The 70,613-nt window shown below is 47.5% G+C and overlaps 3 protein-coding genes across 6 annotated transcripts in view; 1 reads left to right on the top strand and 2 right to left on the bottom strand.

Moving 5' to 3' along the window:
* Positions 1-2,424: 2,424 nt before the first annotated feature.
* Positions 2,425-22,212, top strand: RPA2 (replication protein A2). Its single transcript, XM_079776508.1, has 9 exons — positions 2,425-2,557; positions 2,817-2,923; positions 7,910-8,011; positions 8,106-8,219; positions 12,008-12,082; positions 13,181-13,297; positions 16,226-16,333; positions 16,516-16,610; positions 18,158-22,212. The coding sequence occupies exons 1-9, from the start codon at positions 2,548-2,550 to the stop codon at positions 18,240-18,242; spliced, it is 813 nt and encodes a 270-aa protein (XP_079632634.1). The 5' UTR covers positions 2,425-2,547; the 3' UTR covers positions 18,243-22,212.
* On the bottom strand, positions 22,213-37,093 carry THEMIS2 (thymocyte selection associated family member 2). 2 transcript variants are annotated; one of them, XM_079776507.1, is made up of 6 exons: positions 36,963-37,093; positions 34,823-34,963; positions 32,180-32,581; positions 26,067-27,115; positions 23,811-23,967; positions 22,213-23,319 (listed from the first exon to the last, which is right to left on the bottom strand). In XM_079776507.1, the coding sequence occupies exons 1-6, from the start codon at positions 37,054-37,056 to the stop codon at positions 23,264-23,266; spliced, it is 1,899 nt and encodes a 632-aa protein (XP_079632633.1). In that variant the 5' UTR covers positions 37,057-37,093; the 3' UTR covers positions 22,213-23,263. The 2 variants fall into 2 exon arrangements, with proteins under 2 accessions (XP_079632633.1, XP_079632632.1); XM_079776506.1 differs by lacking the exon at positions 22,213-23,319 and adding an exon at positions 23,335-23,609.
* Positions 37,094-53,624: 16,531 nt separating this feature from the next.
* The window catches only part of PPP1R8 (protein phosphatase 1 regulatory subunit 8), an 18,498-nt gene continuing 1,509 nt past the window's right edge, over positions 53,625-70,613 (bottom strand). Inside the window, exons 2-7 of one of the 3 annotated variants that reach the window (XM_079777632.1) lie at positions 70,097-70,157; positions 65,505-65,658; positions 64,017-64,237; positions 62,066-62,210; positions 56,936-57,000; positions 53,627-55,075 (exon numbers count right to left, since the gene is read on the bottom strand). In XM_079777632.1, the coding sequence (XP_079633758.1) occupies positions 54,722-55,075; positions 56,936-57,000; positions 62,066-62,210; positions 64,017-64,237; positions 65,505-65,658; positions 70,097-70,157 (1,000 nt within the window). In that variant the 3' untranslated portion in view covers positions 53,627-54,721. Of the gene's footprint in view, positions 55,076-56,935; positions 57,001-62,065; positions 62,211-64,016; positions 64,238-64,279; positions 64,448-65,504; positions 65,659-70,096; positions 70,158-70,613 lie in introns of those variants that run through there. The other 2 variants (XM_079777633.1, XM_079777634.1) reach the window with 2 other exon arrangements.

Consider the following 70,613-nt stretch of genomic DNA (forward strand, 5'->3'; position numbering starts at 1 on the left):
TACAAGCTCTTCGGTTAATCTCTTCCCACCCACCCACCGTATGCCTCAGATTTGTGTCTTGGCTGTGTCTAGTTTATTCCTCAGCAATGATTTGGAGGCTTACAGAATTTAAAAAGTGACCTGTGGCCCACACATATCTTTCCTTTGGTTTATAGTGTTTTGAAATTGTTTAATTTGTTTTGAAACACTTAAAATGCAGACATTTTAACACAAATTTCTGACATCTGCTAAAACACATAGTTGATCTGGGTCCATATTCTCAATGCCAGCTGCTATTTAGCATTATCCTTGTGTTGTTTCCTTACTGTGGAGAAGACAGTGGGAAAAGTTCCCTCTGTCATCCAGCCCCCTACATTTACAGTTTTCCTGCCTAACCCCAGCTGTCATTTGAGCTTGTTTGGGATGTTCAAGAAAGCACAGTAGCCCTAACCCGTTTGGCTCAGTGGATAGAGCGTCGGCCTGCGGACTGAAAGGTCCCAGGTTCAATTCCGGTCAGGGGCGTGTACCTTGGTTTCGGGCACATCCCCAGTGGGAGGTGTGCAGGAGGCAGCTGATCGATGTTTCTTTCTCATCGATGTTTCTGACTCTCTGTCCCTTTCCCTTCCTCTCTGTAAAAAATCAATAAAATATATCTTAAAAAGAAAGAAAGAAAGCACAGTAGCCCTAGCCGGTTGTTCAGTGGTTAGAGTGCCGGCCCACCGACCGAAGGGTTGGGGTTCGATTCTGGTCAAGGTCACATTGTCATACCTCACTCAATTGTAGGCTCCATCCCTACAGGGTCAGGGCACGTTTGGGAGGCAACCAATCAATGTGTCTCCTTACATCGATGTTTCTCTCTCTATGTCTTTCCCCTCCCTTCCACTCTGTAAAAATCAACGGAAAAGTATCCTCGGGTGAGGATTAACAAACAAACAAACAAACAAACAAACAAGGCATAGTAACTACACTGGTTAACGAAATCAGACTTTCCAGGCTTGAATGCAGGCTTCCACAACTGTGCCTCAGTTTCCTTATCTTTAAACTGGGGACAATAACAGTACCTTATCAACCTCACAGGCTTTAGTTAATAAATGTAAAATGCTTAAGACAGTGCTGCTGTTTTCGTAAAAGAAAAGAAAATGATCCAGGAGTCCTGGGACCATGTCTACCTTTGCATTGAATCCCAATGGCCAGCAGAGAGCTTAGAACAAAAAAGGAATCAATAAATTTATTTTAAATAAATAAATGGGAGGGGGATGTCTAACAACCCAGTAGTGTTTAGAGCAGTGATGGGCAACCCTTTGAGCTTGGTGTGTCAAACTTCGCCAAAAAACTGAGCATAACTCGGGTAGTGTGTCACTTTGAGGAAAAAACATTATTTCGCAAATGTTTCATCCTCAGGAGCAGCAAATGTTTCATCGTGGGCATGCGGCCGCCTCAGCGGCCGCGTGTCATCAGAAATGGCTACGCATGTCATAGGTTCGCCATCACTGGTTTAGAGTAAGGAACTGATAGACATGTTCCACTCTCTACAGGAGGAACATACCACGTCATATTTAGAATAGTTGAAGCAACTGAGGGTGTGGAGCTGGATTAGACTGGGGTGAGGATGGGTGTGGGTGCAATCCTCAGAGTTTTTGGAAGGCCATCCTGGGGGAAAGTGTGGGTTGTTTTTTTTTATAGCTTCCCTGGGTAGAATTAGAAACGGGGGTGGCAATACAAGAAGGGAATTTGGCTCTTTGTGCTCAAGATTAAGCCATCGATAAGGTGCTGTGAAACCAGGACTGTGAGTTTCCTGAAAGCACAAATCCTGGGGAACTGCAGGGTGCATACTCTGAAGCGGGAATTCTACTTTAGCGCTTTATTTTTTTAAAAAATATGTTTTATTGAATTTTAGAGAGTGAGGAAGAGAGAGAGAAACATCAATGATAAGAATCATTGATCAACTGACTCCTGCACGCCCCCTACTGGGGATTGAGCCCGCAACCGGGAGCAGGTGTCCTGACGGGGAATCAAGCCCGTGTCCTCTTGGTTCCTGGGTCCGTGCTCAATGGTTGAACCGCACAGGCCGGGCTCTCCTATAGCGCTTTAGATTAAATCGTCGTGTGATTGGTGAAAATTCGGCGGGAACAGAGGAAAACGCCGAACAACGGAAGTGACGTCAGCGTCGCTTATCGATGGGGGTGGGATCATAGGGGCTTGAGATCCGGAATTGCTATTGGATTGGTTATTTTTCTGAGGCAGCCTCCCGCAGATCCTCGCTTCCGCCGACGCAGCGTGCGTGCCCTTAGTAAAGATGGCCGCGGCGGCTTCCGGTCCTCCTTGGAACGGCGTGCGCGACTTCGGAAGCGAGGCCCGCAAATACCGGAAATAGCGTAGGACTCGCGTGCATTGATTGGCTGACGCGAGAAGCGTTCTGGACAGTGATTGGTTCCGCCATTCGCGGGAAGGAGTTTGTGGCGCCAGCGAAAAGTATAGTGCTGCGACCGCAACAAGGTTCTGAGGCGTCAGGCGAACCCAGTGGACCGGAGCCTTCTGGACTACTTTCCTGAGGGAATCGAGACCAAGATGTGGAATAGTAATGACCAATGTGGCGGAGGATGAGAATAGCAAGAATTTCGCCAGGAGGGCGGGGATCGGAGAGGCGTGGGATGGCGGGAGCGGGGAGGGGCGGGAGCCGGAGCTGGGGCGATTGGGGGCCGCGACAGGTGGTAGGGAAGGTTAGGGACCAGCTGGGAGGGTTCGGGTGGGGGAGCGAAGCGGGGAGGGCACCTGTGGGTCTTTCAGAAGCTGGGGAAAGCAGCTCAGGCGCTAACACGGCTGTTATTTAAAACCAGGTGGATTTGAGAGCTATGGCGGCTCCACCTTTGGGGGAGCCGGTGGCTACACCCAGTCCCCTGGGGGCTTTGGATCGCCGACACCTTCTCAGGCTGAGAGGAAATCGGTACGTTGGAGGAGTATTTCGGTTTATGTGACCTGTCCTGAAGCTCGTAACTCATCCATGTGAGAACATGTCTGCGCGAAGGAAGGGTGTCAAACATGAACTGATTTGATAACTATCAATGATTACCTTACCGACCCTTCTGGTTAAGTGCTGTCCGTTTGGAAAAAAGGAATCGCCCCAAACGTCGCACCCACTGTTTCCTTGGCTTTATTTTGAAATGTACTGACGTGGCCTGTGCCTTGTGGGAAAACCGAAGTCGTATTATTAGCCTATTTTACGTTCTTTCCGTATTCCGAGTCCTTTTTAAGTTAAACAGAGCGAGGTGATAGGATGCGGTGGAAAGAGCGTGGTCTTTGCAGTCAAGTGGGTCTGTTGGCTACTGGCAGAGTGTAGTGTCCTCCAACAGTCTTCACCGTCTTCATAGCACGTGCCTTACAAGGTTGTTGTCGGACAATGTTAGGATATATATGCAATGCCTGCCCCACAGCCACTGGCTATCAGTGGCCCCGCGTGCTATCGGAAAGACGGGAGCGTGGAGCCAGAATGCACAGCGCCCCGAACCAACGGCCTTTCACCGGCAGTGAGGGAGGGAAGCCGCTCACACCCGCGTGTCCGTGGCCCCTGCTGTTTCTCCATCTGACCATGGTACAGCCCTTCTCATCCCACGGGGAACGGATAGATGAGCTAACGTGTGAGGAGGGGATCGGATGCCGAAACCGGTTTGGCTCAGTGGATAGAGCGTCGGCCTGTGGACTGAAAGGTCGCAGGTTCGATTCCGGTCAAGGGCATGTACGTTGGTTGCGGGCACATCCCCAGTAGGGGTGTGCAGGAGGCAGCTGATCCATGTTTCTAACTCTATCTCTATCCCTTCCTCTCTGTAGAAAATCAATAAAATACATTAAAAAAAGAAAAGGAGGGGATCGGTAAAAAGCTGTCCATGTGCTTGTTAGGTCCTCTTGCGGAAAAAGAGTTTGCGTTTAACCACTGCTGTGGGTTTCCCCCTTTAAATACAGGTTAATGTGGCCTCTCTCGAGGTGCCGTTCGGATGTGGTGGTAAGATTCAGTGTTAGATTCTTTGTGTTGCGTTCAGGATGGTAAGCTTTTACCTAGACCGTTAGTTTTGGGGTGGGTGTTGGTGGGGAAGAATGAATGCATCGATAATTCTCATACATTTGGACGTTGCTTTATACTTTTCATATAACTTACTTCATATAATTCTATAAGGTATTTGTTGCTTACTCCCTTGTACAGCAGAGTCTCGGGGAGCTTAAGGGACTCCCTAAGCTGACACAGTAAGTAACTGGAACCAGACAGAACACACACGATCCTAGCAAATCCAAAATCTGGTAAACAGCTTCTCTTTGTGGTAGTTTTTTTTACCGGGAAAGACCAGAGAGGACCCCAGTTCTCTAATTGTTTTCTTCTGTGAGACTTTGAAGGTGAAAACAGAAGCTAGATAATTGGTTCTCATCTTTTCTCCCTAAGTTTAACTATTTTTTCTTCATTCCAGTTGTTAGAATTTTTATCTCAGGATAAAAATTGAGCTGTGTTTTGAGACAGCTTTTCAGAGAATGATGATGGTTATAAGCTGAAGACTGAAACCTAGGTCTTTTTGTGTTTCAAATCCAGTGCCTTTTCCACAGTAAATTAGATTTAAATGTTTCCTATTGACTGTAAACCCATTATATTTTATTGAACCATGTGAAATTTCCAATGTTTTATCGATAAAAATGGTGGTTTCATTCAGTACTTAAGAATATCCTGTGGTTCATAGTCAGCTAGAAAGTTATATTTTCAAAATTGGACATGCTTGTGCCTGGTGCACTCTGAATCTTTTTGGAACAAATCAGGCACTTTTTGCAATCAGTTCTGGCACATAATAGGTGCTCATTAAAAAGCAGGCTACAACTGATTTGAGATGAATTTGAAGGCATTTCTAACACCTTAATAATTACCCATACATAACTTTTTTACCTGAGGAGTAACTGTATTTATTGAATACCTATGTAGACATCGGTATTGTCACATCTGTATACATTATAGGTTTCAAATGTTCTCACTTTACAGAAGAGGTAGTGTGTGGGAACCCCTTTCACGTCCTGCGTGGTTCAGGGTTCGGGTTCTGGAGAAGGCCGCACACAAATGAAAGAGACTTAGAAAAGTATTAATTTTGGAATATAGGGGGCCAGGCGGGAGCCCAAGAGAGGACTACACCCCGCTCTGGCCTTGCTATCCCTTTTTATTAAGACTGTGGGATACACCCATAGCCTTTAGGCAGGAAATTCCAATAACAGAAATTTACATAAGACAAACAGGTGGAGGCTGCTTCAGCTAACAATGTTTCAACTAAACAGTGAGTGATTAGCTCTGACCTTTCAGAGCAATTAAGGTTGTTGACCAGCCTTCCCGGTTTCCTGTCCACATCTTTCTATTAGTGAGACAATGATCTGTCCGGCAGTAGTGGTGTGTCCAGGGCCTGGAGCTGGGATTCCAACACAGGTCTATAGTCCTGTCTGGCTTCAAAGCCCATGTTCTTGCTGCTGTTACTATAGTAATTTTTAATTTTTTTATGCTGCAGATAAAATAAAACTCTCAGTTGTGAGAGTTTGAGAACTAAATCTGGGACCTCAGCAAATTTTAAATCTATAAATACTAATATAGCATATAACTTCACCTATAAAATACCGTAAACTTTAAAAATATAGTCGATTCCTTCACATCCTTATTAAAAACTATTTCAAATATAAAGAGTGAGGAACAATAGCTGACACAATAATTGCTGACATTTATTGAGTATGCCTACATGTACCAGATAGTATTGTAGGTACTTCAACCATATATTTAATTTTCATAATTTTATCATTCCTAGTTTTATAGATGAGGTTACTGAGGTACAGATGAGTTGAGAAATGTGACCAAAAGCACACTGCTCCTGAGTGGTAGAGCCAAACTCTTATCCCTCAAATGCTGCTTTTTGTGGTATATGTTCTTGTGGTTGGCTGGGCTTATTTTCTTCCAGCTTGCTAATACCATTCAAAATTATGCTTCAGCAAAGTGAAATGTTGCTAGTGTCATGGACCTTCGGGGTAAAGCTGCAACTGCTAAAGTCTACTATGTTTGGTCTTGCATGTAGAACAGTCATCAGGTTACTCCCTGTTGATTTCTGACAGGAAGAACTCTAATCTTTAACCCACTATGCTTTTTTTGTTTTGTATATTCCCTCTATGATCCTGTGGAAGTGCATATTTGTCCTCAGCCTGTAATGCTCATTCCTCATCAACTATTTTTTCACTATCAAAATGGTTGTGCTTTAGCCCTAGGCGGTTTGGCTCAGTGGATAGAGCATCAGCCTGCAGACCAAAGGGTCCTGGGTTGGATTCTGGTCAAGGGCATGTACCTTGGTTGCAGGCTCCTCCCCGGCTCGGGGCACGGGCAGGAGGCAACCAGTCGATGTGTTTCTCTCACATCGATGTTTCTGTCTTTCCCTCTCTTCTCCACTCTCCCTAAAAATCAATGGAAAAATATCCTTGGATGAGAATTAACAACAACAAAAATATTTGGGTCTTAGGGTTTAGCCTTAAATGCTCCCTCTTGAAATCATCAATAATTTTTTTGATATCCCACTAGTGCATCTTATTTGGTAGTGTATCAAGGTCAAGTTTGTTATTTGCATTTTTATCTCCCCTGGGTTTGTAGTGTGTTAAGGGCAAACTATACTCATCTTTATGTGACCCAGACAATCCCTGGCCAGTTGTAGTCAAAATAAGTTTATACTATTGTTAGACTGCTTCAGGATGTGATTTGAATGTTCTTACTAGGCACTCTTCTGCCCATCACATCCTGTCCCTTCCCTTCAGGATGTCTAGTAGCCAAGCTCTTATCCAATTTTCCCCAGGACTTCTATCCGATTGTCAGAACATCTGTCCTAAAGGAAGTCATATCTCAAACTTTTTGTTATATTTTTATTAAGAGATTTAAAGCAAGCTCTGGCCGGTTTGGTTAACTGGTTAACGTGTCAGCCCATGGACCAAAGGGTCACAGGTTCGATTACCAGTCAAGGATGGCATGTACCTCGGTTTTGGCTTCGTTCCCTGCCCCCAGTCAGGGTATTAGCAGGAGGCAACCACTCAATGTGTCTCTCTCACATCAATGTTTCGCTCTCTTTCTATCCCTTTCTCCCTATCATTCTCTCTAAAAATCAATAGGAAAAATATCCTCGGTTGAGGATTTTAAAAAAGAGAGTGAGAGATTTAGAGCAAGTCCGAAGTTCTATCTCCACTGGCCATTTCTCAAACCCTTTCTAAATATCATCTCATCTTACCGGTGATGAACAGCTAGCTCCAGCTAGCCCTCAGCCTAAAGCTGGAGTTTCCTCTTAAAAGTTTGTTCAGGAAGCCGGTCATTCCTTATGCTGTCCCCACTCTGGTTCACTCGTTTTGGTGAATCTCTAGTGCAACATAAACTTACCCATTCTTCAGGAGCTTTGGAGTCAAACAAACCTGGGTTTGAATTCTAAAGTGTGGCATTTGTTAGCTATATGACCTTGGTTTTCATCTGAAGCACAGATAATAAGGCTTGTTTTATCCAATCCTCCTATATAATAAAAGGCTAATATGCAAATTGACCAAAAGGTGGAACAACCGGTCGCTATGATGTGTACTGACCACCAGGGGGCAGACACTCAATGTAGGAGCTGCCCCCTGGTGATCAGTGCACTCCCACAGGTGGAGCGCTGCTTAGCCAGGTGAGCGCAACGGCAGTGGCAGGAGCCTCTCCCGCCTCCAAGGCAGTTGGACATCCCCCAAGGGCTCCCGGACTGTGAGAGGGCACAGGCCGGGCTGAGGGGGCCCCCCCCCCCCCCCCAGAGTGCACAAATTTCGTGCCCTGGGCCTCTAGTGTTATAATATATGCAAAGTGCTTGACACATGTAGGAGGTATTAAATGAGTAGTTATTTCAATTGACTTTGTACATGCTCTTTCTTTCAGAGAGCCCGAGCCCAGCATATTGTACCCTGTACCATATCTCAGTTGCTGTCTGCCACTCTGGTTGATGAAGTATTCAGAATTGGAAGTGTTGAGATATCACAGGTATGAATAATGAAATAAAAATTATTTCTTTTTAAAATACATAAATGTTGCTTTTGTTTCAAAGAAACCCAAACTTTTTTTTCTTCTGATCTAGGTCACTATTGTGGGGATAATCAGACATGCAGAGAAGGCTCCAACCAACATTGTTTACAAAATAGATGACATGACAGCTGCACCCATGGATGTTCGCCAGTGGGTTGACACAGATGTAAGTGGTTTTTAAATCAGGATGGGGTTACTTTGGGACTTTGGAGATGTTGGATTTCTTTAGTCTTTTTGAAGGTTCTTATTATAAAAATCTATATATATAAAAGGCTAAATGTCCATCTATCCGACCAGTAGCTATGATGTATACTGACCACGAGGGGGCAGACGCTCAACGCAGGAGCTGCCATGACGTGCACTGACCATTTAAAAATAAACAGCACCATGGACCTGGCACCAACAAACCAACACTTGGCTTCCCCCAAGTGAGACACAGGCCCCACCACCACCCCAGAGCAACACCCCACCAAATCGCAGCCAACGCTGCCAAGACCCCCTGGTGCAAAATGTGACCCACAGCCCAGCCCCACCCAGAAACGGTTGCTGTGGGCGCCGAGTAATGATATCACGTAGCAACACCTGGCTTCCTCTCTCTAGCCACTAGCCTCCTGGGAGTTTCTTCAGGCCAGGAACCCAACTTGCTTTATAGCCAGGTACAAACATTTTACAGTTTAACCAGATGTCTGTGAAGCGTTTTCCCATGCCTCATCTCATTTGATCCTCATAGAAGTCCTGAAGTAGGTAGATAGGAGACTCGGTAGAATCCTATTTTCTTTTCATTAGCAGGATGCGAATAGCGATATTAAAGTATTTCTTCTAATTAATTTCCTTTTAATGTACACAAATCCGTGCACTTGGGACATTAGTAATACATAAGACATCAAAGGCAAAATTCTTAAAATAAAAGGTTAATATATTTTATATCGTAAAAGTTTAAAACCTTCTAAACTTTCCAAAATACTATAAACAAGTTAAAAAGGCAAGAAACAGGAGGCATTAAAGAACAAGGATTTTTATGTTGGCATTGTATCCCCAGCACCTAGAACAATGCCAGTTACATAGTGGGCCCTGAGTAAATATTATTTAAATAAATGGGAAAAATTTTTGCACATATTATAAACATCAAATTTTTTATTTAATAAAAGCTCTTACAAAGAAAAAACCAATTGCATTTTAGAGAAGTGGGCTAAGAAGATACACATAATTTATTACAGATGAAATATAAATTGCAACAACAATAATCAAGTTTAATAGACATTAGGATATCATTTTTAACATACTAAATTGGCAAAGAAAAAAAAAGATTGGCATTGCCCACTTGATGAGAGCAGTAGTTAGCACAGTGTCTCTGATACTTAGTAAGCACTTAATTAGTTAATGATTTGTCACTGTTTGTTTGGGGAAGTGAGTACCATCCTACTCCGATGGTATAAATACACTGAGTGGCCAGATTATTATGATCTCTGAACGCAGGTGCATGAATTCATGCATGGGTGGGGTCCAGCCAGCCTGGCCAGGGGGAGGGGACATGGGCGGTTGGCTGGCCTGCCTGCTGGTCGAACTCCTGGTCGAGGGGACAATTTGCATATTAGCCTTTTATTATATAGCATATACACTGAGTGGCCAGATTATTATGCGTTCAGAGATCATAATAATCTGGCCACTCGTGTATAAACTGATACAACCTTTCTCAAAAATCAGCTGATAAGCCCTAACCGGTTTGGCTCTGTGGATAGAGCATCGGCCTGGGGTCTCAAGGGTCCCAGATTCTATTCCGGTCAAGGGCATGTACCTTGGTTGTGGGCACATACCCAGTAAGGAGTGTGCAGGAGGCAGCTGATCGATGTTTCTCTCTCATCGATGTTTCTAACTCTCTATCCCTCTCCCTTTCTCTCTGTAAAAAATCAATAAAATATATATATTTTTAAAAATCAGCTGATGATGGGATTGCCCTAGCCCCGTGGTCGGCAAACTGCGGCTCATGAGCCACATGCGGCTCTTTATCCCCTTGAGTGTGGCTCTTCCACAAAATACCACGGCCTGGGTGAGTCTATTTTGAAGAAGTGGCGTTAGAAGAAGTTTAAGTTTAAAAAATTAGGCTCTCAAAAGAAATTTCAATCGTTGTACTGTTGATATTTGGCTCTGTTGACTAATGAGTTTGCCGACCACTGCCCTAGCCGGTTTGGCTGTGGATAAGAGTGTCAGCCTGCAGCCTGAAGGGTCCCAGGTTCGATTCTGGTCAAGGAAAGGACATATGCCTGGGTTGCGGGTGCAGTCCTCAGTAGCGGGGCATGCAGGAGACAGCCAATCAATGATTCTTTCTCATCATTGATATTTCTATCTCTCTTCCTCTCCCTCTCTGAAATCAATAAAGATAAATATTATTTAAAAATCAGCTAATGATCAAAATCATCCTTCATAAAAATGTTGACCTCATACTCCTCTGCTAAAGGTTTACATTAAGGAAATAATTAAATACATGTGCAGTTGTAAGGATGTTGATCATATTATTTATAATAATGAAAAGTTAAAAGCAATCTCAAAATGCTAACAATAGGGTATTTTTAATTAAACCATGGTATATTTATAAAATATTCCAAATGATGTAGAAATGTATGTATTGTCACAAAAAAAGTGTTTACCATAAATTGTTGAGAGGAAAATAGCACGCTATATGATAGTATGCATAGTATGACCCCATTTTTGCAAAGAAAAACGTGTATGGAGAAAATAGACTGAAAGAAAATACATGTTTTTATTTTTTAATTGGGCAGAGGCCTTTTTTAATTTTTTTTATTGATTTCAGAGAGGAAGGAAGAGAGAGAGAAACATCAGTGATGAGAGAGAATCATTGATCGGCTGCCTCCTGCACACCCCCTTCTGGGGATCAAGCCTACAACCCAGGCATGTGCCCTTGACTGGTAGATAGGAGACTTGGTCTCGAACCCAGGACCCTTCAGTCCACAGGCCAACACTCTATCCACTGAGCCAAACCAGCTAGGGCTTGATTTTTATGTTCGGTTTTTTGTTTGTTTGTTTTTTAAAATATATTATTGATTTCAGAGAGGAAAGGAGAAGGAGAGAGAGATAAATACATCAATGATGAGAGAGGAGGTGGGGAATGATGAAAGAGAATCATTGATTGGCTGCCTTCTGCACGCCCCACACTGGGGATGGAGCCTGCAACCTGGGCTTGTGCCCTGACCTGAATCAAACTATGACTTCCTGGTTCATAGGTCGATGCTCAACCACTGCACTACATGGCCCCAGGCAATTTTCTAGTTTTTTATAGTCATGTATTTTATAATCAGAAAAATCTTTATGAATCAGCTTATAGTTTTTTCTTATAAATAAATAATGTGTACATATTCTAGAAAACCCCACTTATCCCAGTTAACCATTGTTCACATTTTAGTGTATATTTTCCCCCACTTGGGGAAATCAGCTTTTTACTGGGTGCCACAACTGGTCTTCCCAGTTAATAGAATTCTACATTGTATGAATGTGTGCCTGTTGTTGGATATTTAGGCTGTTTTAAATTTTTCAATATTGTAATCTATGCTATTATGAATATTCCTAAAGCTAAATCTATGCATGTTCTTAATTATTTCATTTAATTCCTAAAAGTAGAAACACTATGCCAATAAGTATGTCCACTATCCACCAGAAAGTTGTGTGCCTAAAAGCATTGAATGAGAGTACCATCTTTGTTTGCTCTTTTATGGTGTACATAACAGAACTTTGGAACTGGAAATTACCTTTAGAGATGTTTATTCTAATTCCTGTTTTTACAAAACAGTTAATTCTAATAGATAGGTTAAATTAGTTAGGGACATATTAGGATCCTGTAGCTTTATAACTTTTTGTTTCTGTACATAATTTAGAGATTTTAAAGAAGCTTTTACCAATATCACTAAAACCTTAGTAATGTGTTTGTATTTTATCTGTTAGGATGCCAGTGGTGAAAACACTGTGGTTCCTCCAGAAACGTATGTGAAAGTGGCTGGCCATCTGAGATCTTTTCAGGTAAAGTCAGAAAAAATGACTGTTAAAATGTATTTGCCTGGGCCCTGGCTGGGTAGATTAGTTGGTTAGAGTGATGTCATGATATGCCAAGGTTGCAGGTTTGATGCCCCTTCAAAATAAAAATAAATTTTTAAATGTATTTGCATGCTAACAATTTCTAGATTCATGCCTGCATTTAGGATTCTTAAAACTTAACTAAGTCTTCGTGTTTAATGAGAGTTATATTGAAGTTGTTTTATTATTCTCTTCTTCAAAAGGAAATAATGGATTTTTACCTTAATATAAAACTAACAGAATGGTAGAAAAAGAACAGGATCTCTGCCTGCAATTGCCATCTATGGCATCCATTAGGCCTAGATGGGTGGGCACTGGATTTAGAATCAGGATCCTAGGCTCAGCTTGGTATGTAACCTTGGGAAGTCATTGAACATCTCTGAGCTAGTTTAGTTTTTTTTTAATATATATATGTACTAGAGGCCCACTGCACGAAATTCGTGCATGGAGGGCGTGTCCCTCAGCCCAGCCTGCACCCTCTCCAATCTGGGACCCCTTGAGGGATGTCCGACTGCCCGTTTAGGCCCGATCCCGGGCCTAAACGGGCAGTCGGACATCCCTCTCACAATCCAGGACTGTTGGCTCCCAACTGCTTGCTTGCCTGCCTGATTGCCCCTAACCACTTCTGCCTGCCAGCCTGATCAACCCCTAACCACTCCCCTGCCAGCCTGATCGACGCCTAACTGCTCCCCTACCGGCCTGATTGCCCCTAAAAGCCCTCCCCTGCTGACCTGGTCACCCCTAACTACCCTCCCCTGCAGGCCTGGAGTCCCCCACCTCCCCAACTGCCCTCCCCTGCCGGCCATCTTGTGGCCACATGGGGGTGGCCATCTTGTGTGTTGGAGTGACGGTCAATTTGCATATTTCTCTTTTATTAGCTAGGATATATTTTATTGACTATATTTAGATTAATCTTGAGTAAAAATTTTTAAATATATAACACATTTTTTCCATATTAGCAAAATACAACCAAGAAAAGAGCCATAATGTTTTGACCTGAAATTGACTTGAATGTGCTTATCCTTTATTCTCTTACTTTAATAGAACAAAAAAAGCCTGGTGGCCTTTAAGATCATGCCCCTGGAGGATATGAATGAGTTCACCGCACATATTCTGGAAGTAGTGAATGCACACATGATGCTGACCAAAGCTAACAGCCAGGTGAGCAGCTTCACTTGTAGTTTCTTTTTTTTTCTTTTTTCTTTGTCATTAATATATCTGTATTGATTTCAGAGAGGAAGACAGAGGGTGAGAGAGATAGAAACAACATCAATGATGAGAGAGAATCATTGATCAGCTACACCCTGCATGCCCCCTACTGGGGATTGAGCTGCAACCTGGCTTGTGCCTTAACCGGGAATCCAGCTGTGACCTCCTGGTTCATAGGTTGACGCTCAACCACTGAACCACACTGGCCAGGCCTAATTGATCTTTTTAAAAGCTCACTGAGGCTGCTGTATGGATAATAGACTATGAGACACCAAGAATAGCAACAGTAGTAGTTTAGAGGAATGGTAACAGCAGTGGTTAAATTTTTTTTATACATATATTTTTTTTATTGATTTCAGAGAGGGAGAGAAATAGAAACAGTGATGAGAGAGAATCATTGATCTGCTGCCTCCTGCATGCCCCCTACTGGAATCATTTCATAATGCGCTCACAATAATGAGTTCACAGGGCACTTGTCCAGGTTGCAGGCTCGATCCCCACTAGGGGGCGTGCAGAATGCAGCTGATCAATGATTCTCTCGTCGATGCTTCTATCCCTCTGAAATCAGTAAAAATAAAAATATGCATGAGATGGGGCCACTTGAAGCAGCACATGAGGTCATTTCAGCAGAGGTAACCAGGTAGGAAATAGCATTCAGTCCAGCATTACTTGATCATAAAACGTAAGACTTCTATTTCACCAGCAGGCAATGTGAAGGTATCTAGCTTGAAAACAAAGGACCACAACTGACTCTTGGTTCTTTTTTTGATTTGTTTTGTTTACCTCAAATGTTCATCTAGTGAACATTTGTTGAATGAGTAAATCTCCTAACTGGATGGGATTTCTCCTGGTGAGCTTCCACAGTGCTCCTGTATCCTGTTATGGGTTAACATTTGATTGGTCATCCTTACTTCTTCAGTTCAATAGGTTAAACATTGATTGAGCACGCACCGTCCCCCAGGCACTGTGCAAATATGAAGGGACTGATGGGGGAAGTGTGAATGAAGGCTGCTGTGAGAAAGACTGGGCCATGAGAGCCAAGAAGGAAGACCATGACGTAACTTGGCTTTGGGAATGTCAACAAAGTGTTTACCAGGCAGACGAGGGGAGGAGCATTCCAGACAGGAAACGACGTGTTCCGGACAAAGGCGTGTTTTTGGATGGCAAGAAGTCCAAGTGCGGTTGGGGGGTAGAGTGTGCTGAAAAGGAGTGATCAAGAGAAATACAGATTTTGACATCTACTTGTGGTAGGTCTTGAGTGTCTAGGAGTTTTATATTGTTTTCACAGGCAGGGGGAGCCACCTGGAAGCTTTTAGGCAGAGAAGCAACATGACCAGAAGTTACTTGGTAGCAATGAGGAGGGTTGATTGGAGTAGGAGAGACTAGCAGCTGAGATAACAATCAGGAGACCAGGTGTGTTGAGCCACACTGAAGATGGTATTAAAAGGCTGTGGTGACAGGTTGTGGAAGGGGAGCAAATGGATGACTGAGGTCTGTCTGGTTAGGTTTGAGTTTACTAATTGAGATGGAATATAGCAGAGTAATAAGCAGGTTTGAGGAGGAAAGTAATACATTTTATTTTGAAGTGTGAGATAGCTAGGTGTAGGTGTCCAATAGATGACTGGGACTAAGGATTTGTGCCTAGGAGGAGGTCTGGAATGAAATCCTGGGGAAACTATCAGCCTTTTGGGAGACAGGTAGAAGAAGAGCTAATAAATGATATTGAGAAGGTGTAGTTTGAGAGGTAAGAGGAGAATCAGAAGACGGGGGTATCAAGAAGCCCGGGAGGGGGTGGGGAGAGAAGCCCAGGGAGACACTAAAAAAAGAGATTTAAAGAAAAGAAGAAGTAGCTTAGGGAGGGGTACATTGCAAGAGGATTGTGCTAAGCAGTTTCTCCTTCCGAGGTCAAGTGTTATGAGGTCTGAAAGAGATTTTTGGGTATGTTGGTTGAAAAGTCTTTGGTGAGAAAAGTTTCAGAGGTGCTTTGGGGAGAATCCAAATAGTGGGGGCTTGAGGAGTGACTAAGAAGAAGGGAATGAAAACTTTATAGTCTTTTTTTTTTTTGGTGTAAAAGAGAGGTTGATGGAAACTATTCTCCTTTTCTTTCCATATAACACCTACTTGAACACCAAGGATATCATTATAGCAAACCTGAGTAATTTTCTTCTCAGTGCTCATTTTCCTCTTGTTCCCCTCATATTACAAAGAATAGAAGGAGCCGGGTTTGATATGATGTGCTTTACCCTCTTTTGAAATATTCATCATGCCCTAACCAGTTTGGCTCAGTGGATAGAGTGTCGGCCTGCGGACTTAAGGGTCACAGGTTCCATTCTGGTCAAGGGCATATACCTTGGTTGCAGGCACATCCCCAGTAGGGAGTGTGCAGGAGGCAGCTGATCGATGTTTCTAATCTCTATCCCTCTCCCTTCCTCTCTGTAAAAAAACAATAAAATATATTTTTAAAAAAAGAAATATTCATCAGGTAATAGCTTTCCCTTCCAATATAAATACTTGTTATTGGGCCCTAGCCAGTTTGCCTCAGTGGATAGAGTGTTGGCCTGTAGAGTGAAGTGTCCTGAGTTCAATTCCAGTCCAGGGCACATGCGTGGGTTGTGGGCTCGATCCCCAGTAGGGGGCATGCAGGAGGCAGCCAATGGATGATTCTCTCTCATCATTGATGTTTCTATCTCTCTCACCCTCTCCCTTCCTCTCTGAAATCAATAAAAATATATTTAAAAATTTTTAAAAATCACTTGTTATTGGGAAAACTTTGCCTAAATTGTTTTTTGTAAGCTGCTTATTAACAAGCTCTTTAAAATAGCAAGGACTGTGTTTAAATTGATGAATTTTCTAATGTTGTGAATTTATTTCTTAATTCAGCCATCAGCAGGGAGAGCACCTATCAGCAATCCAGGAATGGGTGAAGCAGGGAGCTTTGGTGGGAATAGCCTCATACCGACAAATGGCCTCACTGTGGCCCAAAACCAGGTAAACTCTACTTGAATGGCTCCAGAAATGCAAAGCACAGACCGTCTTAAATGTTGTTACTTCCTTAATGATTCTGAGGCTGTCTAAATACCCAACTTGTTTCCTTCTTATAAAGACACTTAGGTTTAAGAGGGGAGCTGATTCAAAGTAGTTGCTAAAATCTTTCTGATTTGAATGTTCAGGTGCTGAATTTGATTAAGGCTTGCCCAAGACCTGAAGGATTGAACTTTCACGATCTCAAGAACCAGCTTCAACACATGCCTATAGCCTCAATCAAGTGAGTATTTGGTTTCTATGAGCTAGGACTCCAGCATTATACCCATTTCACCTCATCAGAGTTTCTTGGTAATGAGAAGTGGGTTTTAAAAAAACTATCTGTTGCTCCGCGGGCATGGCTCAGTGGTTGAGCATCGACCTATGAACCAGGAGGTCCTGATTCGATTCCAATCGGCACATGCCTGGGTGCAAGCTCCATCCCCTGTTGGGGGTGTGCAGGAGGCAGCCAGTCAATGATTCTCTCTCATCATTGATGTTTCTATCTCCCTTCCTTTCTGATATTAATTAAAAATATATTTAAAAGCACACACACACACAAAAGTATCTGTTGACAGAAAGGAAGTTGTTCAGTCATGGAAAAATAGAAAAAAACTTGCAAAAATGTTGTTGCCCATCACATCACTCATTTGTTTGTTTATTCAACAAATACTGAATCCCATTCATTATGTGGGATATAATTTTAAGCAAAAATTGACCTTATACCTCTTGATTAAATCTGGAGGAGTGTGAGGTCCGTAGCTTCTGGTCTTTAGATGTACAGTACCATTTGCATTACCATCCCACTGTGGAGATGTGTGCATCAGGCTGTCTGGACCTGAAGCCATTAGACAGTCCTTTCCACAGCCTCGTCCTGATACAATGTTAGACAAGCAGCTACCTGATTCCAGTGAACTAATCAAACAAATTGGGTATTATGATACTTGGATTGTTGTTACCATAAATCAATATGCTAGGCCTAGATAGAAAAATGCTCAGGTCTAATTTCATTTCCTGTCCTATAAAATGAGGATAATAGTTTCAGTCTCAGTAACTATGATGATGAGGTATAGAATGGCTGTCACATTGTATCTGTTCTATAAATTGTTCCTGTTACTAAATATGTTATTGACTCTGGCCCTGAAGGCTGTGAAGATTTGAAGGTCTCTCAACCATTTCTGGAAAGACCTTCCCTTTACTTCCTGCAACATTACTTCCCAGAGGGCAGGCTAGAGGTTCAGGGGGTGGGTGGGGAGGACAACTTTTAAAAACAGCTCTTTATGCTAGGAGATTTTATGTGCAAGCTGGACTACAACTTTAGATCATTGTTTTGATTTGCTTCTACTGGTATTTAAGTGAGGCTCTATTTTCTTGCCTTTATATAGTTTGAGAGAGATATCCAAGGCAGCCCTCTCCCAGTAGCCATTCCCCCCATAGATGACCTCAGTTTTGTAATTTTACTGGCACCTTTCCCTGCAAGAGCTTTCTGTGAGCAAATGGATGTGAATTCTTAGCCAAGATAGAAAGTGGGGAGGTAGTGAAGTTGACATATTTGGCAATGTCAGAAAGGCGGTTCCCTTTCTTCGCCCTTTACTGAGCCCTTTTAAGGTTGACACAGTGCCTTAAGAGGCTAACACAGAAGGGTAAACTAAGTCTCCATAAAACCCAGAGAAGAGATGGTAAAACTCCTCTTTGGATCCTGTCTGGAGTCACAGCTGGAAAAAAAAGTTTTAATATAAAATTTTTTTATAAAGAATGAAAATGAGCCTTTTTCCCTCCCTTTCTTTTTAGGCAAGCTGTGGATTTTCTAAGCAACGAGGGACACATCTATTCCACTGTGGATGATGATCATTTTAAATCCACAGATGCAGAATAATTGGACCTAATTGGTACGCAACGTATTTTCCAGCTGGACCTATTTTCTCAGTCTATTGTGTCCAGCTGTGCAAATGTTTTTCAACAGTTGACTTCTAGAAAGTAGGTTTCATCCATAAAATGTCTCAATTGACATCATTTTGAAACTTACTGCTCTTCCGTTATTTTGAAATTCAAAGTGAGATGGGCAACTCCTAAGGGTGTGAGCCAAAGTGGAATTTCTTAAAAGAAGTTACAAATTAGGTAGTTATAATACCATCTGGATAGATGGAAGTGGAAGAGGGATGCTGCCAATAGAGTTGGGCAGTATTACTTAATACTCAGGAGTCTCTATTCCTAAAATATTACCTGTTGAGTACAATTAGGGTCTGTCAGCAGAGAGCTAGCCAAGAAACCTGCTAACTTCTGCCTGGTTTTGTTCCCCATTTTGGTTATGTGGTGTTACTTTCAGAATTGCACTTTTCTTCAACTTGTCATGGCTGCTGCCAAGTGTTTTGATAAATACGAAGTTCTAGAGTCGTGGCCTCGTGTGGCAGAGGAGAGAAAGAAATGTCACCGTGTTTTGTACAAAATAAGTACATCCATATGTTTAATAAAATAGTTATATTATTGTAGTAACTTGTGAAGACATTCTTATTTTTCTTTTTAAGTTAGTATAATTACTACCTTATCTGAGACAGTATAGCATACTCAACTTGGATTTGACATCGTGGCTCTCCTGCTTTTTAGTTAAGATCTTGAGCAGGGTACATCAGCCTCCATTTATGAAAAGACAAGAATGTTTATTTCCTTATAGGTTTGTGATGAAGATTGAATGAAATAAAGTTTGTAAAGCATCTAGCATTGCCATTAATGAGGGTTCTAAAGCAAACCTTAATCTTGACTCTAGCAGTATATGATCATGTGACTGATAAAATACCTACCATGTCATGTCACCTCAAGATGAAATTCTAAGAGGCCTTGGCTATTTTTTGGCCAACTTAATTAGCTCCTTTTCTTGTGGGAGAAGAAACTAGTTCCAAGATGTTTCTGACAATTCCAGACCGTAAGCTACTTCTTGAATGAAAGAGCTAATTCTGAGTAAGTTAATGCGGTGTAATTTGCAAATAAAAGTTCTATAATTGCTTTAACTGTGTTTCTAAATGAGATCTAGCAGCTGTGTGGAGAAAGCTCCACCACCCTGGTTTATAACAGTGAATAGCAATCTGGCTGTTATTTTGTATACATGCAGAGTAGTTCCTATCTTGGGAGCAGACAGATGTTTAAAAGTCAGTCACCAGTATGTCTATTTGTTTCTTGATTGTTTCCTATAAAGGACAGTGAGCTAAAAATAGGTTTAAAAAAATCATACATTTGAATTCAGAATGCATGATAGGGTACTTTTATGGGTTGTGGACTTCTCTTTCTAGTTATCACGCTTGTGTCCTCAAATGGGCAAGGCATAGCCCTGGTTCTGAGTGGAAGTCTATTTGTCTCTTTTGATTTTGAATATGAGGATTCAACAATTAGAAACTATTTACTCAGCCCTAGCCGGTTTGACTCAGTGGATAGAGCGTCAGCCTGCGACTGAAAGGTCCTGGGTTCGATTCTGGTCAAGGGTACATGCCCGGATTGCAGGCTCGATCCCCAATAGGGGCCGTGCAGGAGGCAGCCAGTCAATGATTGTCTTTCATTGTTGATGTTTCTCTCTCTCTCTCTCCCCCTCTTTTTCTCTCTCTGAAATCAATAAAAATATATTTTTTAAAAAAACACACACAAACTACTTACCCATTAATTCAGCAAGTGTTTATTGATCAGGCACTAGGAATTCAAAGCAAAATAAGGAGATTGGCATCACAGGACTTGCTGGTTCAGCATTCCCAATAGCACAGAGTAGCTGCTCAGTGGCACTGAACTCCCTACCATCTTGGCACTTACACGGCCTCACAGGAATTGTGTGGTTTCTGAGCACTACGGAGGCCTAACCACAGGCAGCCCATTCCTTAGCAGAATGAAACCCCAGCCTTCGTCAGGCTTCTGCTTCAGCAGGAGGCATCTGCACTTCAGGTGTATGTGGGCACCTGGGATGTGCATAGTGTTCTGCTAGCACATGAGACAGCATGAACCAGGTTCCTGTGTGACCCAGGTTCTTAGAAATTACCAGTGTCATAGCCAAGCAATGAGTCTAGCCTGCTCTCCATAGTCTCTCTCTAGGTATACAGGTAGGAAATTAGGTTCCTTGAGAAATAGTATTTTACTGGGCTTAACTAAAGAAAGGGCAATAGGTCCTGTCCAGTTTGCTCAGTAGTTAGAGCATCAGCCTGCAGACCGAAGGATCTTGGTTTTGATTTCCGGTCAAGGGCACGAGCCTCGGTTGCAGGTTCCCCAACCCTGGTAGAGGTGCTTGCGGGAGGCAACCAATTGATGTCTCTTTCATGTCGATGTTTCTCTTTCTCTCTCCCCTCCCCCTCTTCCCTCTCTCTACTCTCTCTAGAAATCAATGGAAAAAATATCCTCGGTGATGATTTAAAAAGTAAAAGAAAGAAATGCCAATAAGAATTAGTGTCTGATGTGAATTGGTTTTAAAAAATGCAGTTGAAATTCAGAATTCATTGATAAATATTTGTAAGCATATATCCCCAGCTTATATCCATTTATTTAGCAATTATTTACATCTGCTACTATATTAGTTATATGTTACAAAACATTCACAAATATAAAAAAGGACATTAAAAATATGAAGGGGTGTACTAATAACTTCGGTATCCCAGTGTATCACCTTGTGTACTCGGGGCATGGGTGCTCACTTTGGAGACCACTGCTCAGGGAATTGCTGTCCCCATGAGAACGCCTCCCCACTGCCCAGTGGCTTATTCCAGAGGTAAAGAAGCCAAAGCACCCTGAGGGGGGTGTCGCTTTGGTCCATTCTCTGCTGACCTTCATTGCTCTGATCAGACATGCACAGTTGTGATTTTCAAACATGTTTTCCTTTTAAGCCTGGCTTTCCCCATTGTGAAATTTTTTCATTTCTCATTTGGCCACTCAGAAATCCCCTTTTGTAGGAACTGGTAGCCCACTTCTCCGTCCGTTCTCCCCCCCCCCCCCCCCCCCCCCACACACACACCTTTTTTTGTGATTGTGCTAAATTTGTTGCCAAGCTTAAATGCGAAGTGAAAACTATTGGTGTTTTGCATGTGGCTTGGCTCCTAGGGGCTCTGTGCCCGGGAGGAACTTTTCTGTCTCACTTTGTTGCTTATTGCTTGTCCAGAATACTCTTCCTCAGGGTCCTCCTCTGCAGTTTAGATTATCTCTCTGGAGGAGGGCATGAGAACCGGGTGGGGGGAGATGAGGATGGGGTGCTAGCTACTTCACCTGGAAAAATCCATGCAGTGGTGGGAAGGCCAGAAGGCCTGGGAAGGGCAGTAGGTCCAGACAGCCCAGAGGGGTGAGAGCAAGCAAAAGGATGACAAACTCAGGTGTAGTTCCTAGAATCCAAGAACTGGAAATTTGGCCCTCACCTCAGCTGGAGACTCAGATCACCTTGTCTGCCTCCTGTCCTCTGCTGACCATGCTGGTTAGTTCCAGGAAACCAAAGTCCCACCACTTCAGGAGATGAGGCTTCTGGTCTTCCCTACTGAACAGGCCTACAGTGACCTTGGAAGCTGAGTTAATCAGATGATTCCATGGCTAGGAGACAGTGTGGACATGTGGAAAGAATATAGGTTTGTATTGGTCAGTAATAATGATACATGTTTATCAAGTGTTTATTATGTCTCAAGCACCGTGTTAAATGCTTTACAAAAGTTAACTGATTTGATTCTTAAAACAGTCCTGTGAGGTAGGTAACTTAGTTTTATTTTACACTAGAGGCCCAGTGCATGATTGAATCATGCACGTGTAGGGTCCCCTACACACTTTCGCTTTTGATCGCGGGGGAGCTGGGTGCCTGTCCGCTGGTGCCGGAGCAGACAGGCACCCAGCTCCCCCGCTTTTGATGGTCCGCGGCGGGACGTGAGCTCGCTGCCCCAGAGGCCCCTTCTGTGCCGCAGCACAGCCATGGCGCAGACGCTGATGGCGACATGAGCTCAGCGTCCTGCCGGCCCAATCGGCCACCCCGAGTCCCGCCCCCTGTGCCTCCCGCTGGCCCAATCATGGGCGTAGCGGAGTGATGGTAATTTACATATTACCATTTTATTAGGTAGGATGTGAAGAAAGTAAATCTTAGGTTAAAATAACTTGCTCATAGTCATAGCGGATAGATGGTGAGCTGGCATCCTAACCCAGGTTCGTGACCAGTCTGCCTCCTGAAACACTTGATCACTCAAGCTTGTTTCCTGATCTTGAAAATCAGGCTATTATCTCCCTCAGAAACTTGAGGATTTAAATAGGTTTGTAAAGGATCTGGCACACAGAATAAGTGATGTCTTGTCATTTTCCCAGGAGCTCAGGTGTCCTTTTTATTTTATGGTCTTGAGTGAAATCATCTTGGGTAATCACCTACAGCTGTCATGTGCTAGGCGCTGCAGAGAGGAGGAAGACAGTCCTGGTATCCCAGGAGCTGAGAGCCTTGGCAGGGGAGAGGGAGGAAGAGGGGAGCAGGAAGGGGGCCAAGGGGGTGGCAAACATAAAGGGCTCAGTTCAGTGTGATCAGGATTGAGTCCCCCTTTACCAAGAGGCAGGAGTCACGGTGCTGCCATCACTGAAGGTGGTAGTTTTGATTCCTTTCTTACCGACCAGTGAGGCAGCTGGTATAGGGGACACAGGATGGAGTGGAAACGAGCTGGCTCTTCTGGACACCAACACTGAGTCAGGACATCAAGTGTAGGGGCGAGGCCCAAACAAGCCAGCCCTCTGGCAGAGACCTAGAACCCGAGGGAAGCTGGGACTGTGTCCATCCCGTTTCTGATCGGTCCCACAAAGCCATTCCCTGTCCACGGTTTGGTTTCCGGGAGACTGCCCAAGGTCTTCTAACGGCTTGTAGCATTGGCTGGGACGCTGGACTCCCTAAGAAGCAGCAGTCAGGAAGCGTGGTTCCCCCGGCATCTAGAGGGTTTTCCGGAAGTGCTCAACTACCTCTTCGTAATCGTGGTCGTCGTTATCTGCAAAGGAGTCCAGGTCAGTGAGGCTCTGTCCTTAGCAGGCTCCTTCCCCTCTTTACCACTTTAGGGCACACTTCCTCGCCGGGCAGGGAAGGGCTGGTCTGAGTGCTCTAAGGTTCTTGCTAGCCTGGAAACTATAAATTCTTCTGACTGAACACTGCAGACATCCCCCCTATATGCCTTGGAGATGGAGGGAGTGTGTTGAGAGAGGAACTCATTTTCCTTGCCAGGGCTCTGTGCAGACAACAAGCAGGAACTGGGCCCAAAGTCACTTCCATCAGGAACCAAGGCTGGGAGAGGGACAGTGGGGATCCTTCAGCCTAAGCCTCCCCCCTCCCTCTTCTCCCCCCCGCCACCCCCCATATAGGCTTGACCATCCAGCTGGGACCTATTGGCAGGGCCTTGCTGAATGTTTGGCCAGCAGCCTCAGAGGGTCAGAGTAGGAAAGGTAGAAGGGAGGACAAGGGTGAATAGGGGCTGACAGGGCTTACCTGGACCCAGAAGGTGGGACTTGGTGGGCTTCAGGCCCTTCTTGTTGGCAGAAATCTTGCTGTAGGTATTGGATATGCCCTCTGTGACTGCTGGCAGGGTTTTCATCTTGAGTTTGGGCAACAGGACGGGCCGCTGCTCTGCTGGGGCTTGAGAAGACTAAGTGGGAGAAAAAAGCAGAAGTCAGCAGGGTCCCAAGAAATAGAGCAGCAGAATCCATGAAATGTAATTTCCTTCAAACATCACTTCCTCTGTTCCCTTCTCTACCTCCTTTTCAGGGTAGGGCTTCTCAGGACCCCGGGGATTTTGCTATAAGCACATGAAGTATTCTTCAGCAGGGGAGAAAGGGGCCAGGGTGAGAGGTGATACGATGAGAGGCTGGAGGCAGTATCCACATGGGAGTTTGGTCACCTGTTGCTGAAGGGGGAAGAGTCACAAAGCCTCAGAACGGAGTGCCAGGGCTGAGGAGTCCCAGAAGGAAGAGGACCTTATTGAACTCCCTTGTGCCTGATACTATATGCATATCTGCTCATTTAACCCTCAGGTGACCCTCTGAGTAGTTGGTTCAGTCCCCAATTTACACTTGAGGAAATGGGCTCAGGGAGAGAATGCCATGTCAGACCTCACACGGGGACCCTAGCTGGACCAACACTCGGGCCCAGACCATGTCTGTCACCTAAAGCTGGTGCTCTTTCCACCACACTGTGCTTTGGAGAACATGTATAGCTCCCTGATGAGCAAAAAGAATACTAAGACCCAGAGAGGAAAAGCTGCTGGATCAAGGACGACAAGCAGGAACTGGGCCCAAAGTCACTTCCATCGGGAACCAAGGCTGGGACAGGTCAACAACGGCCCCTCTTGAGATATGACCTCTTTCTGGAAGGCAGCTATGCTCACCACTATACCACCAACGCCGACTGACCTCTTTCTGGACTGAGACCCAGCATCCATTTTTTTGAACTTTCTACCCACACAGTGCAAACTACGAGCAGAGCATGGTAGTTAGCTGTTCAAGCCCGGTGGTCAGACCCCATTTTAAACCCCCCTCACCTCTTGCTAGCCAGGTGATCTCAGGTAAATTACCTCCCAGCACTCTTATTTTCTCCTCAGTACAAAGGATGTCAGTGGCCACCTCAGAGGTACAACATGAGAGCCAGGTGGAGCAATGCATGGGTGCCTGCCATAGAGCAAGCACCCTGCAGGTAGCAGCTAATGGAACAGTGAGTGATGTTCTCTCAGGTTCACTGATGAGGAAACGGATGCTCGGAGTCCAGGCCACAAAGTGAGTAAACTGGGACTACAACAGTCTTTCTGTCTCAGTAACTGGTTCTGTCCCCCTTATTGAGATTCCGTTTCATTCAGTTCAGCACTCCCTGGCATTTCTCTGCCCACTTTGGAGTGGGTGAGGTCCCTGCACCCACAGAACTCTCATTCTAGCCAGAGAGACTCGGGTATATCTAACTGAAAACTACGTGTGTGTGTGTGTGTGTCCCGACTCCCAAGCTACATCCAACATGCAGGGTGAATACACAAGAGGGAGGACTCAGTGGCCAGGAGGAAATCTGAGCTGAGCCTTGCCTGTGAGCCTGAAAGAAAGAAGATGCCTGGCTAAAGGGTTGGTGTGTGTCAAGTGCTGAGGCCGGAGTCCTGGCATAGTGAGGGAGCGTCTGGAGCCTCTGTGGCTGGAGTGTGGACTTCAGAGTGGGTGGGGGAAGGTGGGCCTGGGAAAGTGAGACTGAGGTCAGCTTAGAAGGGACCCTGATGCTATGTTACGGGGCCTGTATTACCCCCTGGCAATGGGGAGCCACTGGAGGTTTCAGAAAATACGGCCAAAACCCATTGGTGACCAGGGAAGGAGTAGGAAGGCAATTCTGACAGCAGTGGAAAGGGTCGAAGAGGCTGCTGAAACAGTTTAAGTGAAAATCAAATCTTGAACTAGAGTGACTTCAAGGGCAGCAAAGAGGCAAAGCACAGTGACCTTGCAGTCAGTATGCTTACGCTCCAGTTCAGGCCTCCTGTTTGTTAACTGGCTTGGGGTGAACCTCAGGGTCTGTGAGTCACTTTCTCAACCATAAACATGGTAACCACGCCAACGTCAGGATTGTGAGGATGGAGTAAGAATAACAGGTGCAAAGTGTGCAAGTTTATAAACTGCAAGTGCTAGTTGTAAGAGAAATGGGATGCTAGACAGAGAATGGCTGGACTTGCAGTGACCCTAACAGGTGAACCCACCCCGCCCACTTTGGTGGTGCTGGTACCTGGCTGCGCTGTTTCTTCTGCCCACTGAGGCCCTGGCGCTTCGGGGGCCTGGGTGGGGGCTGGCTCTCAAAGGCAGGCAACTTCCGCAGGTGGTAATAGAAGACGTCCGTCAGCTCCTCCACGGTGGCCACGGGGAGAGACCCGGCTGGCCGGCCTGGCTGCTCCTCGGCCTCCACAATAGTCAGGTCCAGCCACCGGGGAGGAATCTCAAAGGACATTCCAGGCTCAGAGTCCAGGCTGACCACCAAGAAGGGTTCCATGATCTTCTCCTCCAGCCGCAGCCCCGGGAAGAAGGTCAGAGGGTCAGCAGGGTGGCTGGTGTCCTTGGTCACCACCTTGACCTCACAGGGCAGTGGGAACTGGGCAGTCAGATCTGCCAGGCTGTAGCGCCGGCCATCACTCATCTCCTCCACGAAGCCGCAGGAGAAGTACAGGGGCAGCACAACCTGTTCTTGGTCCTCTGCCTCCTCTTCACACTCTTCCTCCTCAGCCTGGTCACTGAGCCGACGACACACCAAAATGTCTATGCCCCTGCCCTGAGCCTCGTGGGCCTGACCAGACCCCACCACCTCCAACCTGTCTCCCATAGTCAGCGAGGTGAACCCAGGGATCTCCATCTCATCCCCCTCGCAGTCCTGCATGGCCACCACCCGGAGAGGCTGGCCTGGCTGGAGAGCGCTCAGGATGTCGTAGGCCGTGGAGAACTCTCTGGGCCGTCGCCGCAGTTTACCCTGGTAGGCCCCAGAGACCAGGAAGTATCGAGGCATCTTTCGGCCCTTGGATGAGGCTAGGACCCGCCAGGGTGGCGAAGCCGGGCCATAGATGCAGAGCCGCTGGCCTTTCCGCAAGGAGTTCACCCAAGGGCTGAGGAAGATGGGGGGGCCGTCTGGAACTTCCAGGATCTCTGTGGTCAGGGGGAAGGGGCCTCCCCGCGCCAGGACCTCACTCAGCAGCAGCGGTTGGATGAAGTGGATGTGTTCAGAGGAGGCGGTGACATCCTCCACGTCGACCTCCAGAGTAGAAGGGATGCTGACGATGGTCCTGCGCACTGTGGAGGAGAAAGGTCAGCTCAGTGGCATGGCCACACCCACCTCAGCGGTGCACCCTCCACCCCCAGCAGAGATCTGGGCCAGCTGACCTCTTTCCTGTTCTTTAAGTTATTTTAGAAATTATTAAACATTTATGGAAGTAGAGAGACTAGTATAGTGACCCCCTCATGTACCCAGCTTCAACACTGAACTCAAAGCTCATCTTTAGTTTCTGCTCCCCTCTATCTGTTCCCCTCCACTGAATTATTTTGAATCAGAACAATCTTTGACTATTTCAGCCCCTAAAAGAAGGGATGGTTTGAAAATTTTAAAGCATAACCACAATGCCATTACCACACTGAAATAATAATGATTATTTGATAATTCCTTAATACAAAATATCCAATCAGTTCAACCACTTTTAAAATTTTAATTGAATTTTTTTTATTAATTGAATTTTTAATGTAATTTTATAAGCTGCCTTTCCAAGTCCTTTCTGGATTTAAATAAAGAGATAAAACCAAATCAAGAAAAACACTGACTAAATGACCTTGGGCAACTTGTCTCCTCCCTGGATTAGTACCTGGAGAACATAAACTCAAAGGGTGACTGTGATTATCAGGCAAACTGGCCCACCCACTGTGTTGTCTGATCTATCCCACATAGAAGATGGAGCCGGCATAGCCTCCCATTTTGCAGATGAGAACACTGAGGCTCAGAGGGGGTGGTGATGACTTCCCTCAGTCACATTTTTGGGATTTTTGCTTTGTGCTATATGAGCTGATAATGGGTTACCTGAGCTGCCTCATTATCCAGCACAGCCTGCCAAGCCCTCCCACCCCACCATTAAAATCCCTGGCCTGCCGAGATGTGGTCTCTTATTGCCCAGGGCTCCCTGGGAAAGAGCTAACTTCAGTTCCTGAGGAGGAAATGCTCAAGACGAGCCTGAAATATCTTTTACGGGAAAGAAGACAATCTATTCCAGACCACTAAGGCTTGTCAGAAGGATTTAGGGGCCGATGTGAAACAGCTTCCATGGCTCCCCCTGGCCAAGCTGCGCTCACTGAGCTTCCCATAAGATTAACCATTTCAGTGGATTGAAACACTGAAAACATTTCGTCCCTGAGTTCAGAGTGATAAAGAAGAAAAAACTGAATCACCCATTGAAGGATGTTGAGGAGCCAACTCGTTCTTTTACAAACTAGTAAAAAAAGGATTTCTTAGTCTCAGTGCAGGCTGGTGGCAGGGTTGGTGAAACGAAGGTAGAACCTGGCCACTTGGAGCCTGAGGAGGTGAATGGTCCCGGGACCCCTGCATATACAAACACAATGTCCTGTAGTTCCTGCAAACTGGAACCAAAGAGGAGATGAGGGGAGTTTTCTCTTCGTGCAGTTTCCCATGAAGACGGAATGACGGGATTAAAATATCACCATTGCAATTTCTAATGAAATCATGAATCTAGGCAGTGGTCATCAACAGCTACTCACATTGTGTTATTTGAGCTCCACCTCATGGCAAGGCTGGTGCTCAAGTTAGTCAGATGGGTGGCAGGCACAGAGCCACGCGTGGATTCCTTGCCCCACACCTCGCAACCGTGACAAACTGCCTCCTGCATCTGTTCAGGCCTCTAGAGCTAGGTGCCTGTTTGCAGGTGAGCAGAAAGAGCACGCCGGAGGCTGCTATCCCTAGAAAAGTCTGCCTGCGTGTTTCCCCCTGGCTGGCATGCAGGAATGTGGATTTGGGGAGGGCCCCACCCTTTCCTGATAAGAGTGGGTCACTGCCTAAGCTGCACAAACAGCGTGGCTTAAGCTGAACACCTGCTTTCCTTCCGGAGTCTGGAATCTTGGTACATGCTAGGCAGAGGATGCCTCCGTGATCAGGCGCAGTAAAAACCTTGGGCGCCGGTTCGCTAATGAGCTTCCCTGGTCTCACGTGCTGTCACAGTTCAGTGCTGGAGGAATTAAGTGTGCCTGTGTGACTCCCCGGTGTCCTCGGGCTTCTCCGCCTGTACGGTCCCTGTGCTGACTGTGCTTTGTGCCCTTTCACTGGAATGCATTCGGCTGTGACTGACTCACCCGACCTGGGTGGTCTTGGCCAGACCCAACAGGAGAGTCAGAGGTCAGAGCAGGTTAACACTCCACAGGGATGCTGGCAGCAAAACCCAAAACGTGAAGAAGCCTGTAGCACAAATGGCCTACTCCCCGCAACAGAAAATTACAAGAAAAATAGAGAATAAAGGGAACCTATAGCTTAAAAGGGACTTAAAAGACATAACAATCAACGGCAATGTTGTGGACCTTATGTGGGTCCAGAGGTGAATAAACTAAAAAAAAAATTATGAGCCCTAACCAGTTTGGCTCAGTGGATAGGGTGTCAGCCTGCGGACTGAAGGGTCCCAGGTTCGATTCTGGTCAAGGGCATGTACCTTGGTTGCGGGCACATCCCCAGTAGGGAGTGTGCAGGATTGATATTTCTCTCTCATTGATGTTTCTAACTCTCTATCCCTCTCCCTTCCTCTCTGTAAAAAAAAAAAAAAATCAATATAATATATATTTTAAAAACAATTTTAAATAAATAAATAAAAATTATGAGACAGTGGAGGAAATTCAAACACCAGGTGGGTATTATCACCATGTGCTAGGAGTTATTGTTCTTTCTTTTGATGATGGTATTGTGTCTGTTAAAAAAAAAGTCACAAGCTTCTGGTCAGGATGGTGGCATAGGGCCCTGATCGGGTAGCTCAGTTGGTTAGAGTGTCATCCTCATACACTAAGTTTGCAGGTTTGATCCCTGGTCAGGGCATATACTAGTACAAGTATCAACTGATGAATACATAAATAAGTGGAACAACAAATCAATATCTTTCTCTCTCTCAAAATCAATTAAAAAAAAAAAAAGATGACATAGGTAAATGCGGCACTGGAGTCCTCCCACAACCACGTCAAAATTGCAACTAAACTACAGAACAGCCATCATTTTGAACCATCTGAAATGTAGCTGAGCAGAAGTCCTACAACTACGGATATAAAGAAGAAGCCGCATTGAGACTGACCTTGTGCCTGAACGGCTGGACAGTGTGCAGGAGAGTGGGGAGCTATTTCATTTGGAACTGAGCGAGGAGGCGGAAGACAGCCTCCCTGAGACGTCTGTTGTGACCAGGTGGGGTGCAGTGAAAATAGGTTACTACTGAAGAGGATGATTACAAAGAAGGAAAAAAGTATGTACCCAAACTCAAGCAGTTTACCAAAAATTTAAAAAGTCAAAGATTTTACCCAAGCACTATAATATTAAAAAAAAAAAAATAGCAATGACATTGGGCCAGTCTCCATTCTAAAGCATCAGTCCAGCCCTGTCCAGCATGGCTCAATGGACAGAGTGTCAGCCCACGCACTGAAAGATCTCAGGTTCGATTCCCAGTCATGGAACACATGCCTGGGTTGCAGGCTCGATCGTGCAGGAGGCAGCTGCTTGATGTTTCTCTCTCATTGATGTTTTTCACTCTCCTTTCCTCTCTCTAAAAAATCAATAAAAACATTTAAAAAAATAAAAAATAATAAATCATCAGTACAATCAGAAAACAGGAGTTGTTATCCAACAGAAGTACAAAGACATGAACGTCTATGTAAACCCCAAAAAGCGAATGATCACCAAAGCCAGAGAGCAGCTCAAGCTTCCGGAAGTGCTGATCGGTATCATCCATCGGACCAAGTGGAGCTGGAGAAAAACTGGAAAACAGGCTGGGGAGAGCCTGTGGTGCACGGCCAGGAGGACCTGCCATGAGCATGGTCAGATATGAACTGGTAAGTGCTGCTGCTGCGTCCTGTTAGCTGAGATGCGTGGTTAACGATTCCTTGTCAGGAAGGTGATCCAAACAGAATCCTAGCCAGGGTCTCAGCAGATTAAGGACTGCTTGGTGGAATTGTTAAGCGTGGTGTACTGTCAGATAAAGTGCTCTTAAACACTTCAGTGTCTTGGGGGAGAAAAGTCACATTTTAAAATAGAGACACCTTTTTTTTTTTTTTTAAAGAGATACATATTGGAGTATTTTCAAAAGAAATGTTATGATACCTGGGGTTTGCTCTGAAGTAATCAGGTGAGATGGGGTGGGGAGAGAGGGGTTGGGGAGAGATCAAACAGGATCGATAATGAGTCGACAATTATGATGTTGGGTAATGGGGTCATGGGGATTGTTATATTCTTCCCTGCTTTTGTAATGGATTGAATTTTTACATAGTAAAGTAGGGTTTTTTGTTTTGTGTTTTGTTTTCTTTTAATATGTCTTTATTGATTTTAGAGAGAGGAAGGGAGAGGGTAGAGAGATAGAAACATCAATGGTGAGAAAGAATCATTGATCCGCTGCCTCCTGCACGCCCCCTACTGGGGATCCATCCCTCAACCCCAGGCATGTGCCCTGACTGGGAATCGAACCAGTGACCTCTTGGTTCATGGGTTAATGCTCAACCACTGAGCCACACCAGCTGGGTGTAAAGTAGTTTTTAAAGATTTTTTTAAAACGGCAAAAAAAATCCCCACTTGGCTCTGTCGTCTGCCAGCAATCCCGACTAATTGCTCTTGGTAACTGCCCGAAAGCCGAACCTCAAACCTGGCCTCCAGGGAAGAGGCCAGGTGCCATTCTTCTACCGCTCTCTGCTCAGGCTCGGCCTCGGACTGGACACCAACCCTGCGCTGCATGCTGCCACCAGCCTGTCCTGAGCGAGAGCTTGTGCGCCGCCGGGGCTCCGCTCAGTGCCCTGTCACTCCGACAGAAGGGCCGTGGGAACAATCCTGCTCTCCCCAGAGGCGGGAAAACACGTTTCTCTGAGCAAATGGGCAGGTGTCTCCGGTCTCTCTGACCTACTGCTAGTACCTCACAACCCAACTTCACCCAATTTCATAAAATCCCGGGGCCTCACTCTCAACTTACCCTATTTTCCTGTCTCCTTTACACCCACTTCCCACTCGGATAATCTATTCTGTAAGCCACCTGGAGTCCCTAGACTATGGGCCGGGGTCCTCCACCAGAGCTGCTCCCCAGGGCCCTCTTTCCCTCCCCCACCCCGCCCCCACCTGCCCCGACCACTCACTGTGCATGATGGCTAGGATCTCATACTGGGGCCTCAGGATCAAGGAGCGCCAGGGGCAGGCGGGGCAGGTGAGCAGGAGGTCCCTCAGGGCCAGGGCCTGCAGCAGGGTCCGAGGGGCACCGGTCTCCAGTTCCCAGAAGGGCCCCTCCGTGGACAGGGGCAGGTGCAGCACCTCCACCCGGGTCTCCGTGCCCAGCACACAGCGGGCGGAGCAGGTCCCCAGGTACATTTCCAGAGACTCGAGCATGAGCGGCTGCTCCTCAGGCACCGCCAGGGCCTCGGTGTCAATTCTGCGGGTCGACATGAACCAGATGGGCAGCTGCTTGGAGCTCTGGGTGACAGCGGAGTACAGTTCCTTCAGGGTTCCATAGCTCCGGGGGCCGGTGAGGGGGCTGAAGAGGCCTGGGGGGCACAGCAGAGGGTGTCAGGGGGCAGGCCTGGGTTGGGTCCAGGGCTCTCTGCACCAGGCCTCAGTCTGGCCAAAGAGAACCCGGATTCCCCCGAGGACAGATGCCAAGGGCAGGCCAGCATCTGGATACCCGGGCCGTAGGGTTGAGAAAGGGGAGGCAGCAAGTGACCACGTGTGAACGGACAGCGAGGGCCGAGTGGAGATAGTCCCTCTGACGCACAGGCAGGCAGGGGACAGACAGAGAACAGAACGGGGACCTGTTCCCATAGACACACTGACAACTGCCACATTTTCCTACCTCCCGACCCCACCTGCCTCTAAGTTTGCCAACTTTGCCTCCAGACACCTCACCACGGCTCCAATGCCACACTTCCAACACCTGTCACCCACCCTGGGGCAGCGCCATTGTCCCTCTTCCCCAAACTAGAGACCGAGGAGCCTCTGGCCAAATGAGCTCTGACATCCCCCCACCCCCGCCTAAGTGTCCGCCAATTCTGGCTGCTCTCACCTCTCTGCCCCTCCCCCACCCCATCCAATCTTGCCGCCCGACTGCCCTAAACCAACCCCTCATCTGGACATGAGTCCTGAGACTTTCCTGCCCAAACACTCAGCAAGCACCCAAGCTAGGGAACATCGTACAGACCCGGACTGAGAGCCATTCCGCAAAAGCACTGGTCTGGACTCTCCAAAACGTGGGTGTCAGGACACGGAAAGGCTGAGGAGCTCGCCCAGCCCTAAGGAGGCTAAGAAACAGGACGGCTGCCTGCGCTGTGTGATCTGGGACTGGATTCGGGATCAAGGGGAAAAACTCCAGAGGCTTTATTAGGGCAGCTGGCGAAATTGGGATACAGACCTGGTTAGGCACTAGTGGTGTATCAATATTAAATTTCCTAGATCTGATCATTAAACTATAGTTTTGTGAGCCTATGTCCTTTTAGGAGACACACTAAATAATGGGGGTAATATTTAGATGTAAATGGCATCATTTCTGCCATTTACTCTCAAATGGTTCAAGGAAAATATATACATAAACACATACATATATAGTGACATGTTCATATGTGTGTGTGTGTGTGTGTGTGAAAAGAGAGGAAGGGAAAGAGAAAGCAAATGTAACAAAATGTTTAGCAATTAGTGACTCTGGATAAGGTGTACAGTAGTTTTAGCAAGTCTTCTGTAAATTTGAAGTTATTTCCAAATAAAAGCAGAATCCTCAAATACAAAACAACACAATATCACTTTCATATTTAAAACCCTCACTGGCTCCTCAGTGTCTTCAAAATAAAGACCTAAACATGTCTGTGCCTCTCACAGGCCCCTTCGGTCTGACTCCCGCCACCTCCCCCCCATCTGGAACACACACCCTCACTATCCCGTTGGGGCGATCACAGTGACTCATACTGAGAAACAGCTCCGTGCCAGGCCTTCATGCATGGCAGCTCATGCAGGCAGCTCATCTCATCCTCACATCGCGCCTGAGCGCCCCCGGCACCGAGGAGGAAGCCGAGGCCCAGCGCGGTCAGGGAAACGGACCACGCCACAGCTGGTGGTTGCAAAGCGGGATTCCCGGCCGGGCTGCGGGCGTGAGCATCGGGCCCACCGTCCACCACACTACACACTTCCCGAAACAACAGCCACATGGGGTTTCTGGAGCCCCAAATGTGCACATGCTACTCCCTCTGGCTACTTCTTCTAGGACTCCTTCCTCCAGCACGGGGCCACCTCCTCCGGGAAGCCTGCCCAGACCCCTGAGGCCGGCCACTCCCGCCAGAGCCCCCTCTACACTTGTGCCTGTTTCTGCTGCTCTTTCTCTCACTGCCATCGTGGTAGTTCACCCCCCGCCCCCCGAGAGAGCGCCCCTGGTTCATCCTGAACCCCAGCCCCCAGCACAGAGCCTGCCACACAGAGGTGTCAGTAATATCCAGTAAGTGAATGTATGAGCGAACACAGAGACAGGCACGTGGACAAAGACCTGGAACAGAAGAATCCCTGCCGAGATGTGATCCGAGAGATGGGCAGGGAGAGGGCACAGCCAGGCCAGGCTCAGGCACAGACCCCCTGAGGGCATCTGAGCCTGAAGGCTGCTGGGTGGCCTGCGCGTCGCATGTGCCAACCCAGAGGAGTGGGAGTGCGTGCTGGAGTCGGCAAGCCCACGCGCGTGTCTGCAGGTGTGCCCAGCAAGGTGTGCCCGGAGGGTGCCAGGACACCCGGGGAGACAGAGGTGCCAACCTTACCCTTGAAGTTGGGGTCCAGCTCCATGGTCTGGCCCGTGCTGGGGTTCTCACAGACAACCTTCTGGAGGCGAACCTGGGTGACCTTGATCAGGTCCCCTGTGGACAGGCAGCACTCATTCCCACAGACCTCGTAGACGGAACCTGCGGAGACACAGCCTCAGTTTCCCCGTTCAGCAGGGGCCAAGCGCTGGGCAGCCTGTGCCCTGTGCTCCCATCAGCCCTGCCCCGTCACACCTGTGCACACGCGTTCCTGCTGCCAGGAATGCCCTGCCCTGACTTTCCCTGCCTTAGGCGGCGCGAAGGCCGCCGTTCCCTTCGCGGGATGCACCTTCTGCGGCACATCCTCTGGCCTCTGCACGCCCCGCGCCTCCTGAACAGCGCTCGGAGCAGGCCGGACCCGCTTAGCGCCACGGCAGCGGCACAGGCCTGGCCTCTCGTGAGTAAAACCGGTGCCTGCATCCCCGCAGTGCAGGTAGCTCATCAGGCCCAGGCCGGGGCGGTGGCTTCCCACGGACACGCAGGGCCGAGCACCCACCGGGTGCCGCCTTCTTCTTCAGATGAGTTGTTTTCCAAGGAAGCACAGGAGGAAACGAGGGCCGCCGGCAGGGTGGTCTGTGGCAGGGTCCTGGGGCCCCGTAAAAGCAGTGTCTGCGACATGGAGATCTCTCCCACACCGAGTGCCCAGGCTCTGCGTCCTGCTGGCGACCGACAGCAAAGTCCAGTGGGGCCAGCCCTGAGGCCATCAGACCGCCCCCCCACACACACACCGCAGCCCGCAGGGCCTGCACACAGCCCGGAGAAGCTGTCAAAACCTCTTTCCTGGTCCCGGGAAGTGCACACGGACTCACAAGCACACAGTCCGACCGCGGTTCGGGCGGGGGAGCACAGCGCTGCATGTGTATCGTTGCGTGTAAGCCCATGTAGTCCTCGGAGGACAGGCAGCTTCCTTCCCCAAATGATGGAACTGAGCCTCGGCGAGGCTGCAGGGTGGCCCGGGGTGACAGGTAGTAAGAGCCTAACTGGGATTGAGTTCAGGGTGTTTGCCTCCAAAGCTGCAATTCCCAACCCCTCCGAGCGTCTGGGCCTGCGCCATCGGCATCGCCACCTTCCTCCACACGCACCCCGCCTCTTACCCATCTGCTGCTTATCCTACCCCAACGCTGGTCACTTCCCACCACCGGCCGAGGCAGAATGATGAAACCCAGGGTTATGACACCCAGCGAGCAGGGGATGTCCGGGACAGAACAAACAGGGCCGGGCGCCTGCAGGAGCCCCAGGGGTAGAGCCAGGATTTGAACCCAGATCCGTCCGATTCCCAAGTGGCCTATGTCTCACCCTCGGCCCAGGGCCCATGGGCCTCAGAGCACTGACTGTCCGGGAAGCCGCCGGGAGGGGACAGAGAGGGACGGGACAGCCAGGGCACCCTGAATTCATGTGCTCTCTAAGGAAGGCGCCCCGGCCCCACCCAGTGGCTTGGTTCCCTCTCTCCACTTTCTCCTTCCCCGTTCCGTCTCCCACGGCTCCTCCCTCACCCGGCACCGCCGAGTTTCCCATCCCCCTCCACCCGTCAGCCGGGCCTCTGGCTCCTCAGGTGTAACCGGTGACTGGGCCGCCCCGCCGTGCACGGGGCGCCAGGCGCCCGGCCGGTGAGCGGACGTGCGAGGAGCGGAGCCGGGAGGGCTCGGACCGCAGCCGCGCAAACCGAGAGCTGCCGAGCCGCTCAGACCGCGCGCCGCCCACTGCAGCCCCGCAGGGCAGGTGCGCCGGCGGGACGTGCGGGAGGTGCAGACGGGGTCGGGCAGTGGGAGCCACAGGAGCGGAGGGCTGACTGGCCCGTTAGAACCAAGTCCGGGCGCCCCAATGCCGCGGCCGCACACCGGACCCGGGCAGCCGTCCCTCCCTTCCCCCGCCGGTCAGCGGTCCCGCCGGGCCGGCTCGGCTCGCCCACCCGGATGTCTGAGCTACCCCGCTGGAGGGTGGCCCCAAACCACACAGCTGGGCGGCGGCACGTCGGGGTTCGGGGCTGGGCGCACTCTCCCGGGTGCCTGGCGCCCCAGCAGCGCCTCTGCCCCCCACGCGGGGGGAGCCGGGCCAGGCGGGCCGCGGGGGCGGGGGGCGGGGGGCGCGGCCCTGCACTCACCCTGGAAGTAGACGCCCGAGCAGACCCGCAGCACCCGCGGCAGGGAGGCGGGGTCCAGGGCGCAGACGAAGTCCTGCAGCGGCACCGGCTCCATGTCCGCGAGGCTCGCCGGACGCGGACCGAGTGGCCGGCGCCCGCGCTCCGGCCGGAGCCGCAGCCCCGCCCCGCCCCGCCCCGCCCCGCCCCGCCCCGCCCCGCCCGCAGCCCCGCCCCGCCCCGCCCCGCCCCCGCCCCGCCCCGCCCCGCCCGCAGCCCCGCCCCACCCCGCCCCGCCCCGCCCGCAGCCCCGCAGCCCCGCCCCGCCCCGCCCGCAGCCCCGCCCCGCCCCGCCCCGCCCCGCAGCCCCGCCCCGCCCCGCCCGCGGGGTAGCAGCCGCGAGCTCTTGTGCAAGCCTTGTCCCTCCCGCCGGCTTCCGCTTCTCCAGAACGGGGCGCGGTGCCCGCCTGTCACGGGGGGCACAGATGGAGGGTCCGGAGCTCGGAGGCTCTGGGTCAGTAAAGCAGGTCCCGCGGCTGCAGTCGTCAGCGACGGACCCCGGACCCCGTGGTGGAAGGGGACGCGAGGAAGAAGCCCCAGAGGCCCCCTCCACCCACCCCCGTACCCCCTCACCTCCGCACCCCCCACCCCACCCCCACCCCCACCCCGCCCCCGGTTACACGAGGAAACGCGCCCGCCCGGTGTGGTCCTGCGTCTCACAGGGGAGACACGGCCCTGCCCTTTGATCTGCGGGGGAAGATGGGGAGTCAGGTCCCTGAATCCCTCTCCGGACACTCCATGGTCCTCTACCGCCCGGACTCCCCTTCCCAGGACGCTCGTGCCCTTTGCACAATTCTAGTTGAAAAGTCTTCCTTGGCCCTGGCCGGTTTGGCTCAGTGGATACAGCCTCGGCCTGTGGACTGAAGGGTCCAGGTTCGATTCAGGTCAAGGGCACATGCCTGGGTTGTGGACCCGAACCCCAGTGCGGGGCGTGCAGGAGGCAGCCAATCAATGACTCTCTCTCATCATTGATGTTTCTATCTCTCCCCCTCTTTCTTCCTCTCTGAAATCAATAAAAATATTTTAATAAATAAAATGCCTATATTGAAGATTTTAAAAAGCTTTACTTTTAAAAAAGCCTTCCTTGGGCTAAAGGGAAATGTACTTAGGAGAGAGTCCAATCTCTTCTCCTGACCCCACAAGAAGAGAGAAAGTTTTTCCATTTCCCTGGCCCTCGGGAGTCAGATCCACAGAGGTTCAGATCCTAGCTCCTTGTCTTGTTTGTTATATAACTTGAGGCAGATCACTTCGATTCTCTGAGTTTTGGTTTCCCCATCTATAAAATAGGGGAAAGAGTCTTCGCTTACTTAGCTGGTTGGAAGGGCGAAATGAGATGATGTAGGCATTATGCACTATGCTTTACTTCACTTTTTCTCACTACAAAAGTAATAGATGACTTCTAATCAGAAATAATAATGGAAGTTTAAAATAAAAAGGAATACACCCCAATTAAAGACATTTGACAAATAAAAAGAGGACAGGCATTTTTTTTCCCACCACCAAAATATATTTACTTCTAAAATTTTGCTGTGTTTCTTTCCACTCTATTCTGCCTCTGTGTGTGTGTTTTACAGTAAAGTTGTAAAAATAGTAGAGATGTCCCATCAATTCCTCAGCCAGTTTCAAATTCCCCCAATGCTACCATCTCACATTATCATAGATTCAAAACTAAGAAACCAACATTGCCGAATTACTGCTAACAAAACTGGAGACTTGACGTGGATTTTATCTGTGTTTGTGTTTTCTGGTTCCGGTACCCCATCCAGGATTCCATATTGTATTTAGCCATCATATGTCCTGTCTGTAACATGTTGCCAAGCTTTCCTTGTCCTCACAACCTTGACAGTCCTGAGGAGCGCTGGCCAGGGGTTTTGCAGAATGTCCCTTAGTGTGTGTGTGTGAGTGTGTGAGTGTGTGTGTGTTTGTGTGAGTGTGTGTGTGTGAGTGTGTGTGTGTGTGTGAGTGTGTGTGTGTGTGTGTGAGTGTGTGTGTGTGTGTGTGTGTGTGTTTTCTGCTGTTTTCCTCATGACCAGCCTGGGGCTGTGGACTGTAGAGGCGGGTGCCACCAGGATGAGGTGCTCCTCTCCTCACATCCTCTCAGGGGGCACGTGGCCTCCCACGTGACTTCTCACTGTGAGAGTAACCTTTATCGCTGCTCTAAGATGGAGTTTCCAGCTTTTTCCATGTGAAGTTGCTATTTTTCCCCTCTCCATACCCTGTTGTTTGGGAACAAGTCACTAAGTGCAGACCATAATCAGGGAGAGCCAAGCTGTACCCCTTGGAAGGAGAGCATCCAAATAAATTACCTGGAATTCCTTTGTAAGAAAGATTTTATGCCAACGTGGACTCATGTATATTTTTTAAAAATTGATTTTGAGAGAGAACAAGGGAGGGAGACGAGAGAGAGAGAGAGAGAGAGAGAGAGAGAGAGAGAGAGAGAGAGAGAGAGAGATGTGGGAGAGACACCAGGGATGAGCCTGCAACCGAGGTGTGTGCCATTAACTAGGATTGAACGGTTGAACCCGGGACCTTTCAGTCCATGGGCCTCTGCTCTCTGTCCATTGAGCCAAACCAGCAAGCGCTCAAAGGGCATATTTAAGTGGCGCTGAAAGGGTACCGAGCCTCAGTGGACACGATAAAATGAAGGAGCTGCGGTAAACAGAGGCCTGCAAGGGCCCACGAGGAGGGTCTGCTAAGCAGAGATGGGACGGGGTCATTTCTAAATGTTTCCAGAAACATCAGCAGGTGTGATTCTCCGAGCACCTGCTCCGAGCAGGCCCTGTACAGCCATTTGCTCACCTGATTCTCCCTACAATCAGGTAAAGCAAACAGTCATTCCCCCTTTACAGGTGAGGAAACCGAGGCTCAGAAGAGTGAAGGGACTTGTCTGAGATCATGCAGTGAGAAATGGAGATGCTAGGATTTGTTGTTGTTCTTAATCCTCACCCAAGGATATTTTTTCCATCGATTTTTACAGAGAGAGGAAGAGAGAGGGGAGAAAAAAAACATCGATGTGAGAGAGACACATGGATTGGTTGCCTCCTGCATGTGGCCCACTTGGGGGCTGTGGATCAAACCTGTAACCCAGGTACGTGTCCCAGACCAGGAATCAAACCCATGACCCTTCCGTGCATGGGCCAACATTCTAACCACTGAGCAACACAGGCCGGAGCGAGAGGCTAGGATGTTAGCCCAGCTCTGCTGAGCTTTCCCAGCAGCCGCAGAATGTGGCAATGCTTCCTCTGCCACACGTGTGTTAGCAGACCACGTAACTGGCAGACTTCTGGTTGCCTGGAACTGCAGCGAAGGATGAGGAAGAAAAAGACAATTATACACCAACAACAGTGAGCCAACGGAAGCTTTTTGCAGCATAGATAAATGTCACGAACAAAATATTGGGCAAAAAGAGCCAGATATAGAAGAATGCCTGCTCTATGATTTCATATTTATAATGTTTCAGTTCAGCGTTTAGAAATGCATAGTTAGGTGAAGACTCTATAAAAAAAAAAGTAAGGAAGTCATTGTTCTAAGAATCAAGACAGTAGTTACCTTGGTGGAGGGTTTTGGATTGGGAAGAGGCCAGCTGAGGCTATGTGGAGAACTGGCAATGTTTTATTTTTTGACTTGATGCTCATTCTGTAATAATTAGTTAAACTGTGTGTTTGTTTTATGAATGTTTATATATGCGTAATACCTCACAATAAAAATGTTCTTAAGAATAAGTAAAAGAATCACCATTTGTCCACCATCCAGAACTGAAATGTCATTGCTGACATGTACACATAAGGAACTGTTTGACATTGAAATTGGGTCTCAAATTTGTCCCAGAAAGAAACTCACTACAGACTGATTCATTTGCCTGTCAGCATAACCATTATTGCTTTTCTCATTTTCGGTTCTTATAAGTGTATTTCTAGTAGCACATGATCTCACTCATCTAGGGGAAATGATGAACAACATAGACTGAGGAACAAGAACAGACCCAGAAACAAGGAGGCATCGATCGGACTGTTGGGCCTCAGAGGGAGGGTAGGGGAGGGTGGGGGTAGGGGGGAGGGATCAACCAAAGGACTTGTGTGCATGCATACGAGCCTAACCAATGGTTAAGGACAACAGGGGGGTGGGGGCATCCGTGGGGAGGGGTGTGGGATGGGAATGGGGGGATGAGGACAAATATGTGACACCTTAATCAATAAAGAAATTAAAAAAAAAAAAGAATAAGTAAAAGAGCTCTAACCGGTTTGGCTCAGTGGATAGAGCGTCGGCCTGCGGACTGAAGGGTCCCAGGTTCGATTCCGGTCAAGGGCATGTACCTTGGTTGCGGGCACATCCCCAGTAGGGGGTGTGCAGGAGGCAGCTGATCGATGTTTCTCTCTCATCAATGTTTCTAACTCTCTATCCCTCTCCCTTCCTCTCTGTAAAAAAATCAATAAAACATATTTTAAAAAAAAGAATAAGTAAAAGAAAAAATACAGGGAAACAGCGAATACAAAGACAGGCTTCAGAAAGAGAGCTGGGCTCAGATGCTGGCTCCTCCACTTCTTGGGCAGCTCCTTAGCCTCTGAGCCCGGCCCCTCTGCCCGGACGGAAGGGAGCGGAGCCGGGGGGCCGGGGGCCGGGAGCCGGGGGCCGGGGGCCGGGGGCCGGGGGCCGGGGCCGGGGCCGGGGCCGGGGTCAGCGAAGGTGACAGTACCTCGGCCCGTGGGCTCCGCCCAGCGCTCAGCCTCACTGTGACTTGGGGCTTCCTGTGCCCCTGACATTGCTCGGAGCTTCAGGCCGCACGTGCTTCTGTTTTAGGAAAATGAGATTCTGAGTGGGAAACGCCTTCCTGGCTGTTGCACAACATGCAAATGGAGGGACTGGAAAGCCCTTTCGGTTCCGCACCGGGAGCCCTGGCCGGGGCTCCCGGGCTCCGTCAGGGCCGAGCGGGCCTCCCCCTCCCCTCCCCGGGGGGCAGCCCGGGCCGCCGAATGGCTTCCGAAAGGCGAGGCCCGCGGCGGCGCTGGAAGAGGATCGGGAGCGGGGCGCGGGGGGACCCTGCGGGGACCCTGGGTCTGAGGGGTTTTGGGGGGGTGGGTCCGGCCCGCGGCCTGGAGCCACTCTTGATCTCTCTCTTTGTGGCTCAAGAAATGTCCGGGCTTCCTCTGTCCTCACTCGGACACCAGGGTGCAGATCAGGGGCCCCCTCACTGGGACACCAAGGTGCAGATCAGGGGCCCCCTCACTGGGACACCAGGGTGCAGATCAGGGCCCCCCTCACTGGGACACCAGGGTGCAGATCAGGGGTCCCCTCACTGGGACACCAGGGTGCAGATCAGGGCCCCCCCTCACTGGGACACCAGGGTGCAGATCAGGGCCCCCCCTCACTGGGACACCAGGGTGCAGATCAGGGCCCCCCTCACTGGGACACCAGGGTGCAGATCAGGGGTCCCCTCACTGGGACACCAGGGCGCAGATCAGGGCCCCCCCTCACTGGGACATCAGGGTGCAGATCAGGGGGCCCCCCTCACTGGGACACCAGCGCGCAGATCAGGGGGCCCCCCTCACTGGGACACCAGGGTGCAGATCAGGGCCCCCCTCACTGGGACACCAGGGTGCAGATCAGGGCCCCCCCTCACTGGGACACCAGCGCGCAGATCAGGGGCCCCCTCACTGGGACACCAGGGTGCAGATCAGGGCCCCCCCTCACTGGGACACCAGGGTGCAGATCAGGGCCCCCCTCACTGGGACACCAGGGTGCAGATCAGGGCCCCCCCTCACTGGGACACCAGGGTGCAGATCAGGGGCCCCCTCACTGGGACACCAGGGTGCAGATCAGGGCCCCCCTCACTGGGACACCAGGGCGCAGATCAGGGGGCCCCCCTCACTGGGACACCAGGGTGCAGATCAGGGGGCCCCCCTCACTGGGACACCAGGGTGCAGATCAGGGGGCCCCCCTCACTGGGACACCAGGGTGCAGATCAGGGGCCCCCTCACTGGGACACCAGGGTGCAGATCAGGGGTCCCCCCTCACTGGGACACCAGGGTGCAGATCAGGGGCCCCCTCACTGGGACACCAGGGTGCAGATCAGGGGCCCCCTCACTGGGACACCAGGGTGCAGATCAGGGGTCCCCCCTCACTGGGACACCAGGGTGCAGATCAGGGGCCCCCTCACTGGGACACCAGGGTGCAGATCAGGGGTCCCCCCTCACTGGGACACCAGGGGGCAGATCAGGGGTCCCCCCTCACTGGGACACCAGGGGGCAGATGTGCCCCCGCCGCCTCTGGCCAGCCGTCCGCTCACAGAGCCGGGCTCACCGTGGAGGGGGGAGCTGTGCCTCCGGGAAGCTGCACCGGGACATGACGACTGTCTGGTTTTGACATGCGCACTACATACAAGATGCATGGCAGGCGTCGTGTAAAAGCAAAAACCAGAGCTCAGCGGGAAGCACTGTTCACACGGGGTGGGGGAGTGGGGGGGTGGGGGAGGTGGGGGGTGGGGGAGTGGGGAAGAGGGGTATGGGAGGAGGGGGAGTGGAGGAGTAGGGTATGGGGGTATGGGGGAGTGGGGGAGAGGGGGATGGGGGATGGGGAGTGGGGGAGGGAGCGTGCTCTGGTGTGATGGGGAGGGGGCGTGCTCTGGTGTGATGGGGAGGGACTGGCGTGCTCTGGTGTGATGGGGAGGGACTGGCGTGCTCTGGTGTGATGGGGAGGGGGCGTGCTCTGGTGTGATGGGGAGGGACTGGCGTGCTCTGGTGTGATGGGGAGGGACTGGCGTGCTCTGGTGTGATGGGGAGGGGGCGTGCTCTGGTGTGATGGGGAGGGGGCGTGCTCTGGTGTGATGGGGAGGGACTGGCGTGCTCTGGTGTGATGGGGAGGGAACGTGCTCTGGTGTGATGGGGAGGGGGCGTGCTCTGGTGTGATGGGGAGGGACTGGCGTGCTCTGGTGTGATGGGGAGGGAACGTGCTCTGGTGTGATGGGGAGGGACTGGCGTGCTCTGGTGTGATGGGGAGGGAGCATCAAGCCTCCGTGCTTTCTTGACCTTGTGAAGCAGGGAGTGGACAAAAGCCTTCGGGTTGGGAGGAGGATGAGAAGGTGGGGCAGAGGGTCAGGGGAGGGGGGAGGGATGAGGAGCAGAGAGGAGAGAAGGGGAGGGGAACGGAGGAAAAGAGGAAGGAGAGGATAGAGAAAACCAGGGGCGGGGATCCAGGGCCTCTGGGAAGGCACAAGGGATGCTGTCAGGAAGGAGGGGGGTCCCAAGACACCTGGTCAAGATCCGTAGGGGTGGCCCCTGGGGAGTGTTGGTCAGGAGCTGCTCAGGCCTGGGACCAGGCCAGGTCCCCAGGGTCAGGCTGAGGAGGAGCAGAGCGAACGCAGAGTGAGACCTTTGACCTTGGGCCTGAGGAAGTGGTTTTGAGCCCAGAGAATTTTTACCCCGAGCCTCCTAACTGGGCCGGGGAGGAGGCCAAAGCTGTGAGGCCGGAGCAGAGGAGGAGGTGGGCGGCCCAGTTCTGGGAGGGGGCGATGGGCATCGGTCTTTGAGCTGCAAACACTACAGAACCTCAGTGTAACCTCTGGGCTTGGGGGAGTGGCTACCGCCTTTCAGCAGAGGTTTAATGAAAAGTTACCTCTTTCTGAAAATACGAAAAATGGAGTTACCGTCTGATCAGCAATCCCCCTTGTAGATATATATTCAAAAGCACTGAAGGCTCGATCCTGAAGACATGTCTGTGCCCCCGTGTTCGTAGCAGCGTTATTTACAGCACCCAGGAGGTGGGAGGAACCCGGTGTCACCAACAGGCGGACAGATAAACAAAACGTGACATAGTCTCACAATGAAACAGAATTCAGCCTCAAAAAGGAAGGAAAGCCGGGCACCTGCTACCACGTGGATGAAGCTGGCGGACATCATGCTCCATGACAGAAGCTGAAAGACAAGTACTGTGTGATCCCACTCCTATGAGGCACCTGAGTGTCACTGTCACAGACAGACAGACAGACACAGCAGGATGGCTGCCAGGAGCCGGGAGGAGGGAGCAGGGGGAGCTGTTGTCTGTGGGGACTGGGTCTGAGGTGTGCGTGATGAAACGTCCTGGAGCACAACAATGCAAATGTACGCAACACTACGGAACTGCACACTTAAAATGGGTCAGACGGGAAATGTTCCGTTATGTGTATTTGATCACAATCTTTCAAAAAGTTATCTCAGCCTGTTTCTAATCGCTAATGCACAGGAGTGGTTATTCGTCCACAACGATCGGACTGGTATTGAGGTCCAGATTGTAAACAGTGTTCCCCCCAAATCTGGAAGCAAGTCTATGCAGTAACATGTTTGCTGTTGGGAAGTCCCATGTCACTCTTATTCCAGACCCCGTGTGTGTGAACATTGGGAACCTCCGCTCTGTCCCCGGTGCACGGCTCACGTCACATGCTCAGCTCTCTGCAGGGCTTCCATTCTCGCTTCTGGACACTCGTAGATCTTTTATTTTTATTTTTTAAATATATTTTATTGATTTTTTACAGAGAGGAAGGGAGAGGGATAGAGAGCTTGAAACATCGATGAGAGAGAAACATCGACCAGCTGCCTCCTGCACACCCCCCACCAGGGATGTGCCCGCAACCAAGGTACATGCCCTTGACCAGAATCGAACCTGGGACCCTTCAGTCCGCAGGCCAACACTCTATCCATTGAGCCAAACCGGTTTCGGCATCATAGATCTTTTAAATGGGGGTGGGGGGCACGCTTCTCGGTTCTGGAAACTTTCTCTCTTTCAGGATCTCCTTTTAGTTGTATGTTGTGTTTTCTGGACCAATACTCTATTCCCCTCCCCGTCTGGTCTACTTTCTAGGAGATTTCATATACCTCATCCTCTAAGCATTTTACCAGTTTTACTAATTTCATTATTAGCAATTTTATTTTTCAAGTATATATATATATATATATATATATATATATATATATATATATATATACACACATATATATGTATATGTATTATATATATATATATATATATATATATATATATATATATATATTTGTATTGATTTCAGAGAGGAAAGAGAGATAGAAACATCAATGATGAGAGAAAATCATCAATTGGCTGCCTCCTGCATGCCCCACACGGGATGGAGTCTGCAACCTGGGCATGTACCCTGACTGGGACTTGAACCATGACCTCCTGGTTCATAGGTCTATGCTCAACCACTGAAACACGCAGGCTGGGTTCAAAGATATATACTTTCTTACATTTTCCAGTTTGTGAAAGAATATGATGAAGGCTACAGATGAACACCCAGGGGAAGAGACCCCTAGGTGAGGTCTGGGAGGGTCCTGAGTGTAGGAGCTTCTGTCCCGTGGAGTTGGGGTGTGTCACCCTCCCAGTATGTGGGTGTGTTTGCCCACCTGAAGGTCTTCGAAGCTTGGACTATCGGGATTTTATGGAGGCTTCCTCACATAGGCATGACCAATTATTAACTCCATTTCCAGTCCCTTTTCCCTCTCTGGAGAAGTGGGGATGGGGAGAATGGGGCAGGGGCGAGTAGGGAGCTGAAGATTCCAAGCTTCTGATCCTGGCTTGATGAGTCCCCATCAGGAGCTCACCCAGAGTCACCTCAACAGAACAAAAGATGCTTCTAGTGCTCTTATCACTTAGAAAACTACAAGTGTCTTATTTTTTATTTATTTATTTTTTAGAGAGGAAGGGAGAGGGTGAGAGAGAGATAAACATCAATGATAAGAGAGAATCACCCATCAGCTGCCTCCTGCACACCACCCTACTGGGGATATGCCCGCAACCAAGGTACATGCCCTTGACCGGAATCGAACCTGGGACCCTTCAGTCCGCAGGCCGAAGCTCTATCCACTGAGCCAAACCGGTTTCGGCGCTACAAGTGTTTTTACGTATTTACTAGAGGCCCAGTGCATGAATTCGTGCACCAGTGGGGTCCCTTGGCCTAGCCTGTGGGATTGGACTGAAACCAGCTCTCCGACATCCCCTGAGGGGTCCTGGATTGTGAGAGGGTGCAGGCCAGGCTGAGGGACCCCACCAGTTCATGATTGGGGCTGGGGAGGGACATGGGAGGTTGGCCAGCCTGGGAGGGACTACAGGAGAGCTCCAGGGTGTGTCTGGCCTGTCTCACTCAGTCCGGATTGGCTGGACCCCAGCAGCAAACTAACCTACTGGTTGGATCGTGTGCCCCCTGGTGGTCAGTGCACGTCATAGTGAGCGCAGTTCAGGGGCCTTAGCATTCATTAGCATATTATGCATTGATTGGTTGAATGGATGACCAGATGACCGGACACTTAGCAAATTAGGTTTTTATTATATAGGATTTATTGTTTAAGTACATTTTTATTGATTTCAGAGAGGAAGGGAGAGGGAGAGAGAGATAGAAACATCAATGATGAGAGAGAATCATTGATCAGCTGCCTCCTACATGCTCTACACTAGGGATCGATCTCAAAACCCGGTCATGTGTCCTGACTGGGAATCAAAACGTGATCTCCTGATTCATAAGTTGACGCTCAACCTCTGAGCCAAGCCAGCTAGGCCGGGCTACAAGTGTTTTAGAAGCTCTGTGCCAAGAACTGGGTCCAGAGGCCAATTCACTCACTCACACACACACACACACACACACACACACACACACACATTTTAATCTCACAGTAACTTTTTCATCCACTTAAACATCACACCCTCAAGAAGACTTCCCTGAACCGCCCCCCCTTCAGACAGAGTATGGTCCCCTTTTACACCCCTTCAGTATGGACCATGAACCCCCTCTCCACAGCCCTCCTCACACTATAATGCTACGTTTATTTGTGATTTCCTTTCTTAACTTCTCTTCCCCAGCAGGCTAGATGCTCCATGAGGAACTTATTTCCTCAGAGCCTGGCATTTGTTGAATGATGATGGGAGGATTCTGGGATGTGGCTCTTGTCATTCAATGTGAGAGTCCAGGAGAGACGCCTCAGTGCCACACCTGCCTCCAAGCAATATTCGAGCAGCAGCAACAGTGCCACCCCCTCCTAGCCTCAGTTTCCCCAGCTGCAATGAGAAGGGATTGAAGGGCAAGCTCAAAGGGCCCTCCTCCAGGCCCAAACCCCCCCCCCCCCCGCCCTGTCCTACAGCCCATAGACAGCACATCTGCCCTGATGTCCTCTGTCCCCTCTGCTGGGTCTGTCCCCTCCATCCCCGGCCTGGGCATTGCACAAACTTGAATTCTCACACGTGGGGAGGAGATGGGAAGGCCTGGGGCCTGGACGGGGGAACTTGGCTCACCGGGCAGTGCTTGTTTCATTAAGCTCGTAATTCCCTGAGATGCAGGTTATCTTGTTCTTTCCATTTTACAGACGGGAAAACGGCCTCCTGGGAGAGGCGGGAAGAGACAGAATCAGGCAGGGCCCCAGGTCCAAACCACCTCCTGTGCTGCCCCAGCAGGAAGCCCCCGGGCAAGTTCCCTTTCTCAGTGGCCTCTCCGCCTTCCTCTCGCCTCCTACTTCCCCTCCGGGCTTGGGAGTCTGGTAGAAACGTGACTTCGGTTTGGTGGTGTCACTGGGTTTGAGACACAGCCTCTGGACCAGGCTTCTCCTTCCTTCTAGCTGGGAAGGACACAGCCCTGTCACCCACTGGGGAAGGGAGTGGGGAGGTTTGGGGGGGGGGGGGAGGGATGGTAGGCGAGTCAAAGAGCTACAGGATGCATTTCAGTTCAATGCTGTCCGTATTCTGGCCCACTGTGGGGTTGCCAGGACCCGTGGTCAGCATAGCAGTCTGCCCTCCGGCACTCTGATGGGGAAAACCCAGTGGATGAGGGTTACTCACCCAGACCCTCCTTCTGCATCCGGGTCACCAGGGAAGGCCGCGCAGAGAGTGTGATGAGCTAACCTCGCGTGAGCTGGAGACCAGGGGGAGGGCTGCAGGGAGAATGCACATTGAGGAACTGAAAGAAGTTTCAAGCGGGACCACACTGGAGGCCCAGCAGGGAGTGAGAGTGGCCCTGAGAGGCCTCAGGAAGTTCAGCCTTTGACCCAAAGGCTTTGGGACGAGCCCCTGGTTGATGGAGCGGGAAATCCATTTTTAGCAAACTCTGCTGCAGGGGTGGGAGAGGACTTGGCAGGCAGGGAGGGGCGCTTATGAGGCCATGGCTATGCTTAGAGGAGAAAGCAGGGAAGCCCAGCCTGGGGTGCTGGGCACATGGAGAGGCATTTAGGAGGCAGAATGGAAAGGGAGGGATGGAGCCCATGGAGTCTGGGTTCAGGTGCCCATCTGGGGCAGGGCTGCCTCAGCTCTGGTCAGTCTTGGGGGGGAGGGGTTGGTTGGGACCACCGGGGCAGGGAGGAAGTGTGCCAGCCTGCGCCAGGCTTGTCCCGAGGCCGGCTGCGTCCTGCTGGTGGTAACATAGTGCCTGGACTTGCTATGGTAACCGCTCACGTCAGTCCCAGTTCTGAGCTTTCCCAGAATAATGGGCCCGAGACCCAGGGCCAGGCTGCCACCTCCACCTCCAGTCGGGGCTCTGCTTCCAGAACGGGTCCTGCTGCAGCTGGCTGGCTGGGTGCCCGCACAGCCTCCCCTCTGCTCTCTAAAGAAGCCCGGGGCGGTGAATTATTAGGAGAGAAAGGAGACCTCTGTCCCAGCAAGTGATTTGAGCCAGTGGGGGCTCCGGGGGGCAAGGCTAGACTCCGGTCTTATGGCCTCGCAGGCAGAAGTCTTCAGACGCCCCCGCTCGGCCAGGGCTTCAGTGCCACTGCATGTCCACCTTCCAGGCCCGGGTCTCCAGCCCAACCTTGAGCTCCAGGTGTACGGTATGCAGCTGTCCACTTGGCACCGCCCCCGCTGTTCAAACTCAGCCCCTCCCAGTAACCTCTCCTCCCTCTTCCCCTCTGAACACCCACAGCCAGGCCAGGGACTGGGCATGTCCTCTTCCTTCTCCCGGCCTCTGCCGGGCCTGCTTCTCTCTTTCTCACTTGAAGGCTGTGAGGGAGGCAGCCATGCTGACATCTGGGGGAAGACGCCCAGCCGCAGGGACAGGGTGGGCGTGTGCCTTGGGGGTTGGAGGACCAACCAGACCTGGGCGGGGGGGGGGGGGGGGGGGGGACGGGGGGCTGCAGGAGAACGAGTGAAGGGAGAGGTAGGAGGGGAGAGAGGTAGGGGTGCGGGTATGAAGTAACACTCTGGAGAAAATGAGGGGCCTCCGGAGTATTCTGATCAGAGCAGTGAATAGGACTGGCTGGGGTCATTAGCAGGCATGTGTGTGTGTGTTTGAAATATTGTTACTGATTTCAGAGAGGAAGGGAGAGGGAGAGAGAGAGAAACGTGAACGATGAGAGAATCACTGATCTGCGGCCTCCCGCACGCCCCACACTGGGCTTGGGCAGTCTGAACGGGGTGCTGGCGGCTGGGGTGGATGGAAGTGAGCGGAGAGGGCACTGGAGACCGCGAGGTGCAGCAGAGAAAGGAGGGGAAGCTGAGGTCGCTGGTGGGGAAGTGGAGTCAGGAGATGTTTTTTGTTTGTTTTTAACCAGAGATAGAGACGGAAGGAGCAGGAAACGGGGGGGAATCAGAAAGAGACAAAATCCAGGCTCTTCGCAGACCCGAGGCACAGGCAAGGCAGCAGCCCGGTCGGGAGCTCCCGGTGCTGTTCGCAGTCCGAACCGCCAGCACCGCGCGGGAACCCCTGCTTTACGCTCGCCAGCGGTGACCGTGGTCCCGGCACTCTCCCTGAGCCTCAAGTTCCCCGGCTGTAAAATGGGTACCACCTACCTCCTATCGGGGCCGTGGGGATAATGCACATCGAGTGCTGGCGGGTGCCGCGACCGGGAGTGACACCCTCCTAGGTGCTCGTCTCTCACCTCACAGCCACCCCAGGGTCACACCGTTACCATAGCGACTCCGTAGATGGGGGCAGGGCCCCTCCTGCTGGCTGACGCTGGAACTGCACCTCGTCCCTGTTCAGAGGTGGGACTTCCAAATCGAATTTCCCCGCAGACGGGCAATGATTTTATTCCGCAGCGAAGATGTCACCAAGATCAGTGGGTGAGCACTCCAGACCCTCCCCACCACCCATCACACACTAACCGAGATGCCAATCCACCCGCCCCCTTGGTCCTGCAGCTGCCCCTGCTCGGAATGCCCTCCCCTCCACCACTTGGAAACACAAGTCACCCCTCTGACCTTTCTATGACCCTCTCCCCTTAACCACCCTTACCTCCTGCAGACTGAACTACTGGAACCTTCTCTTCCATGTTCTCTTAACATTTGTACTTCCCTCTAGACTTGCTAGAACACCTGTCTCACCTGAGGTCAGGTATTGCCGTATTTATCAGCTGCCAGAGGGATTTTATAACTGAATCTGACCACTCAGCCCCTACCGGAAATCTCCCCCACTGTGGGTGAGGGGTGAGGGTGTGTGTGTGTGACGTATGTGTCTCTGGATTATCCAATATTTTTACATAAGCATGTCATTTTTTTTATTTTTGTTTTTAGTAAAGATAAAGAAATCTGCCTGGCAGGCATGGCTTAGTGGTTGAGCATTGACCTGTAAACCAGGAGGTCACGGTTCGATTCTCAGTCAGGGCACTTGCCGGGGTTGTGGGCTTGATCAAGAAAGTGTGGGGCGTGCAGGAGGCAGCCGATCTCTCTCACTTTTGATGCTCCTATTTTCCCCTCTCCCTTCCTCTCTGAAACCATTAAAAAAATATTTTTTAAAAAAGAAAAGGGAAATCCTTCAGGGCTTCCTGGTACTTTCAAATTCCCTAGCAAAGCTTACAGGATGGGATCTGGCCTCCGCCTGTCTGATTCCTCCCTCCTCCTCGTCCACCCCTCCCAAAAGCTCTCAGCATCGACAGCATTGGCGTGGCACGTGCCCTCTCACAGGCCTCCTTAGGCAGGCGTGGTGCACTGCCATTACCCAACTCCACATGTTCAGCCCTGTTTAGTTGAGAGAGGTGAGTTCCCACTGCCATGGTTTGCTCACATGCACAATGAAGGATCCAGACAGACAGGATTTCATAAATCCTCTGACTCTAAATTTCTGGTTTACAGATAATGGTTAGCGTGTTTTAGGCAACTGTCACCAAACAGCAGATCCTGGCCGGGATCTCCTAGAGAACGGGCTGGCTTGTCAATGTGTCCTTCTCCAGGGGATACACATAGGACTCGGGGGAAACCCGTGGTCACTTCTCATCCAGGGTGGACTGTGTCCTGGGATGAGGCGAGGCTATGTCCTTCAACAGCAAGATGCTCACCTGATCATCATTGGTCAATCCTTGTGGTGAACAGGAGGGGCTTATCTATTCACGGTCAGTCTCTACAGCTGCAGGAAGCACGAGAGGAATCTGAGCCCCCTCCTGCAGTGCTCATTTTTGAGGGACACTAAAGCATGATTGGAAGAAATCAGAAAAATAGTGCCAGGCAAGCCAGGTTTCTACACCTACAAGCCTCCTCACATCACATAACCACCAAATTCAAGCACTCCTGCTTCCACTAATGTACACTGGGCCCTTAAGGAAAAGATGAATGGCTTTGCAGGCTTGGATGGTCTGTTGAGCCTTGAGACACAAATGCAAGTTTCACTCTGCCACTCAAATGCTGGAACCAAATAGTACAGGGCATGATCTCTCACCAATGACTCAGTTTACTATGTAAACTAAATCTAAATCCTTTAATATACCATCCAGGAACTTCTCATTTGCAAAAAAATCAACTTCAAAACAAATTCCTAACTACAAATGAACATAGCCCCAGCCTGCTGAGCAGTGTTCCACCTGAGGGCCACACACACCCTTCACCAACTCATCCTGCAGGCTGTGTACACCTGTGCTCTGGATTCAGACTAGTTTCAATCCTGACTTCACTCAGTGGGATCCGGGGGAAGTTTATTTTGTCTCTGAGCCAGTTTTCTCACCTGTAGAATGGGGACAAAAGCAGTATTCCTCTTAGGGCTGTGAGTTAAATGACGGGCTGTAAGTGGCTGGCAGGCGAGGTAGGTGCTCCGTGTGTGTCTAACGGTCATCTTTGCTGCCACGAGGGGAAAGTGCTCTCCTAAGATGAAGACACTTGTTTTTACAGAGGCCGAGGAGGTCGGCTTCCCGTACACTTGTGCTTCTATGGGCCTCGGTTCTATCACGCTGCTCCTGCTGCCAGTCCACACTCTCGACCCAAGGGATCTGGAACCTAGCTGGCATCCGCATCACAAAGCCACCTACATGACCCTCACCGCACACCAAGTGCACTTCCTGAAATGAGGCTCCTGTACGCAAGACACATCCATTCAACCCCAACTCTGGCTGAAATCCCTTCTAAACCTACTCACCTTTAGCGCCTGAGCTGCAGCTGTAGCCAGAGGGCAGATGACCAGGTTTAAACCATGCCCACTCCAGGACAAGTGCCCCCAAGCCCAAACTCCTGTCACCTTTGTGGTTCTGCCTCCTGGTGAAGGGCAGCTGGCACCTCTCAACCCACGTGGCTCCATGAGGCTCCACTCTGGGGACCAGAATCTCTAGAGTTTCTGCGTTCATTAGGGGGTATTCTCATTTGTGGTAATAAAATGGGGACAGGGCACCACCTCCCAAGACCGACAGCATACCTTTGGCAACATTTCCTAATGTCAGTGGGAATCGGTAATGGTGACTGAATCACAACTGCACCGGAATGCCAAAAGTTACGTTTAATTTACAATGTAATAAAGGTTACAGGTAAAAAGCTACACATAAAGCGTGAAAAGGCCTATTACACAAATGTACAAATCTCTATACAAAGCTCTTATTGATGTTTCCTACCTTCGTCTCCTGTTCATTAGCCCGGTCTCATCTTGGAGCTTTGGATAACAAGAGCTCTCAAGGGGGGGAAGCGCCTCCAAACCAACATCTAAAATGTCTTCTCAGAGACATCAGTTACTTGCAAAGTAAAATCTTTTCTTTTTTAATTGGAATTGTTCTAACTAGTCAAATGCTTTGAAAATTGCCTTCATAACACACTTGAAAAGGAAAGCCTTGGAGAGTACAGTATTCTGGAATCAAATGAGAAACGTCAGCGAGTAGAGAGTACTCAGGTTTGACAAGAAAAACAGGTAAATTTCAAACGAAGTAATAAGTTTAAAACTATCAACCTGTGTCTATGGCATTCACTGGTCACAGACCACAATCAATCAAAATGTTCTCACTCCAACAGAAAGGACAAAAGAGAAAAGCCTAACTACTGGACCTCAAAACCACTGACCCAGCAAAACATTTTTTGAACTTTAGCTTAACTGAAGAATTTTAACCCTCTTTATCAGCCTCAGGTCCATGGCAACCCTTTGCTACGTGGAACTTACAGGGAGAGTAAATATAACCTAGGCTGCTGGACCCCTGAGGCTGGTGATGCCACGGTCACCTCCCCAGCTCTGAATTCGACTCTTTGGGCCTTGAGTCTCTCCACAGAGTACATGACTCAAAATAAAAATAACCCTGGAAAGAGGGAAGAAAGAAAAAGGAGGTCATGGAGGCCTGGGAGGCTCCAGGGCACCAATTTAAAATGATGTGTGAAACATTCTTCTACACTGGAAGTGTTCTGAAGAGCAGTCTTTACGGGATATTTCAACCCCACCCCCAGTTTTGATATTAGATGTTTAGGACCCCAGGAGACATTCTGAAAGACGATACTGCACACATGGAAAATTTTTCTCCCAAGTTCATCAGCTCCCCCATCACCCTTCCACCCAATTCCCACCCAATCCCACCCCTTTTCCACGACCAAAAATATCAAATTAGTAAGGAGGGCGTCGGCTTCTTGCCCGGCCAAGCTTCCTTTGCATATTTCTTCTTCTTGGGTTCGTTAACAGCTTCGGGGATGTAGACTGCAGGGTTTGGTGTAGGATTCAGGTTCACTGCTGATGGCACAACAGGAGTCAAGTCCACATCAGGGGCGAGGTTTGGGTACGGCATGGGCAAACCACCAATGAGTGCTGTCCCGTGGATGCCATGCGGCTGGGAGCCGGCTTCACTGTGTGTGGGTGGCAGGCCCCCGTAGAGTCCCCCACTGAATGCAAAGTTCTGCAGGCGCCTGCTCCCCGATTCTTCCAAGCCCAGGGAGCCAGGGCCTTCCATCCGCTTCTTCTGTGGTTGACAAGGAACAGAGCAGACAAGAGGTGAGGCTCAAGTGCGGTGCTAATTAGCCTTTTCTGTTCTAGCCCTAAAATACTGGGGGAGGCCCCTGAACCTCTAGCTTCTTTTGTTTCCCAGACAACCTATTTCCCAGTCCTGAAATATCAATGATTAAAGAGATTTGACAATGGTCCTCTAATGTGATGGGTCCACATAAAGTATTGTATTTACCAACCTAAGTCACACTGAGAAAAATGAGGATAGTGTGTGTTTTATAAATAAACCTCATCCAGTTTAAGTGACTATCCTTAGCTTGTCATACCTCTCCCTCTCTTCTTTTGGTGTTAAAATGCCCTTTTAGGAAATAGGTGACAATGGGTGGTAGTAGGTATTTAAATTTGGAGGGGGGGGATCAGAAGTTAGTATTGATCTTCATGTTGGGCACCAAATTTCTAAACAGTAATCTCAGAGCAAAACAAATCTGTAGTGAATGAAAGAAGTTTACTGGTTGGCTGGGGCTGGGAGTGGAAGGGAACTGTCTGCAGAGGGACTTAAAGGAATTTTCTGGGTGATGGAAATCGTCTATATGTTGATTATAATGGTGATGACCCAGGGGTACACATTTGTCAAAATTCAAACTGTACACTTACCATGTGTGCATTTTACTGTATGTAAATTATACCATAATAAATCTGATATAAAAGTGAAAATAGCTTCTGGTTTTGTACTTTAATGACAATAGAACATTCCAAAAAGAGAGAAAAGTGCTCAAGGGGAAATGTGACATGAGCACTATGGAGTTGCACAGAAAAATTTCACCTTGTACTTTTTCACAAGAGACTAAAGGAAATTCATGAAAGATCCCCCTCACATCTCTACTCCTTTTGAATTAAACAAAGATTAACCAGGAATTTGACGCATCACTCTAGTCTAATATATTCTAAAGACTTTTAAAAAATAAAACTCTAATCATTGCAAGTACATAAAAATTGTACATATAATTGATTTTTGTGCACTGAAAACAAACAAAAACTCTATAGCATCTCTGACCAGCATCTTCTAATTACTTTTTTAAAAAATATATTTTTATTGATTTCAGAGAGGAAGGGAGAGGAAGAGAGAGAGAGAGAATCATCAATGATGAGAGAGAATCATTGACCAGCTGCCTCCTGCATCCCCCCTACTGGGGATCAAGCCCACAATCTGGGCATGTCCCCTCGACTGGAATTGAACCTTGGACCCTTCAGTCTGCAGGCTGACGCTCTATCCACTGAGCCAAACCAGCTAGGGTCCAATTACTTTTTTAATACCTCTATTTACAGGGATTCCAGTACTTAAAGGACTATTTATTCCTAGCTGTCAAGTAGTTCCTCCACATGTTTAGCAATCAGAACATCTTTGTAACTTCCATCTCTTAGTTCTCCAACATACCTGGTCTTTATAAACCTAATCAGGTTTGGGCTGGCTTTCCTATCTGTGCCACTCCCAGGCACAAAGAATACAGGCACAGCAAAAGGCAGCAGTGCCATGCAGACATACAACAATGCCTCTTTCCTGCCTAATAGCTAACTCTGAGGGAAAAGGGAAAGGCTAAAGAAAGGTGGGCCACTCTGCAGCCTGCTGGAGGTAAATTTACGTTGCACCATAATTTACAGACAGCATCAAGCTGGCTGGTCCCCCGCAGCCCTACTATGGGCTCCAGGATCCTCTAGACATAGGTGGAGTAAAAGTATGACCACAGGGTAAAAAAATGGGAGAGGAGCAAAGAATGTGTTTTAAATTAAGTACACCTAACCTATTTATAAAAGAGTGGATTTTTAAACCAGACTATATGAAATGGCATTTCAAATACTGTTACAATGTGCTTCCTACCTTCACCGGGACCACTGCAGTCTGTACCATGTTCCGGAAGCGTCCAACTGAGGGATCCACATCCTCTGCAGAAAGACATGAGGGAAGGATTAGTGTGGTATTCTACGGGGAGGGCTAAGGGAACAGGGCTCACTACGAACAAAGCAATCACAACTCATATTAAAACAATAAAATACAGCTAACACGTCAAGTGTTTCTATGTGCGGGCACTGTATTAAATCCTCACAAGCCTATGAGGTGAGCACGACTACAATCAACTTTTTAAAAAATTTTTATTTTGATTTCAGAGAGGAAGGGAGAAGGGGAGAGATAGAAACATCAATAATGATAGAGAATCATTGATTGGCTGCATCCTACATCCCCGCTGCTGGGGATCTGAGACCGCCACCCGGGCATGTGCCCTTGACTGGAATTGAACCCGGGACCCTTCAGTTCCCAGGCCAACGCTCTATCCACTGAGTCAAACCACCTAGGGCTACAGTAAACATTTCATAGACAAGAAAACACCTCAGGCTAAGAGGTGTAAAGTGATGGGCCTAGTCACCCTATGGGAGAGTGGAGGAGCCAGGATTTAGTCCAAGTAGCCAGAATAGGACTGGACCACTGTGCTGTGCTGCCTTCCCCGAGTTCTTTCTCATTCCATATACTTCCCTCTTTTGAGGGAGAAAGTAGAGTACATAGCAGCAATCCCATGATAGTGATAAAACAAGGACATGTCAAGAGGTCACACACCACCTATTTTGGTAATGCCCACTCATTAGCAAATAACAGAATTAGGATTCAGATCCAGGGCTTCCAACTTCACTTGGCCTTTTGACCTGAACAACTGTATAAAATCAAGACTTTTACAGCCATGGCCGGTGTGCTCAGTAGTTAGAGTACTGGTCTGCCTACTGAAGGGTCATGGGTTTGATTCCCCATCAAGGGCACAGATTTGGGTTGCAGGTTCCATCCCAGGCCTGGTCATGGTGCATGCGGGAGGCAATCAATCAATGTGTCTGTCTTACATCGATGTTTCTCTCTCTCTTTCTCCTTCCATCCCTCCCTTCCATTCTCTCTAGAAATCAATGGGAAAAATATCCCCAGTGAGGAGTAACTATATATATATTTTTATATATATATATATATATATATATATATATATATATATATATATATATATATATGGATTTTTACTAAAGGATCTGAAGCCCTCATCCAGGAAGAGTGGGAGAGCAGCTCCCTTTTCACAGCTTACACGTTATTATACCCTACAAAGCTTCTAGCTTCATTCACTCTACAGGGAGAAAGAGATAAGACCAAGTAAGGGACATGTCTGCAGTCAGTCCACTCTCTTGTGCTTCATTTATTGGACATCAGACATGGAAATAAGAGCAAGATACTGCCCTGCTTTTAAAGTGATCACAGCTGTAAAGCCAGACAGGCTACAACACACTGGAGGTGCTTCAAGACGGGTAGCAAAACTGCTCTGTAACAGAGAGGACAACTGCGCTGGACCACTCGGATGAAGTTTTCTTGCTGAAGGCTGTGTGTATGGCAACAGGCAGGCTGACTTGTTAGCATTACTAGAGAAAACTACTCCAAGCCCCTTCATCTTAATGTACTGACAGGAAAGGAATTATTTCCCTAATTGATGTTGTACATCTTATTTTGAATGCATTGAGGGAGCTTGCTATTTTAAAGATGAGCAATCGTATGAATTCCTTTGGAAAATAAAGATTCCCTATTTAATCTGAATAATTACACCTGGTTGACTTAAGTCTGACTTTTCACTTTAGGATGACTTTAAAGAATATGCCCTGTTATATTCATTGACTAACCAATCTTTGTTCAATGAATGAATGAATAAATGGCTTCCATATGGAAGAAGAAAGAGGAAAGATAACCAGACTCAGGAAGGAGACAAGGTCTCTAAAAAAAGGCACCCTTATCTTTCCTCACTCCCACAGGAGCCCTGTTCCAATCATCCATCCCTTCAGCAAGGAAAGCTGAATGAGGCTGAGGCGCACAAGCAACTGGAGCCTGACAGGAGTGGCTATTGGGGGATGCACCCCATGCGTGCACTAGGCCTGTAGAGGGGAGGGACTAAGCCTCTCTGGGGGACCCTGTCCTGTGCTGGCTGAATGATGGCCAGGCCCTCTCCTCCTTTCCTCATTCTAGTCGTAGAGAATACGCATGTTCTAGGAGAGCCCTGCTCCTGGAAGATCTACCAACGAATTCCTTACAAAGTCTACTTCTGGTATAGGAAAGGCTGCACAGGTAGAAGGCAGAAGTTGTGGCAGATAATGATGGGGTAGTAGCTAACATTTATCAAGAGCTTAGTGAATCCCGAGCACTGATATGAAGTGTTTTTACCTATGTCAATCATTTATTCTCCCCACCAATCCTGTGAGGCCAGTAGTCTTTTAAGTCACTTGGCCAAGGTCATACAACTAAGAGGAGAGGTGGATTTCAAACCCAGGCCCTCTGATTTCAGAGCCCATACTCTTAACCTCTATGCTATATTCTGCCTGAATACAGCACCTTAATAAAGCTCTGGGGCAATAATTTTCCAGAAGAAAAACAAAGCAGATCAGACACTGAGTCCTGAGAGAGACTTAGCGTTTAGTCCAGTAATTCCCGTTATTGACTGTTCATCAATACAATAATAGCTTGTTTGAAGCTACAAATTTTTAGGCCCAACCTCTAGAAACTTACTCAATAGGTTCCAGGGCCCAGAAAGAAGTTTCCTAGATTGGTCATACAGCCGGTGCCTAAACATTTCCCTCGGGCATTCAATACTTTTAGGAGTAATCCTTTCCACTTCACACACCATCAGAAAGTAAACTTGTCACTAGAATAAATGCCTTAATCTCTTTCAGAGAAATCCTTTTAATTCTTCTAAATATAAGGATTCATTGTTGCTTTTATTAAAAAAAATATACCGTATTTTCTGGCGTATAAGACGACTGGGCGTATAGAAGATTTTCCTGGGTTAAAAAGTCGTCTTATATGCCGGAAAATACGGTATTTTATTGCTTTTTTACAGAGAGGAAGAGGGATAGAGAGTTAGAAACATCAATGAGAGAGAAACATCGATCAGCTGCCTCCTGCACACCTTCTATTGGAGATGTGCCTGCAACCAAGGTATATGCCCTTGACCGGAATCGAACCTGGGACCTTTCAGTCTGCAGGCCAACACTGTATCCACTGAGCCAAACCGATTAGGGCTCATTGTTGCTTTTTTTTTTTTTAAATATCTTTTATTGATTTTTTACAGAGAGGAAGGGAGAGGGATAGAGAGTTAGAAACATCAATCAGCTGCCTCCTGCACAACCCCCACTGGGAACATGCCAGCAACCAAGGCACATGCCCTTGACCGGAATCGAACCCGGGACCCTTGAGTCCGCAGGCAGACGCTCTATCCACCGAGCCAAACCGGCTTCGGCATCATTGTTGCTTTTTATGCTGAGCCAAATACTTGCTACTAGCTAGCTCTGGTTTTGCCCACTGTTCCCTTGTTAAGGTTAGTCCTGCAAATATCCGACCACAGTGGCCATGCCTCCTCCAATCTGCTCTCCCTCGTGCATGGTTCCCTACATTCCCAGAATTCAGGGCACTGTTTTCCGTATATATGAGTCTCCTCCTCCCTCACGACTACATCACATATTTGATGGTTAGGGCCATGCTTGTATTTAGTAACATATATGGACGAGTTAGGCTCAGAACATGGACCAGTGGGGTCACTGTCCCCAATTCTCCTATTAATGCAATCTTACACTGCACTTGATTAGTTTTCACATACTCCTAATGACTAAAACTACATTTTCTTCCTTTCTCTCTCTTTTTTTATCCTTACCCGAGGATATTTTTCCATTGGTTTTTAGAGAGAGTGGAAGAGAAAGGGAAAAACAGAGAGAAATATTGATGTGAGAGAAACACATCGATTGGTTGTCTCCTGCATGAGCCCCAACCAGGGCCCGGGCCGGGGAGGAGCCTGCAACCGAGGTATTTACCCTTGACCTTAATCGAACCTGGGACCCTTGGGTCCACATAAAACTGCATTTTCAATTAACTAAAATCCCTTGATCTTTTTTTTTTTTTCATGCCGGAGCAGACCATCTCCATTTAAATAATTGATATTTTGAACCTAAAAGCAGGACTTGAAAGTGATTCTCACTGCATTTTACTTTGGAAATTAAAAGCAACTTGTTAGTCTGGGATTCTTGTTTCTTCTATGGATTGAGATTTATTTTCAAACAAGTTTTTTTTTTTTAATCCCAATTCCATCTTCACTGTGTAACTGTACCTCCCAGCTCTATGTCATCCATTTACCAGAGTACTTAAGATACAACATAGGTCCAATAAATAAATGTTGAATGGTGGAACAAATTGGTAAAGTTAGTGGCCTTCTCATAATACAATGCTCTTATCTTACTGGCATTTCCATACAAACTATAAATTAGTTCCTTCCAGAGAGGCAAGTCTTTTTTTTTTTTTTTTTAATACATTTTATTGATTTTTTTTCTTTTTCTTTTTTTTTACAGAGAGGAAGGGAGAGGGAGAGGGAGAGAAACATCGATGAGAAAGAAACATCAATCAGCTGCCTCCTGCACACCCCTATTGGGGATGTGCCTGCAACCAAGGTACATGCCCTTGACCGGAATCGAACCTGGGACCCTTGAATCCGCAGGCCCATGCTCTATCCACTGAGCCAAACCGGTCAGGGCCAGAGAGGTAAGTCTTCAATGCAGTCAACAGTAGCAGCAGAAGGTTCTCCAATCGAGTTACCACTCATACACAGAACCCCATAAAGACAATAACGTTCTGCTTTGAGGTCAAGACAGAAAACACTTATGCTTAACTTAAACCTCCATTATGACACTGACATTCTGGATCAGCAGAGAATTACAGCCTTGCTCTGTATACTGAATTAAATGGACCCTCCTGTTAGCTATTTCTTCCACAGAGCAAATGGATAATCCCTGAGTTGTTGAGAGCACTCCATCAATGAACTGTAAAAACTCTCTCTCCTTAATATAGCACCTGTTATTCTAAACCTTGGAGACATTACAACTGACCTACAGGTTGTATACACTACTCTCTGAGACCACAGCTTTTTCATCAGAAGAAACTAGAAAGACACCTCACCTGGGTTGATGATCTCATCATCCTCACTGAAAGTCACCCGTGAATTCTTCCTCTTCCTCTTTGGTCTCTGAATATCCAGATTCCCCTCCTCAATGGTGAGGGTGGAAATCCGCTTGTTGTGGGCAGTGTTGAACTCTGTCAGGTTCTAGGCCAGGGTTCACACAGGAAAAGACAAGAGTCAGTACACACAAAATTTGAAACAGAGTATCTTACTAAATGAAGGGCACAAAGGCATTAGGGGCTAACCTTGACTTCCCCAGGCAGACAAGATTCTCCTCTGTATTCAGAAAGAACTCATTACTATCCCCAGATTGCTAATATTTATAAGTCACCTTTGACAGAATGTGCCCCCTTTGACTAGTGGGGCAGTGATATGCAAGAGGAGGTGAGGGCCTTGAGCTGAAAACAGGTCATATGTACAAACATCTTTTGAGTTGACGTTTTGTTGTTTTTTTATTGACTTCAAAGAGGAAGGGAAAGGGAGAGAGAACATGATGAGAGAGAATCATTGATTGGCTGCCTCCTGCATGCTCCACACTGGGGATCAAGCCCGCAACCTGGGCATGTGCCCTGACCAGGAATGGATCTGTGACCTCCTGGATCATAGGTTGATGCTCAACCACTGAGCCACACTGGCCAGATGAGATTTGCTTGTTTTTAAGAAAGGTTATCATGTCTTTATGCTGAGAATTAAAAGAATGTAACTGGAAGGAACTCCAATAATTCTTTTAAAGTAACAAAACAGAGATGAGAAAGGATGACTGGCAGCTTTCTTACCAGTAACTCTCTTTGAGAACTCACAAGGACATTGTCAGTGCACTTAACACTTGGCATTAATATTTTGTCACTCCCCATTCCTGTGTATGGTCCCATTTCTATTCATAACCATCCATCCATCCATCTCAATGATTAAGTTGGCCTCAGCACTGTTGCCTGCCTCTTCCCAATCCTCTGGACTTATTCCAATCTGCATTGCAGTTTGAGATATTCAAAATATCTTGAGAATAAAGACCCAGAGAGGACCTCACATATAAATTTAAAATACAGGAAAGCATGGAAGAAGTCTGGAGGAGAAATGGGTAAGAGTAACCACCATCAAGGCCTCTGGCTATGAGGCTACTTCTTTAGAACAAAATAACTTCTAAATTTTAAGATTTCCCTGGTGCTTTTCTTCCTAAGGGCTGGAACACTGCCTTAGTGTAACTAGAATAGTAAGTGCACGTGGGTGGTTAAGGACATGCTTACATATGGTCTACCTAAATAGACCAGTCACACCAGTGCAGTGATTGACATGTAAAGGATGACAGCCACATCACATATTGGGGTCAGCCTCTCGAAAAGGAAAACTCTGGCACTCAAATAAGATAAAATATTGTAAAATTCATAGCCTTCAGGGCAGCCAGGCCCATAAGAACAAAACCAGTCTAGCTCTATTCAGAAGATCCCTGGGCTATTTGGACAATATCAAGAAAGCAATGTAAATGAATGAAAGCTTCAGTCTAAGTCAGTGCTGTCCAATCGAACTTTCTGAATCATGACAATGTTCTCTATTTTTGCCATTCAACATGGAAGTCACTAGCCACATGTGACTACTGAGTATTGGAAATGTGGTTAATAGCTACTGCATTTGATAGTGCAGCTCTAGAAAAATTTAACTCCCAGCCTTGGCTTCTAACATCCAGTGAAGGTGCATAGACAACCATGAGGGTGTATTGGCAAGAGACCAGTTTCCTTGTTACCCCTGGTCATACATAACCAAATCACACAGTGTAGCTCTCCAAAGTGTGTCACAGTTGACCACTTTATAACTGACAAAGAGGCAAAGGCCCATCACTGGGCTCAAGAGAACCTCCTGCTGCTAAGTCTTTGGCATGTCAAGCTACACAGACAGCTACATAATGGAAAAACTAGAGTCCCAAAAGACAAAATAATGACAGAGACGTGGAATTACATCAAGTTCGGTTTCCTCCTCTGGAAGCCCCAGTAAGCCCTTGAGTTCATCATCCTCTCCACCCATCTTCTCATCTCCTTTCACAGCCGATGGCAATGTCTGAGGCTTCTCACGTAGAGTGTATGCCCTTGTGGATGCGCCAAATGAGACTGTGGAATCGATGGGAATTTGCTGAGGCTTGTGAGGTTCCAACCGAATGTGACCCAAGAAAGTGCCGTGTGCTGGGAATAACCAAATCAAAAATGTAAGAGAAAAAAACCAACCTGAGTTGTAGGAGAGCAGCTCCTCCCAGCATTATCAGTTCTGCTTTTTAAAATAAAAATGACACTGAGTCCACTTTGCATCCCTTGTCATGGGTCACAATGAAAAGGAAAACTCCTTCACTGGGTCTTGAATCTCTTCAGTGGAATTCTTACACATCTTCAGACCTGCTGTTAACCCAGATAACAAATACCACTGCTTGCTCTCTGCTGCCAGACAGGCTTGGCTCCATTCTGGGTCCAGCAGGAATGGCTCCAACCCAGCAATAACCATGCCACCCAAGGCAGGAGACAGGCATCGCTGTGGTCTGACCTCTCCAGCCCCAAGCCCAAGGAATATAGGCCCTGGTGGCAGTTATGCTTGGGTTTTCCCAGAACAGGAAAGGAGGTTGGCTGAAACAGGTGCGAAATCAATACCAAGGCAAGCCAAAATCCTACTGCTGAGTCTGAATATTTTTCTGCATGTTATAAAATGGACAGAAAAGATGAGATAAATTTGCAAGTAAGTACTTGTGAGACAAGGCTTTCCAAAACCATTGTATCAGCAGACTGGGGTGGGGTATGTGTTGGAAAAATGGGGAAGGAGAACATGGTCAGCTCAGGAAGCAGGACCCTTTACATTTTACATTGTACTTATATAGGGGAAAAGTGAAAAACTTCAAGGCTCCATGCAGTTAAGTCTCAACTGCATTTCTGGGATTATCTTTGGCAAAGTTGAAAATCTTATTAGTTGGAGTATATTCACGAAATTAAAATTTCTATTATTAGTTAGTCAAAGCAGAATGTAACTGGGATAAAGAACCTTTTATAAAAAATTAAATATTGCCCAAAACAAGTATTGTTGTTACTGTCTTGCACCACTACTCTATTATATTAATGGAGCTAACCACAGCTTCTGCCTAAATTGGACCACAATTTATCATGGTCCTGTAAACACTTAGATACCCATAGTCCCTAGCTCCTGAGTGTTTTTGTTGAAGTTGTTCTCTATATATACCTAGTTCCTCCTCCAGGACAGTACTCCCCAAAACCCTCTTCTCTCTCCAGTCATCAATTATTCAGGAAAATAGGCGGTATCACAGGAGTTGAGAAGAGTTGATTTAAAAATCAAATGTAAACTTCTTCCTTGATGAATAATAAAACACAATTTTGAAACTGAAGAACTTAAAAGAGAACTTTCACATTGCCCAAAAGAAATGTGAGACAGAATGGGATGTGAGTTACTTACTACTATTGAGATCTATTAGAAAAACTCTCTTCAGATGCTTGTGGTAGACCAAGGCAGCGTGGACCCGAGAGCAAGACTGGTGGTCAATGGTAAAGTCACACAGATCAGGGTTTCTCCCAAATAAGTAATATTTCTTCTCATCAATAATCAGTTTCTAAATAAACATTAAATTAAATGTTACTTAAATAGTCTCAACAGGGTTAAGCAAAAATTCTTCTAATCAAATAAGTAGAGGATCTTGAATAGAAAAATTCCTTGCCACAGTGAAAAAAATTTATTTCCTATTATTCTTTAAGATAAAGAGCTCAGAATAACTTACTAAGATGTTGAGGGATAGATGACAATATCCCCAAATGTAGTGGTCAAAATGTTTAGTGTTGATATGAAAAAAAGTTTTCCTACTAATTCTATTATGTAAAAGTGACCTGCAAAAGGGGTTGTCTTCTGTCCATTGGAAATTTAAGATTTCAACGGATAGTAATTTTAGGTCAAGCAAGAAATACGAACACAAAGCATGTTTATAAAGTAATGACTGCTTTTCAGAAACATATAACCAAAGGAAGATTATCAATTGATTAGGAAAGAAAGGGGTTATAAATACCTATTTATATTCGAATCATGCTATCATAGCCCCAAAGTACTTTTGGAATACTCTGAGCTGAATTTAGCTTTATGAGAAACTCACAACACTGTCCTTATTTTTCTTTTAATCCTGGGTTAGTAAACCCTGACACAGCCTGGTTGTAAACTGAGCTGTCAAAGATAAAGGACTCTAGATAAATTTTTACTAGCACTTCTTCCAGTTTTAAGAGTCTACAATTTGACCATTTTAAAGAATAACCCTTTCAAGGTTTCATTAAGCTCTAGTTCACATTTCACATGACACTCCTAAAATCCCTGAGAGAAGACAACACAAAGCTGAATAGAGAAGCACAGTCAAGTTAGTATGGTTCCAGGCTAGGAATCAAGAGGTTTATATTTCATTCCTGGCTATGTCACTGAACTCACAGAGGGCTACTATTCTCCCTTATGCTTTAGTGTTCCCCTTACAAGACCAGAAATATACCTCATGCACTGATAACAGGAACAGCCGGTGGGTATTATGTGCCACACACCGTGGTATGTATTTTATGCTGTCATTTCACCCTCACAACCACTCTATGTGGTGGGTACATACTATTATTCCTATTTTTATAAATGACAAAACTGAGGCATAAAGAAATGAACACATTCAAGTTCACACAGCCAGATATTTAAAAGCTAAATTAGAAATTCAGAGAGGCAGAAAATCTGTCTGACTTCAGAGTCTAAGCTCTTTTAACCATATTATATATTTTCTCCACTCTACCTGCATCAGAAAATGCACTATATGGCAAGGAACATTTTAATGAATGAACAACTATGGGCCACACTCTTAATTTTTCTTTAAACAATCACTTACCCAGTTTCTTTCAAGCTTAGCCTTAAGGTTCAAAATTAGTTCAAGCTAGTCTAGGAATGTGGGTCACTGCTGGGAAACCCTGTCCACAGTGACCATCTGCTACTGGCAAGGCTTATTCCAGACCCATACTATACTGCTAGGCAGCATCAAGATCGAACATCCTGACAGCTCAATAAGACGATCATCCACAGGTCTGCCTAAACTCAAATTTTAAGATTTGGGTTAAATATAAGACATTGCTTTAAAATTGAGAGTTTTTTTGTTTGTTTTTTAAATTGAGAGTTTTTAAGTTTCAACATTTTATTATCTAGATAATATCTGTGCAGGTGGAATCTACTGCATTTCTCATTCATATTTATATGCACCCAGTTGTGATGAATTTTTAAGTTAACTAGGGACCCAACTCATGCACAAATTTTGTGCACTGGGTCTCTAGTAAAAAATAAAAAGTCAGAAGAACCCCTGACAAAGGGGCTCTAAACTGATTGGGTATGGGCAAGATGAGTTAATTTAAAAATTCATCACAACTCCTCCTATGCCCTCACAAACTTAAATTTGCTAACCACAGGGCTCATTGGATAGTCTCAAGGAAACAGTATATAAGACCACCAGATCTTGGGTTCTAATATACCACTGACCAAATTTCTATGTTTCTAAGGTGCCAAAGACATACCAGAGATCTAGGTATTTAGAGGGCGAGGGGGAGTGAAAGGTCCTCCAAATTAAATATATACATTCATTATTAAAGGCATCTCAATTACAGAAACATAAAAATGTAGCGGGAAAATAGTATGTCTTAGAATTAAGGAAATTTGTTAACTCCTGGACAATGTGCTTTCTCTGTCCAAGTAAATAAAATAATGTATTGGTCTTTCAACAGTCACCAAAGCCACAATTTCTTGACTAGCTATGGCTGATACCATTATCCAGTTGTGCCACTGAGTTATAACTCAGAGTGTGTCTTTACACACTGGGCTAAAAAGACTCACGGCTTTTGTTTTAATATTGCACTTCTTAAACCCAGCTATCACAACACATCACCAGCCTCTGACACAAGGCTAGGACACAGATAGCTCGGTTAGTATCAAGTGCTGTCTAAATCTTTAAAAATAAGCACATAAATCTGTTCCTCTCAGAAACAGCACAGTGATGTCTAAAGACTGCAACTTGACAATTGTATGGCAACTCAGCACACCTAAGAGCAATGAAAGACAGAGAACATTATCAGTTAATAGAAATCAGTAATCAGAGGAATGTCTGACAACTAACAGCACTTTAAAACTATAAATTATTTCACAAAGGAATATGATATAATCATTAAAGCCTGGCCTCCTTTCTGTTTCTTCTTGTTGAAAACTGAAGATTTACTAAATTCTGGTAACAAAACAGATTTCTATGTCTTCAAAGCTTCATGCTATTTGGCAACAATATTTTATATCTGTGGAACAGTCTGTAAAATAGGTTTTACAGACAATTTAGCAAAATTATTTCATTGAATAATCTTGAAGTTTTTTTAACTTTTAAAATAGAAGAACTCTACACTGATGGTGTTATTATGGAATTGTACACCTGAAACCTATATAATTTTATTAATCAATGTCACCCCAATAAAATCAATTAAAAACAAGTAAATAAAATCTCTCTATATAAAAGCCTAATATGCAAAGTGTCCCCTCGGGAGTTTGACTGAACGGGAGTTCAATGGCTCACTATGATGTGCGCTGACCACCAGGGGGCGGCACGGAATGAAGGGAGGCCCCAGCCAGCAGCTGGCAGCCGCTAGGGACCCAACTCATGCACAAATTTTGTGTACTGGGTCTCTAGTAAAAAATAAAGTCAGATGAACCCCTGACAAAGGGGCTCTAAACTGAGTGGGTATGGGCAAGAGGAGTTAATTTAAAAATTCATCACAACTTCTGCTTTAATACTTTGTAAAATACTGGGGTATCTCTACAACATCCTGAAGTGACAGTAATATATTTACAGAACATCATTCAGGAGATGTTCACAGACAGCTTTTCAACCATGGAATGATGTTTTTACTATACACACCAAACAAAAACAACTGCACTCAAAAGTGGAACCCTGAATCTAAATTCTGTATGAGCAAGCAAACATAAAATTGGTCTAAGACCTGGAGACTCACAGCTCCACAGTCACAGTGGATTTAATCTCCATTTCTTGGTAAATAAATGGTGCCATAAGGATTAAAAATAAAATCTCACACAATTTAATACCTAATCAAAATTTGTTATCTTCAAATTCTATGTGGTGTTCATTCTAGAGACTTGTAGAAAATCTGGAATTCTGGTAAACTTTTCCTTTATAGAACTTATTTCAGGTAATTTTTTATGTAGTGCCTTTCCCACCAGATTTCTTTGAGGATCAAAACCACGCTTGTTTTGTCCACTGCTGTAGTCCCTATGCCGAGCACAATGACTAGAACATAGTAAGCACTCAATGTTTTGAGTAAATGAATGAATTTCATCACCATTCCATTCTCTTCTTTGAAGGGCTCAGGCCTGAATATCATAAAAGCAGCTTAAAAGCTAAACTCAATCTATGTCATTCACTTTCTTCTTCAATTACTACAGGCCCGGTGCATGAAATTCCTGCATGGGAAGGGGCGGTGGGGAAGGCCCTCAGCCTGGCCTGCACCCTCTCACAATCTGGGACCGCTGGCTCCTAACTGCTTGCCTGCCTGCCTGATCGCCCCTAACCGCCCCTGCCTTGGCCTCCGCTGTGGCAGCTTCATCTGGAACGTTGTTCGGCTGTCTGGTCTAATTAACATATCACGCTTTTATTATTATAGATTGCATATCTTTCACCTTCCACACAACTCCATGTACTCAGAGAGAGGGAATTTACCATATTAAAGGGCTTCCAGTTTGATTAGGGCCCATAGGCCTATGATCTATTAAAATCCTTCATTTAGAAGGTGAGAGAAGTAAAAAAACAAAACAAAAACTGAGTGCTGTGGGAGATAAGAGGTTTGAATGTGTTATATCACCATGTGCTTTTAATAGAAAAAAAATCAGGATGAACGAAAGTAGCATCAGAAAACAAAGCACAGCAGAAGGGGTGGAAAAGTGAGTCACTGGCAAAATTCTTTAATGTGATGGGAAAAAAGGAAAGACATGTATTTCTGTACCTCAATTAGTTTGTCTCCTTTGACTACATCCAGATGCAATCCAGGTGGGGGTTTACCTGCCCTGAAAAATAAGAAGGAAAAAGCATTTTCAGAATGAGTTCATAATGCCATTTACAATTACTGTCCCATTCAACACTGCAGCTCTCCTACCAGCCTATAATTAGCTCATCTTCAAGCAGAAATGTCATCTACTTCACTGTTATTACAGCTCCTTTCTAAGTTTGACACTTACTTCCCCAGTGATTCAATTGCTCTAAAACAGGTTTTAATGGATTTGTATTTAGAGCAGCACCCAAGAAACCTGTATTTTAACACTGAATATCTACCTCGGAAAGAAAGCAGCACAGAGAGTTGCAAGTACTATAGCTGGAGTAGTCTGATTCTTTGAGTTTGAATCTAAGCTTTGTGACTACTGCAAATAACATATAAAGGTTGAGTACATCGTTGGTGTTTTGTGCTGATCCAAGATTAGTCTCATCACAAAATAAAGAGAGCTCTGAACTCTGAGACCAAATCA

The sequence above is a fragment of the Cnephaeus nilssonii genome, assembly GCF_951640355.1.
Source record: "Cnephaeus nilssonii genome assembly, chromosome: 7".
Lineage (NCBI taxonomy): Eukaryota > Metazoa > Chordata > Mammalia > Chiroptera > Vespertilionidae > Cnephaeus > Cnephaeus nilssonii.

Coding starts and splice junctions, on each gene's coding strand:
- THEMIS2 (XM_079776506.1), bottom strand. CDS start 37,056: ATGGAGCCGGTGCCGCTGCAGGACTTCGTCTGCGCCCTGGACCCCGCC. Junction 32,582..34,822: donor GCTGGACCCCAACTTCAAGG/GTAAGGTTGGCA, acceptor TGTGCCCCCCAG/GCCTCTTCAGCCCCCTCACC. Junction 27,116..32,179: donor GATCCTAGCCATCATGCACA/GTGAGTGGTCGG, acceptor TCTCCTCCACAG/TGCGCAGGACCATCGTCAGC.
- RPA2 (XM_079776508.1), top strand. Junction 8,012..8,105: donor GAAGTGTTGAGATATCACAG/GTATGAATAATG, acceptor CTTCTGATCTAG/GTCACTATTGTGGGGATAAT. Junction 8,220..12,007: donor GCCAGTGGGTTGACACAGAT/GTAAGTGGTTTT, acceptor TTTATCTGTTAG/GATGCCAGTGGTGAAAACAC.